The sequence below is a fragment of the Chenopodium quinoa genome, unplaced genomic scaffold (genome assembly GCF_001683475.1).
Source record: "Chenopodium quinoa cultivar QQ74 unplaced genomic scaffold, ASM168347v1, whole genome shotgun sequence".
Classification (NCBI taxonomy): Eukaryota; Viridiplantae; Streptophyta; class Magnoliopsida; order Caryophyllales; family Amaranthaceae; genus Chenopodium; species Chenopodium quinoa.
In genome coordinates, this window is record NW_018745105.1 from 2,715,879 (window position 1) to 2,787,967 (window position 72,089).

Genomic DNA, 72,089 nt, shown 5'->3' on the forward strand with positions numbered 1-72,089 from the left:
GTGTCGCAGCATTTTAGCCGCGGCGCGGTAATTTCAGTTTTTTACCTGTTTTTAAAATAATCATAACTTTTGATTCGTAACTCGGAATAAGGCATATAATATATCATTGGAAATCTTATCAATTCTACTATCCAATCCAATTGTAATCAGGTCAAAATGATTTTTAGATTTTAAGATATGGCCGTTTTAGTGGAAGGGTGTCGGTTTTAGGCCGAGTTTAGTGTTTTACTCATATCTTTTTCGTTATAGCTCATATCTTGAAATATATTGGATAGAACATGGATTTAAGCACTCCAAAGATTAAATACTCAACCCAACCAATAATGGCGGTGAAAGGTGTTCATCAACGGCTTTGGTTTGGGGAGACATTTTTAGGTGTCTACAGTAACTATAGTTAGGTTTTTTTATTTTTTTAATAATAACATTTAACTATAGTTAGGATTTTAATTATTTTTTAATAATTTAATAATTATACTAAAATTAAAAAAAAAAACTTAAAAAATCAACCACCCCTTCCCCCCCCCCCACCCCTGCCAGGCTGCCACCACCTTCACCACCTTCACCACCATTTCCTCTCCCCCTGACCTTCACGCAGCTCCCCTCTCCCCCAGCCCAGAAATCGGATAGCGGCTTCTAGCTCACCCACCACCGGCGACCCATGCCCAGTTACCTCGACCACCCCTTACCGTCGCGCCAGCCATCCAAACAAACCCTAACCCGCAAAAATTGACCACCGCTGCCCCGATTCCACCACTTCTTGACTATCGCATCCCCGATTCCACCACTTCACGACCACCGAAGCCCCGAAACCACTCCCTCCCCTGTTTTCTGCTGATTATGGTTGTTATGGTGGTGCATCTGGGAGCAGCGAAGGGAGATGCGCGGGTGGTCGAGGTAACTAGTTAGAGTTTTGCGGTGGGGGTGGCGGTGGTTTTGTTGGAGTTCGTTGTTGTTTTGGGGATTTGGGTGGCATTTTTAGGGGTCGAGACTAGGTCAGGTGGTGGTTTCGATGGTCGGGGTTAAGTTGGGTCGGGGTTTCGGTGGTTGGGGGTTGGGCTGGGAGGTTGTTTGGTGGTCGGGGGTAAATCAGGTTAGGGGTTGGGCCGGTGGTCGGGGCTGACGGTGGTGGAGGGGGAGAGGCTGCTGGTTAAGTGGGGGAGGGGTTTGGTTTTTTTTTTTTGAAAAATATTTCTATATAGTTAAGGATTTTTATTAAAATAACACTTGTCAATGGTAATCAATAATTTAGGTTTACCATTGATAATAAAATTTAAGAACGTTTACCACTTAGAAAAGTAAAAACTTGGAGTTCACCAAAGAGAATTTCCCTTTTTTTTATAATTATGAGTTTTTTGGCTTTTTAATTTTTTTATTTTCAGTTCGTGAGTCATCTTTGTCGAATTCGGGGTCGGAGGAGAAAATTGATGGTCGATACTGCTTCTGCAATTCAGCTACTGAGCTCATGTTGTTCTGCTTCTCGTCGAATCCATTTGTTTAGTTTTTTTTTTTTTTTTTGGCAAGTGTAAAATTACTGATTATGAATTTCAATTATATTATGTATTAATGTATTATGTATATATATAACATTTTGGTGATTATGAATTTTAATTATATTTGTTGTAGCATTTGGTGTGTAATTACTAGTTATGCATTTTAATTATATTTGGTGTTGTATGAGTTTTCTGCTAATTTTTAAGTGAAAAAAGACAATATATATATATATATATATATATATATATATATTGGACATTAAGGAGGGAAATATATTTATTTGGGTATTTTTGGCACTGGTTAGCCGGTGCCAATAACAAGTTTTCCCACCGGTTCAAACCGGTGGCTTTTAGTGTGATTATTGGCAACCCCCAAATTGGCACTGGTTCAAAAACATGGGATATGGGGTTAACAGGGCATACTATTGTCAAAATACGTCTAGACCGCTTTTGCTGCAATAATTCATGGCGCAATATGTTTCAAAATGCTAAAGTTAAAAATTTAGTGAGGCTAAAATGAGAACATACTCCGATTTTGTTGAGAATGCAGTGTGCTAAGCAAAAGAAAAGGAAGGGGGAGAAGTCTTTGCGCTTTGAGACAGCTTGGTTGCTAGATTCCTCTTGTGAAGAGGCGGTCAGAAATGCTTGGATTGGGGTAGATGGGTTAACATCGAGGCTAGATTGGGGCTTACTCTTGAAGCTCTCAAACAATGGAGTGTGATGAAATTTTCTGATCTTGACAACAAAATTAACGAGGCCAAGAAAAATTTGAAAGAAGCACAAAATCAGAAAGTTTCGGCAGCAAGTATTCAGCTTTGTGCGACTTGAGAGAAAACTCTAGATGATCTCTTTGAGAAGTAGGAAGCTTATTGGTACCTCAGGTCTAGAGCCTCGAAAATTAAAGACAAAGACCGTAATACCAAATACTTTCACCACAAGGCTTCACAACGACAAAGACGCAATGAAATTAAAGGTCTATTTGATTTGAATGGGGAATGGTATACGGAGGAAGAGGACGTTGAGAAGATTATTGAAAATTTTTATGCTAACCTTTTTCCTTCTTCAGGTCCATCTATAGCAGATTGTGATTAAGTTTTAGAGGCTGTGTCATCCTCTATTACCTCGACTCACAATGATTTACTCCATCAAACCATGTACAAAGGAGGAGGTATATGCGGCTTTATGTGATATGCACCCTTGCAAAGCTCCGGGGCCGGATGGTCCTCATGCCATATTTTATCAAAAATTCTGGCACGTTGTTGGCAATGCGATTTTTGATCGTATTAATCAAATCCTTAGTAGTTATATTCCTCCGAGCTTAGTGAATACCACTAATATTTCTTTGATCCCGAAGGTTAATTCCCCTGCCTCAATGAAAGAATTTCGGCCGATTGCTATATGTAATGTCTTGTACAAAATTGCTTCAAAGGTTATTGTGATGCGTTTGAAAGAAATATTGTCGAATGTAATTTCAAAAAATCAGAGTGCCTTTGTTCAGGGGAGATTGATTACGGATAATGCCTTGATTGCCATAGAGCTCTTCCATACAATGAAGAAGAGAAGTACGAGTCGAAAAGGAAAATTGCCATGAAGCTAAACATGAGCAAGTCATATGATTAGGTCAAATGGTTCTTCTTAGAAAATCTTCTTCTAAAATTGGGATTCGCAGAGGCTTGGGTTTGAACTTTTATGAGCTGTGTTACTACGGTGTCCTACTCTTTCATCATCAATAGAAATGTTTGTGGGAGAGTAGTTCCTTCCTAGGGACTACGTCAAGGAGACCCGTTTTCCCCTTATCTCTTCATCATCATAGCGAACGCCTTCTCAACTTTGATTAAAAAAGCTTTGGACCATAGACTTGTACATGGAGCTGTTCTAGTAGACACGGGACGAGGGTATCACATCTCTTTTTTTGCGGATGAGGTTGATATACTCAACGTATACGAAGCAGCTTCTGGTCAGAAAATTAACTATGAAAAATCGAAGCAACTTTGACAGTCTTCTCTTTTCTAGAGCCAAACGATAGGAATGCTCAAAGATAGTTGATATACTCAACATATACAAAGCAGCTTCTAGTCTATAATTAACTATGAAAAATCGGAAGTCTCTTTTAGCAACGGTGTGTGTTAAAGCAGGAAGAGTTAACTCAGATGTTGGGAATGAGGTTGGTAAATGAACATGAAAATTATTTGGGAAATCCGACCATTTTAGGGAGATCGAAAAGAATGGTGTTTTCTGCGTTAAAGGACAGAATTTGGAAGAAATTGAATGGGTGGAAGGAAAAATTAATGTCGCGAGTTACAAAAGAGGCGTTGATTAAATCTGTGATCCAGGCTATTCCTACTTATGTTATAGGGGTTTATAAACTTCCTACAAGTGTGATTGAGGAAATTCGGTATATGGTTGCAAAGTTTTGGTGGGGCATACGGACCATCGTCCCAAGGTGCACTGGATTAATTGGGAACGTATGTGTTAGCCCAAATGTCTTGGGGGACTCGGGTTCCGAAAAATGGCAGTTTCAATGATGCGTTTCTTGGTAAGCAAGCTTGGAGGCTCATCTCTGCTCTGGACTATCTCTTGGGTTGCATAATGAAAAGTAAATACTACCCTCACTGTGATTTTGTGGATGCCTCTTTGGGTTTGAATGGAAGCTACCCTTGGCGTAGCATTTGGAGTGCGAAAGCTCTTGTGAAGGAGGGTCTTATATGGAGGGTGGGTAACGGGAAATCAAATTGATGTCTTTACTGACCCCTGGGTTGCAGATGGGCAGGGTAAATATATCCTCTCCCCGAGATTTGAAGGTGTGACAAAGGTGTGTGACTTGTTTGATGAGCAAACCAAAGATTGGAACTATGATCTAATTGTTTCAAACTTTGAAGAAGGACATGTGAATTGCATTATACAAATCCCTGCCAGCCTCTGTGCTCCTAAAGGCCAATTTGTTGGGAAAGTCCTGCAACCTAGATGAGTTTCATAAGGCCTGGGTGATAATCTGGAGTCTTGAAACAATCCCGAAAGTTAATCAATTTTTGTGGAGAGCGTGTACTCACTCCCTTCCAACCAGAGAATTGCTACTTTACAGGCATATGGCGGATTCTGATTCGTGTCCATGGTGTTCTACTTCTTGCGAAACCATGGGACACACCTTCTTCTTTTGCAACACGGTTTGTGATTTATGGAGAGAATTGGACTGTGATGAATTGATCCTACAAACCCTAGTGAGGATTTCAAAGATGCTCATGCGATGGCAAGATTTGAACTCAAAAAAATGCTTGAAAGGTGCATATCTATTGTGGTACATTTGGAGTAGGAGAAATGAAAGTTTTCAATGCAAAGGAAGCACCACACATAGTTGTCAAAGAAAGGGTGCAACGACTAGTGGCTGACTATCTCAAGTATATGATCAAGATCTACGATGTTGTGGGTATGAGAAGGAAGAGAAGTCCGAATTTATGAAGTCCCCCTGCTGACTTTGTTAAAGTGAACTGTGATGCCTATTTACGGGATGAAGGGTGGGTTGGACTTAGTGTAGTAGCTAGAAATGAGAAAGGAGAGGTCCTTTTTGCAGGAACTCGAAGAACAAGGGGCTTCTGGCCCCTTGAAATATCATAATGCCAGGCCATTTTATTTGGCCTCAAGCTTGAAAGAAGGTATGGTGTCTCTAAGCTGGTGGTGGAATCCGATAGCCAAATAGTTCTCACCCGACTTTTCGGAGACTGTGATCTTTTTCTCAGATTTATATTCTGTTTTACATGATATTATGTTTATTTGTAAGAACTTTGATTTTGTTTCTTTGTCCATGTCCGTAGGGATGGGAACTCTGTCCCTCATCACCTAGCTAGGATAGTACCCTTTGGTCTCGAGCAAGAATGGGAATGTCATTGTACTCTCGATATTGCTTCGACAATTTGTCCAAACCTTAATGAATTGGTACTTTTAGCGTGTTCTCTTAAAAAAAACGGATATTATGATCTAAGAATAATACATTATTAAGATAATAGATATTAGAGTTATAATCTAATTTTTTATTAGGGTTATAATATAATTTGTACATATAAAATATTGATATTTTATCGAAAATAAAACTCTAAACCAATAAATTTATCCTAAAAATCTATCCGAATTCTATTGAAAATAAAACTCTAAACTAAATTTTTTATCTTATAAAATCTATATCTAAATCTATCCAACATTTTTATCCTACGTGTTATACTAATAATTAATTGTTTTGTGCCTGTGCGATACTTGAGATGTTTATTAAGCTTTAAAATAAAAGTTTTTATCTTAATTTTATACGTTACTTGAATTTTCTACTCATGGGTTATTAATCCCTTGACAATCATACTTTTCCGTTTATGTGTATATTATGGATTAATAATCACTTGAGAATCATACTTGTCCGTTTATGAGTATTTTAGGGATTAATAATCACTTGACAAAATAAATAAATTAGAAGTTATAATGTACAACCAAAAGAACAGTTATCTAATGTGATCTCTTTTCATTTTCTATGAACATCTAAGGAAAGGTTTTTGGCTTTGCAGTTGCATGTTAAAACTTAAGAAAACATTTATATATAAAAACATGTCTTTTTGTTTTTTTTTTTAAATTATTTTTTTCCTTTTATACCTCTCTAGATCCGTCACTTGTATAGAAATATTGTTATTTTATTGAAAATAAAATCCTAAACTAAAAGTTTTATTGAAAATAAAACTTTAAAATAACCTTTTTATCCTACTAAGTTTTGTTCACCTTATTTTCACTTATTTTAGGAAAAATAAGTTCATATCAAGGTTTATACATTCAAATAAGATAGTTCAGGAAAAATAAGTTTAGATAAGTTGTGATAAGGGTTAAGCAGGGCTACCCAAGTTCAATTTATAACTAAACTAAGTTCTAATAAGGAATAATAAGTTCAGATAAACTCAGATAAGTTCAGATAAGTAAAAATCTGGTGAATAGAATGCACTCAATCATCCAAATTTTATTGAAATAAAACACTAAAATAATTTTTTTAATCTTACTGAATTTATTAAACTTTTTATCCTATTCAACAAAATATATATTCAAATAAATTCTACATGTCATATCAGCAATTGATTGTCACCTACGTGGCGGGACACTTAGCAAAAAGTAAAAATGTCAAGAGTCGTTGTCTCGTGGCTTAGCTAAAAGTTTAGCTTTACATATTAGTTACTAGTTTTGTGCCCGGGCAATGTCAAGATGGCTGATAAAATTTTAAGATATCATTTTACTTCTATGTTAAATACGGTCAAATAATTCGTTCGGATAATGTAAGATATTTAAACATACGATATCATATGGCTTATATTTATATAAAAATGTACTTTTTATTTTTTATCAAACTAAAATTATTTTTACTAATTATACTTATTCTCTAGTGTGTGTGTGTGTGTGTGTGTGTGTAGAAATAGGATCATGTGAGAACCTAAGTCGATAATAGGAACTAATCTGGAGCGTTGATCACTCTCAATCCAACGGCCCTTGCTTCACCCGCGTTTTTCATTTTAGTAATGGCATTTTGGTAATTTTTCCACTTTTAATGACCTCCCTTGTTTTTCTCTCTCTTCGCTTCAGCATTTTCTCTCTCTAGATTCGTATTCTCTCGCTGCGATTTTGTTCGAGCTTCATTCTTTGCTTCTTCGATTTTGATCTGCAATCATTTCTCATTCTTCGATTTTTTTTTCATTTATTGAGGTAATTTTCTAATTATATTTGTATTTTCGTTGTTTATTTTGATTTCATTGTTCATCTTATTACGAGTTTTCCGATTTAGGGTTTTTTATTGTAATTTTTATCAATTTTTACTTATTAATTGTTATTTGAATTATTATATACAATTTAGTGTTTGATTTTGGGTTTTATTTTTACGATTTAGGTTTTTTAATTTCTATTTTATGGTTTTACAGTTACGGAGTTCATGGTAGATGTTGTGCATATAGTTGCTATATGGCTTGTTGTTATTAATCAAGTAGTATAACTTGTTGTTTTAAATTTACTTTTTGCATTGAGTCATTAACTTTTCATTATTAGTTTTACTTAATCCTTATAACTTCATTTTTTTATTTGTTTAAGTTTTTCAAATATTTTTTTTTTTTTTTTTACTTTTTGCTCTGAGTCATTTACTTTTTAGTATACCTCTAATAGTTTTTATTAGTATATTTTAAAAAAAAAAATTACTTTTTGTTATAGTTTATTTACCTTTTGTTATTCTTTATTTACTTTTTCCTTTGATTCATTTACTTTTAAGGAACATGACTGAAAGGGTAGAGCATTGTTCTGTTGCTGTTACTACTGAAGATAAGAATGTAAGAATTTTCAAAATACCCACTCAGCATGTGCTTCTCAAGATATATTATAATCCTGGAGGTGATAAAGAGTATATGCCTGGTTGTTCTTTGGAAAACATAACTTTTGTTGGAATGATATTTGATACTCCTGAAGATGGTATTGTCTTTTATTACAAATATGCTAATGAGTGTGGATTTAAAGTTCGTTCTAGTACTACTAAAGTACAAAAGAATAAGGATGATCCTACAGGTAAAGGAGTTACTGTAATTAAATATTTATTATGTAGCAAAGAAGGGTATGTGACAAATAACAAAAAAGTTAGTAAACAAGTTGAAGGTGCATGTTTAAAGAGAAAGACTGTGAAGAGAGTTGGATGTCCTACTAAGATAAAATTTAGGTTTTGTACTGGTGGGAAGTATATGGTTTATTATTTTTATGAGTCTCATTCTCACCCTTTTTCTACACCTATTACTAGGCAGATTACTAAACATGAAGTTGGTTTAAATTTTGCTCATAAGAAGTTTATTTTTGACAACTCAAAGTTAAATATAGGGGTTGTTATGTCTTATAGGATCATGAAAGAACTTTGTGGTGGGTTTCAAAATGTCAGGGGCAGTAAAAATGATTTCAAAAAATTTTCTAGGGACTTGAAAGTTTATATCTCTAATGTTGATGGTGCAATGTTTGTTCAAAATTGAACAAAAAGTGAAAACAGTAAAGGGGGTTATTATTTTGATTATTGTGTTGATGAAAGCGGACACTTGACTCGTGTTCTTTGGGCTGATGCTATTAGTAAAATCAATTGTTTGGGGATTCTCTATCTTTTGATTCTACCTATGATACAAATAAATATTCACTGGTTTTTTGTCCTTTTACTGGAGTTGATAATCATAAGAGATGTGTTACATTTTGTATTGCTTTATTATCTAAAGAAGATATAGAATCTTTTGTGCGGCTATTTCAAACTTTTTTGAAATGTATGGGAAGAGAACCCTCTTGTATAATCACTGATCAAGACCCTGCAATGGGTATTGCAACACAAAAGGTTTTTACCAAGACTAAACATAGGTTATGAATGTGGCACATAATGAGAAAGGTACCTAAAAAGGTTGGAACTCAATTTTGTAATGAAACCGACTTCTTGAAAAAAGCTAAGTGCAGTAGTTTTGGATAGAGAAATTGATCCCCATGTATTTGTTGATGGCTAGAACAGTGTTATGGAGGAATTTGGCCTTGTTAATCATGATTGGTTTGCATACATCTTCAAGATTAAACATATTTGGATCCCTGCATATTTCAGGGACTTATTTATGGGTGGCTTACTGCGTTCTACTTCTAGGTCTGAAGGTGAAACAGTTTCTTTTGTAATTTTACAAACCCCCATGTAACCTATGTTGAATTCTTGGTTCGTTATGAAACTGCTCTTGATGATCAAAGGCATGAACAGGATGAGTTGAACAGGCTTAATAATTATGAGCCTCAATTGGTTACTCATTTACATTTGGAAAAGCACGCTGCTGTTGTTTATACTCGTGCCATATTTTATGATTTTCAATAAGAATGTCAAGGAGCCTATTTCTCATGTGGTGTTGAAAGTTGTAGTTCTGTGTATAAAGATGATGTGGAGTTTTCTGTTATTGTTGATCATGAGAAAAGGAAAAATTTTGATGTAAATTTTGACTTAGCCACATATGAGTCAAGTTGTACTTGTAAAATGTTTGAGAGTCAAGGTATCTTATGTAGACACATTTTGTTCATAATGAAAGGCAAGAGTATACGTAAAATTCATGATCCTTATATCTTAAATCGTTGGAAAATGACGTGCTTAAGAAAACTTCTGCCATAAATGATGTTTTGGATTATGCTTTTAAGTATGATAAGAAGAAGCAATTGGTGAGTGATGTATGGTCTAAGATCTTCAGTTGTGTGAGTTTGTCTGACCAATCTAAGGATGATTTATCTGAGCTTATTAGGACATTACCTTCATTTGAGGAACAACTGATGACAATGCAAAGAATAATCCTGAAAATGCATCTAGTTCAAAAGAGGTGAAATATGCTGATATTCAGGTTTTGGTTAGGTCAAATGAAGTAGATTTAAACATCTTGCCTCTAAATCAGTGTCTTAATAAAGTTTTTGCCATAAGTTCAAAGCGGTTGAAGAGTGCAAAAGAAATAGTTTCTGAAGAAAAATCCAAAAAGGGCAGAACATGTAGAGCTTGTGGGCAATCTGGTGTTTCATATGACAGTAGAAATTGTCCAAACAAGTAGTTCTTCAGGTATTTTACTTTAAAATTTGTTCCATTTACTTTAATCTATTAATTATTTACTTTAACATTTAACTTGATTTACTTTTTATTTTTGTGCAAGTATTATTATACTTGGTACGTATCTCACTACAACAAAATTGGCCAAAGAGACCTCAAATAAGAGATCGTTTAATTAAATATATGTTCTCTCTTTGTTTCAAGAGACCCAATATTTTAAATAAATGGTCTCTTAGGTGCAATCATAGGGAAATAAAAATGAAGGAGTAGGGGTGTAAATGAGCCGAGCCGAGCCGAGTACTACCTTGTTCATGATCAAGCTCATTTAATTTAGGCGAGCCCGAGCACGAGCCTGAGCTTTCAAGCGAGCTCAAAAATTTGTTCAAGCTCGGCTCATTTAGTAAAATATATGTTCGCGAACGGCTCGTTTATTAAACGAGTATTTTTCATAAATGAGCAATTTTCCTAAACGAGCTTAAAAATAAATGAGCTTTGTACTTTTGACATTCGAAAATATCAAAATTAGCATAATAATGAAATTCTAATTATAATCATAAAAATTAAATTAACAGTTGTAACATCAATAATTAATAAAAAAAGTTATTATCGATCAAGTTATATTTCACTTAAAAACACTTTGCGTCTTTGGTAATCATATATTAAGATACTATATATATAATTCAATAATAAAACGAGCTTTCATGAACAAATATAAACAAGTAGTTCGTGAACATAAATTAACTAGTAGTTCGTGAACGTAAATAAACTAGTAGTTCGTGAACGTAAATAAACGAGTAGTTCGTGAACATAAATAAACGAGTTGTTCATAAACTTACCTGAACGAGCATATATATGTTCATGTTCAAGCTCATTTATTAAATGAGCTTCAAATTTTGTTCAAGCTCGGCTCAATTATTAAATGAACGAACATGAACGAGCTTCAACCGAGCTCGAACCCGAGTAGTTTATTGGTCAGCTCGGTTCATTTACACCCCTATGAAGGAGAGATCACTTTTCATAATAAATGGTCTCTCTTTTTTTATTTATTCAATTTTAAGAAAGGAGCTACCATTTCTCTTAAATAAATGGTCTCTCTACTTTTATTTGTTTAATTAATTTAAGAAAGGAGAGACCACTCTTGATAAATAAATTAGGTTTTTTTAAGGGTTTAACTTCAGATCTTGAGTTCTTTTGTGAGTAGTTAAGTGTTTTTTGGGTTTAATTTGGTGGTTTTGGGTGGTTTGTGGTGGCGTTGGGTGATGATTCTTAAGGGGGGTGGTGTTTGAAGACTGTGGGTTGAAGAAGGGTTGCTCGGGCTTGATTAGGTGGTTTATATTTATTATTATTATTATTATTATTATTATTATTATTATTATTATTATTTTGCGAACTGGTCGAAGTGGGAGGTTGTTGTGTTGTTGCTTATCGCAGGCCCGCAAGATGGACATGTTTGGCTTCATTTTTGTTTAAGTTTTTGCTTTCATTTAAGAATTTAATTTATGTGTTTGTCTATGTAATTGCTAATTTAAAAGTTTGTATAATTTATATTTTATTATAATTGTGTGCTAATTTTGAATCTCTTTGAAAAATTTTCAGGATAAAAAGTGAAGATTAATAATTTTGCTTGTTGAATTATACGGTTGGCGTGAAATTGATACACAAGATATGCTTGGAAGGCCTTGGTTGTAGAATTAATTAGTTTTTTTAGTATGACTCTACTTTTGCATAATTTTTTATAGATATTGATTGTTCTCTAGTATTAATGAGTTTTTTTTATTGGTTTTTTAATCTTTGTATGAACTACGTGTATACTTTAAGTATTAATGAATTGTTTTCTTGTTTAATTGAAGCGTATTTTTTTGAGGTAATAATTGAAATTGTATATATTAAAATACAATTTTTTTAAAAAAAAAAGGAAAAAGAGACCATCTATTTGAAATAGATGGTCTCAGTTTATGGTCTTAGTTTATGAAAAACTGAGACCATCTATTTAAAATAGGTACTCTCAAATTTTTAAAAAACATAGACCACCTATTCTAAATAAGTGGTTTCTCTTTTTTAAATCAAGAGACCACTTTTCATGAAATGGTCTCTTAGGCCAAAGAGACCTGTGAGCTAGAGACCACCCCTAAGGTAGTCTATTTGGCCATTTTGATATGGTCTCTTTGGCCAATTTTGTAGTAGTACTTTTTTTTTGGTATATTACCTTTGTATTTTTGTAATTTGTTTACTTTACATTGTACTTTATCTACTTTAATTTGTTTACTTTACATTTTACTTTATCTTTTTGTAATTTGTTTACTTTACATTGTACTTTATCTACTTTAATTTGACATTAATTTCTAATGTTTATTTTTGTGCGGTTATTATAATACTGGGAAATTTAAAGATGTTTTGGAAGATCAAGATTTAATGAACAAATATTTTTTAAATTTTTTTTATTATTGTAATATTTTTACATTTACTCTAAGTAATTGTACTACATAATTAAAGTTCAGTTTATTTACTTTTAGCTATTATACATTAACTTTATGAAATAATTCATTTACTTTTATGATATTTTATATCATATGAATTGTTTGATTCATGTAATGTCCTTATTTACAAAATTGAAGATAATGTCCTGTATTACTCCATTTGTCCTAGAATACTTGGTATGATTTCCATTTTCCGTTCCAAAATACTTGACGTAATTCTAAAAATAGTAAGGGACCACATTTACCATGGGACCCCATGGTTCCATGGTATTAAAAGTAACATTATCACATGTAAAGCTGTCAAAAGTTGACTTGAATTAAAATACTGACCAAAAAAAAATGGTGACCTAAATCCAACTTTACTCAATTTGAAACCAATCCTATACCTATGCTGACTAGAGTATTTGAGACCCGAACTCGAACATGAATTGACGTGTAGATGACCCGACCTAAATGTAACCCATTAATTATTGACTTGTTGACTTGAACTTAATAATGATTTGACTTGGAAATTAAATGATTCAACTTGATTATAACCTACAAATTATTGACTTGAACCAAATCCGACTAAAACTCTAGAATGACCTGATTCTAACCCGCTAATTGTTGACTTGAACCAAAGCCGACTCAAACCCGAGAATGACTCTTACCCATTTTAACCCGTGAAAACCCGAATTAAACCCAACCTACTATTCACCCGACCGAATATAACCAACCCGGATAAACCTGACCCAAACCTGATAAGATGTAAGGTCCGACGTGACCCGACTCAAGCATGACCCAATCCATATTTGACCCACATAGGATACGGTATTAACTCCAATTGATTTGACCCGAGTGGACCCAACACATTCTTAATCAACCCAAACCCGACCCGTTCTTATTGAAATAGTGTTGTGCATGACCTTCCAATAAATAATATTTTGGAAATTTGTACTTTTTTACTTTGAACAAGCATTGACCTACCACCTCCACAACCACTTTCACAACCACCTGCACCTCCACAATCACCTCACAAAGACTTTATTTTTCAATTTTTCATTTACTTTTAACTTCATTATTTTTACTTTAACACTAATTCTCTTTACTTAAAATCGAACATCATGTTTTTTACTTGAATTTTTTTTCTTTTTTGACTTGAATTCTTTTTGTCATCTGCGCCTCTACTTTCATTCTTTTTTTTACTTTAATGATAATTAGTTTAATTTTGGTCCATTTGCTATTACTTTAACAATACTTTTCTTTACTTTAAAAATCGAACACCATATTTCAGAAAGAATTAATTTTCTAAACTTTTTTTCTTGTACCTTTAACATACTGTTATTTACTTTAACACTGTTTTTATTTACTTTTATATCAGCACCATTTTTCAAACAGAATAATTCTACTACATACAAACATACTACTTAAACTGAATATTATGTATTCTTCATACAAACATACTACTTAAACATTCAAACAAATGTTTTGGATTAATAATATACTACTAAAGTACTCTAATGTCTATGATATATTCAAATATATTAAAAGCATTTACAATTCTTCGGATTCTTTCTTCTCTTCCCAATCTCAACATTTGTCAGCAGTTTCTATTGCATTTGGTTTTTATCATTGAGAAGTAGGTCAAGTACTGTTCTTATATGATGGTGTGTCAATCTTTGAAAAAACTATAAAAAAAAATTAAAAGATTAACCTTAATTTAAACAAATTATGCTCGAAGTAATCCAGATAAGTTATAGGATTTAAGGACTTCAAAAATTAGTATGGTAACTTACCTCTTCTATTGTTCCCAATTCTATCCCATTAATACTATCATACACCTTCATATGCAACCGCAGTAGATAGCTTGCTGAGAAATTTTCTTCTTTTTCTTTTTGAAATGGTAGTTCAATTATTCTCAGCTTGAGGACAGTATATCATCTGCATGTGGATGCTTTCTTTTTTTAAACAACTTCTGCACTTGTATCATTGTATGACCTGTAATGCAATGAATATTAATGTAATATGAGACATTGAAAAATGAATTTAAAGACACTCTTTTAATCTATTGATGTTTTACCGTTTCTAAGATAAAACTTTGTATAGGCTCATATTATTCATTGGTCTCTTACAAAGTGTTGTCTAGATGATCAATTGTTTCATATTTGAAGTTTATGACAGCAAGAAAATAATGTTCTTCCTTCTTGAGAGGAATAAATACCTGAACACAGAATTTTATTTTATTTTTACACATTTTTACTTTAAAGTTGTTTTATATTACTTTAAACATATATTGTTTTACTTTAAATATTTATTCTATGTCTTACACATTGAGCTACATACTTTAAAATTGTTTTTTATTACTTTAAACATATATTGTTCTACTTCAAATATTTATTCTATTTCTTACACATTGAGCTGCATTCATGTCCAATGATTGTGAACTGTTCCAATCCATCCATAATTTTTGCAGACTTGTTACTCTTTTTTCCCATGAGCATTCAAACACATAGTTAATGCATCCTGTTACAAAAATCCCAAGATTATTTCAAATATTTATTCAATGCATAATTCATAAAAGTAAATGTAAAAAACTTACCATGAAGTCAAATCCAAAGAAGAATCTGACCAAGTCATTTTCAGCCCTGTCTCTTTGCATTTCATTGTTATTGAGGTGGTTTGCCCAAGTAATGATCAGATTACTTGAAACTTTCCATTCATTGAGCAAAGCGTTACAATAATCTTCCCTTACTATTTCAATTGAATCTATAAACCAGTCTACTACTTCGCTGTAATGTTGAATTATATTTAAAGTTAAACTTATGCCAATAATCAAATTATATATAATGCAACAAGAATAATTTTTTTTTTGTGAGTATAAAACATACCTCTTGTTTGGAAAGTTTTCATCATCATTGATTGTTAAGTAGTCAATCACTTGGTGACATTTCAAGCTCATGTTCTCCATTACTTCCTTGTGTTTCTTTAAGAAATTAGAAAGACGTATCATATCTTCCACCTCTTTCTCTTTCTCAAGTTTTCTAACTACCCTGAACCTTGAAACTTTTTTCACAAGTTGTCTTCTTTTGGTGTTTATATCTGCCAAAGCAATAGCAGCACAAATTTCTGCACGATACACCTTTCTCCTATTTTCTAATTCAAGGTCATAATCGAAAGTGTCTCCAGAAAAACAAAGCATATGGATCATTGCAAAAACACCACAATCAAGAGTATATCTTGGTGTCTTCCACTTGAAGTTAATTTCATCAAATTCATATTCTAATATTTCATCAGCTTTTTCATGATTAATTATCTTTAGAAAGTTTGACATTTCCTCCACCTATAACATTTGTAAAGCAATATATAAGTAAAACAAATTTATAGTATAAATTACTTTAATAAACATCTGATTTACTTCAATCAAAATACATTTTACTTTATATTTTATCTTATTTTTTTTACATGAATTATAATGTATACTTTTAATACATATTCATTTTCTTTAATAAACATATGATTTACTTTAATCAGAACATCTTTTACTTTATATTTTATCTTATTTTTTTACAGGAATTATAATGTATACTTTTAATACATATTCATTTACTTTAATAGTAGTGTTATTTACTTTAATAATTTACTTTTTATATATCAAAAAAAAACTTACCACAATAGATCCAAGAATTCTGTAGAAAGACTTATCTTTCTCATCATACTCCCTGTTATCCAAGTATTGAATGGACTCTTTCAAAAAGTTAACCACTATCAAATTATAGTGGTTACTGAGACAGATTGGTGCAAAGATCTGTCGATAAAATTACACTTATTAGTATACAAAATCAAAATCATAATGCCCTAAAATGTAGTTTAATTGACTTGAATAATAAAACATACCAACTGAGCTTCATAATTTTCTCCTACGCATTATAGAGGCACATCCAATCATACCATGCTTGATTCAATTCTGATGTGTGTACTGAAGGAGACTTCTGGTCTTTTGTATTTGTTGTCTGAGAAGCATCTTGTAACATGAGAGACAGCTCTAGAGGTCTATGTTTCTTAATGAGGACATAAAATATATTACTTAATTACATCATACTCATTTAATTATGAATTTAGCTACACATGTAATTTAACTCTTACACTGTGGTCAATACCAAAGAATGAAAAAGCATAATGGATCTTCTTTCAATCGAAAATCATTCATAAGAAATGACCAACATTGAACTACATTGGATTTTTTTTTCATTTGAGGGGGGACTGTTGGAGCTAGGGATGTTGTGTCATCTCTAGTTACCATGAGAAATCCTTCAAACTTCACAATCTCTTCACTGTGCACATTTAAATATATATAGTAAATAAAATATTATTTAAAGTATATTAAATATTAACTTAAGTACATAGAATTTTTTTTAAAATTAGAATAAAATCATAACTTACTTTTTGAATGGACTGTACTTAACAAAGCAGTAATCAACCACTACTTGGTACAACTCTAGCATTTCATTCATTCTTGATTTGTTGTCTTTCATTGTCTTTGAAACTAAATCAATTTCAACATCTTTTTCTCCACAATCTAAATTGATTTTAACTTTTGGAACTATCTCTTGGTGAATGTCCTTAAATACAATGTTTGTTTCTAGCAGAAGTTGTTTATTAGCATCACCTGAAATAAAATAGCAAATTTAGTTTCAAAAGAATCATACTCTAGCCATTATGGATTTATTAATATTTAATTAAGTTAACAACTTACTTTCAATTGTTTTTTCTATTGCTTTCTCGGTAAGTGTTGGATGGTTTTCTTCAACAGGAGTATCCTTTAGGATACTCTCGGTGACTAAGCTTATTACATTACTAAGATCATCATCGAATGTCTGGTTATCAGGCTCCTTCTCTTGTTTCTCTTTCTGCTTTTCATCTTCCTTTTTCTGTTGTTCCTTCTCTGATTCATTCACCTGTTCCTCCTCCTCTTTCTTGTCTTCTTCCTCGGATCCTTTTCCTCCTCCTCTTTCTTATCTTCATCCTCCACCTCTTCCTCCTCCTCTTCTTCCTCCTCCTCTTCTTTGTTGTCATCCTCCTCCTTTTCCTCCTCCTCTTCTACCTCTTCCTCTTCCTCCTCTTCTTCCTTCTCCTCCTCTTTGTTTTCTTTCTCCTCTTTGTCATCCTTGTCTTTGTTGTCATCCTCCTCTTTGTCATCCTTCTCTTTGTTGTCATCCTCCTCTTTGTCATCCTTCTCTTTGTTTTCATCCTCCTCTTTGTCATCCAGATCCTTTTCCAGATCTTCATTTTCATCATTTAGATTGATAGTTTTAGGATCACCTACATCCTCTTGATTAGTTTTAGGATTAGTTTCAGAATTTTTATATTGCTCCTCCCATGTTGACAGATTCGCATTAGATACATCTCTTAAATCATCATAAATCCTGACTGTTTCTAAACCAGTTGAGAATTTGATGTAGACACATCCATTTGTTGCTTTTTCATCTTGTTTGTTAAGCAAGTTATATGCTAAGCATGTAACATTGCAAAGAGTGTTGAATCTCTAGCCAACAAATACAGTTCTTCTTCAATTTCCTTCAAAATGAATAACAAAAATTTATAATTACATTATATTTGAACATAAATACTATTTACTTTTTTAGTTTTTGTTTACTTGTAAGTGTACATTATTTACTTTATGTTTATGATTTATTAAACATTATTACTACTGGAAGCAAAGAAATTAAATATAATAAAAGTAAACAAACATGATATAAAAGTAAATATATTTCATTTTAAAGTAAACACAAGAAATCAATGTAACTTATTAAAAATTACTCACATTTTTTGCAGCATCATGTATTTCCCTATCTGTCATGACACCTTCTGGTAGGTTGAATGACACTAATCTTCTCTCTCTGTCGGCAAAGTTTCTATAAGCATTCTCAATTACATGTCCCAAAAATACGTGCTGACCCACTCTTCTACAAACTGGATAGACATCCTTTTGGAGTTCTCCTTGACCAAAAGATGCCTTTGCTTCATTTGCAATTCTTTCTTTGACTTTGTCATCTGACCAATGCTTGATCAATGGCAGTGTTGTTGGTTCAGGCTGCCCTCTGAATGTAACATGATGAAAGTAAACAAGTTAAAGAATTAGGACACATCCACTGATTCCTGATCTTGATTCTTTGTGTTTGTTGTTTTTGAAGCTTCCCACTGCTTTGCACAGAATATTCAGAACATAACCACACCAATCCACGTTATGTATCTCTTTAACATTGTCTGCATAGCTGATTATCTTGTAATCTATCACTCTATTTACAACAGGGGCCAAGAATGTGCTACAAACATGTATCACAAAGAATCTTTTAAAATCATCCCCTTCTTCTTTCAGATTCTTTATTTTGTTCTCCAAATTATTCATAAAGATGTCACCACCTTCTGGAATTCCTTGTTTCTTCTTCCATTCCTTTTGAAACAAAATGTTTGCTATAGGTTGCTTCCTTAACTGAAAAGCCACCTTGTTCGCAATTACATGTGGAAACAAGAAAATATCTTCAACATTATAGGAACTAACAGAAAACTCCTTTACCATGTCAATCTTGACCATACAGCTGTTTTCATTGAAATGATGAAAAAGCCATGGAAGAATATTTGTTGAAATTCTTGTCAAATTTAGTTCAAGCAACCCTCCAAAACCAACACTTATTACATCTAATTTTTGTTCCACACTGAAATCTTTGATCAAATCAAAAACTGCATTGGGTCTGGTGTGTTTTCTTGATTTCCAGGTTACCTTCATCATCATCACTCTCTTTTTTAACCTTAATAACTTCATGTAATTTCTTATCAGAAATGTCAAGCTTCATTTTTTTCTTTAAATGAGCTTTTCCCTTTTTTCTGTCTTATTCTGATGATTCTTCAGAATCCTCATTTGGATCTTCTTCTGGTTCATAATTGCTATCTTTAACTTCAGATTTTATCATTCTCTTTATTCCTATAATTTGTTAAAGTATAAGATATTAAAACATATACTCTTATAATATAATATTCAAGATCAAACAATCTACTTCACAACATATATATATATAAAACACGTTAAATAACTTTCACAACATATATATTTACTTTATAAGCATTTTTATTAACTTTATGACACTTATCAGTTACTTTTATGATCAATTATGTATTATTATGCATCATAATATTTATATTGACATCATAGACATATAATGGTAAATAGTTTACTTTATAACAGTTTCTATTTACTTTATAGAATGAATCATTTACTTTATAGGAACAAAGAAAAGGATAAAACCTACTTCACAACATATAAGACATGTTAAATAACTTTCAAAACATATATATTTACTTTATAAGTATGTTTATTAACTTTATTAAAGTTATCAGTTACTTTTATAATCAAACATGTATTATTATACATCATAATAATTATATTGACATCATAGACATATAAAGATAAACAATTTACTTTATAACAGTTTCTATTTACTTTATATAATGAATCATTTACTTTAAGATTTATACCTTAGAGTAATAGATTAATTTACTTTATAAATTTAATACAGAAAATATGAATCTAACTTTAGATTTTAATTTAACAAACTTTTATGAACCTTTTGAAGCTTCTAGTTCATTAATTCTTCTCTTTATCAATATTTGCTTTTTTGAAATGCTTTGAAGCTTAATACCTAATACAATTAGTTTTCACAATCAGTTTATAAGTATACACATGTTAAAGAACTTTTAAAACATATATATTTACTTTGTAAGCTTTTTGTTTACTTTATTAAACTAACCATTTACTTTTATATTCAATCATGTAATATTATGCATCATTAAATTTGTAACATAGACTTATAAAGATAAATGCTTTACTTTATAAGTGTTTCTATTTACTTTATCAAATAATTATTGTATTTTAATATTTATACCTTTAATTGGAGATTGATATTAATTTGCTGCTTTCTTTGTAGTTTTCTTCTGTGCGGCAGGAATTTTCTTGGCTGCAGGAGAAATTTTGGTTGTAGGAGAATTTTTGGTTGTAGTAGCTTTTTTACTTGCAGCAACCTTCTGTGCAGCAGCAACTTTCTTGGCTGCAGGAGATTTCTTTGTTGCAGTAGCTTTTTTACTTGCAGGAACCTTCTTTGCTGCAGGAATTTTCTTATCTGGAACCGGTTGTCTTGGTGGTTTTTTCTTTGTAGTTTTTGTCATTTTAATCTGTTTCCAATTCAAAACAAAAATTTATCATACTTTCAAACTATATGGTAATGTAATAAACAAGGATCAACATCTTTTTTGATATGTTATACACAAACCATAATACAAAAGTCACATCAATTTATTGATTTATACACAAGCTATAATAGCTTAGATCTCACAGTAATTCATTAACATTTAATCAATTTAAAGTTACTATTAGTCAATTTCTATCTACTTGTAAAAATAATCCATTGAAAACTATAGAAACTCAAAACAAACTACTCAAAACATATGATTTTATTTTGTTGACTTTGAATTATTTTTTATTAACTTTTATTTGATTTCTTTTAACTAAGAACTCTGTAATTTATAACTACAAATAGCAGAGCAGGAAGACCATAGTAACAGCAGGTGACACAGCAAATGTAGCAAAGTAGGAGCAAGCTAGAGAAACCAAGGTTCACAATGATAACATATTGGGCAACTTAAAATAAAACAATCTAACTATCAAATTATACCAAATAGTCTAACCATGAAATTATAAACAAACAATCTAACTATCAAATTTTACTATAGAAATTCTAAACAAACTACTCCAAAAATATGATTGTATTTTCTTAACTTTAATTATTTTTTTATCAATTTTTATTTGATTTCTTTTAACTATTATTAACAATTACACATAAATTAACCAAAATTATTCTAAATTAGTAGCAATTGAGTAAAATTACTAAAGTTCATAAACATATACAGATCTAAAGTTTTATGAATATTCTTTCAAAAAAACTTTGTTATAATTTTATACCAAAATTTGTAAAATTAAGCTGATATAAATTTATGTAATAATTCAAAAAAAAAATGTATAAAGAATTATTTGACTCAATTTTGAATTACTTTATCATGCATGCCGATTTTAATCTAAATTACAAAAAATTTAAACAGAAACAATAAGAAAATCAAACATAATTTGAACAAAAACAAACTAAATTGCGAAAACACCTAATTATGAAGAAATCGAACTTAAAAACACCAAAATTGAACTTCGAAGTACTCCGATTCAACTTTTGCTACTTCAAATTTAACATAATCAAGCAAAAAACACAAATATAAGTAAAAAAATTTCAGTAAAAATAGACGAAAAAGTATGAACATCGAAGTTTTGATATAATACCTAATATTCGCCAATTTTTGCCAATTTTCGAAAATTTTTGTTTCGAAAATGAAATATGTATACAACACAAGTTAAAATTGCGATATATAGCAAAATTGAGCAGTTTACTTGGCGGTTATGGCGGTTTTCGAAGCTCTTGAGCAGTTGAAAATAGCGAAAGTATAGCAAGAGTAGAGAGAGTGGAGAGAGAAAATGGTGCCCGAGCGAATTTGCGTGTTGCATTAAATTTGTCTGATTTATTTTGGCTTGTTAGATCATGCGCCTCTTGTCTCATATCTAACGATCTTGATTAGTTCTTATTTCCTATTTTACAATTGGTTCTCATTATAACCTGGTCCTATATTTAAAGAACTTTTTAAAATGAATTTTGAGATGAAAATAGAATCAAGTTATAGGATATTTATTTAAAATTATGATTAATTTTGTATATATGGTGTATTAGAACTTTAGAAGTATATCGATAATAAAACTCTATATAATATTTTTATCTTGAAAAAAGATATCCAAAATTCGCTTACTTCTCATCATATGTGTTACAATATTATTTATTTGTCGCCTATGTGGCTTGGCACTTGACGAAAAACTGAAATGTTAAATGTCACTATCTCGTGGCCTGAAACACGGGCGATGCCAGATGGTTGATAAAATTTTAAGATAACAGTTGAAGCTGAATGTTAAATACGGTCAAATTATTCATACTGGTAATGTAGAATATATAGACATACGATATCACATGGCTTATATTTTTATAATAGTATACTTTTTGTAGCTTTGTTTTTAGATAGATATCTATGCTATTATTGACTTAAAATTATTTTTTATTAAACTGAAGTTATTTTATTGAACTGAAAGTATTTCGCCAAACTAAAATTATTTTTATTAATTAAAACTTATTTTTAATGTTTCTCTAATATATATTTTTAAATAAATTAAGTAACAATGCATTTTGTATGCGGATAGCCACACCATTAAAGTAACTCCTATATGAATGATTGAGTAACCCCTATAATACTAACTAAGTTACCTCAAACACTGACTATGTAGCCCCTATCTATAACACTAATTGAGTAATCACTATAATACTGATTAATTAACCCCTATAGCACTAAGTAACTCGTGTAATAGTTGATGACAACGGTTGGCTAGCTACATATAAAATTTTGTGATTAATTAATATACTACTAGTTTTGTGTTCGGGCGATGCCCAGGTGGTTGATAAAATTTTAAGATAATATTTTTACTTGAATGTTCGTACGGTCAATAATTCGTTCTAGTAATGTACTTCCTCCGTTTTTTTTAGTTGCTACACTTTTAATTTCACTATCTCCTAGACAATTTTTTAAGAGGAGAAAGATGGAGAGAAAAATAAGAGGGTCCCATGTGAGTAAGAGAGACATAGAAATAAAGAAATGTCAAAAATATAAGTGTAGCAACTAATTAACAATTCCCAAAATAGGAAAATGTAGCAACTAAAAAGAAACGGAAGAAGTAGGATATTTAGACATACGATATCATATGACTTATATTTATATAATAATGTACTTTTTGTAGTTTTGTTTGTAAATAGATATCTATGATTTGAAATTATTTTTATTAAACTTAAATTATTTTCACTGAGTAAGTATTTTTACCAAACTAAGATTAATTTTACTGATTCTCAAATATTTTTGCAAAATAAATTAAATAACAATGCATTTTGTATGCGGCTAGCAAAACCATCCGGCCGGATAAAGTAACCCCTATAAAACGGACCGAGTAACTCTTGAAATACCAACTACTAACATTAACTAAGTAACCCCTATTTATAACACTGATTGAATAACCACTGTAACACTGACCAAGTAACCCCTATAGCACTAACAAAATAATTCTTGTAATAGTTGGTGACACGCTTTAGTAGCTACGTATAACTTTGTGATTAAATAGAATATAAAGGGATCTTATTTTAAAGAAATTTTTAAAACGAATATGATTATGGAAATAGACTTGAGTTAGTGGACATTTATTAAAAGTTATGATTAATTTTGTATATATAAATATTATAATTCGATTGATAATAAAATTCTATACAATTATTTTATCTTAAAAATCTATCGAAAAATAGCTTACTTATGCTTCCGTATCATATATATCATAACTTTATTTATTAGTGATAGTGATAAATGATATGATACATAAAATTTCACAAGATAATATTCTTGCTTACGGAGATACAAAAGATGCTCAAAGTTTTAAAAATTGATCATATAAATAGTACCAAGTAGATATTAAGAAAAACAAAAATAAAGGAATCATGTATATTTTCTCCAAATCATATGATAAATAAAGAAAATTCTCCATAAGTAATAACTTTATAATCCGCAAATATAGTAACAATCACTTCTATCACAGTACAAATGCTACAAAGACTTTTTCTTGAAGAGAATTAAATCTAACATAAACATATCATAATATAAATAAGAAGCAAATAATTCTTTCAATTGAAAAGGAAGTATATAAATCAGAGCATGCAAAATGCATATAGTAGTTGATTTTGAGTTTAAACTACTTTTCAACACAAATTTTTAAAAAAAAACCGGTGTTCATTAATTTAATGAATGGCGGAATTTTTGGACAAGCATCAACTGCCAATTTAGTGGGTTTGGCACGTGCTTCCTAATGATTGCCAAAATAAAGAAAGAAATAGAACTTTTCTCTCTTCATTCATTCACTATAGCTTTCTCTCTCTTCGTTTTTATCTCTCTAAAAAGCAAGTAACTGGCGATTTCGAGCGTTTTCTCTCTCCTCCATTGTTGATTTTCGAGCTTTTTCTTTCTTCTTTTTCACTGGTGAAGTTGTTATTTGCTTAATTCAGGTTCGTTTACTTATTTTTTTGAGATTTTTGTTAGTTTAAATTGTTTTGATTCTTCGATTTTTAGGTTTTTTGATTTTGATTTTGTTTTCGATTTTCGTAGTGTTGATTCTGCAATGGTGAAGAAGAAGATTACAAAGAAGGCTGTAGATGCTGAAGAAGGTGTGTTTACTTAAATTTTTCATCATTTTTTCAAATTTTTCAATTGAAATTTTGCTTATATATGTCGAATTAGTAGTGCATGTTATTTTTTATAGTTTTCAGTTGATTTTTTATGCATATTATGATAATTGAATTTGAATTATGAAGTTATTATGTTTAATTTTGCTTTATTTTATTGTTCATTGTATATAATTGATTCAAAATTTTGCTTATTATTCTTCAAATTTTGTATGTTAGGTTTTAGTCAGAGAATGCTAATTAAACTGATTATTTGTTTAGGTTTTATGTTTTAGTTAGATTATGTGTATAATAGGCATATTCGCATTGTGTTTGTGCATCTGTGTTTGATTAACATGCATATATGCATTGCTCATTGTGTTTGAGTAATAGACATGTGTGTCATTTATATGTTTTGACAATGTTCACTTTATGATGTTAAAAGGGTGACTTTATGTTGTTAAAAGAGTCACTATATGTTGTTAAATGATTAACTTTTTCAGTTAAAAGGGTCACTTTTTGCAAATAAAGGGTCACTTTTTGCATATAAAAGGGTCACTTTATGCATACAAAAGGGTCACTTTTTGCAAATAAAGGGTCACTTTTTGCATATAAAAGGGTCACTTTATGCATACAAAAGGGTCACTTTATGCTGTTAAAAAGGTCACTTTATGCTGTTAAAAGGGTCACTTTGTGATGTTAAAAGGGTCACTTTGTGATGTTAAAAGGGTCACTTTATGCTGTGAAAAGAGTCAGTGTATGTTGTTAAATGAATAACTTTTTCAGTTAAAAGGGTCACTTTTTGCATATAAAAGGGTCACTTTTTGCTGTTAAAAGGGTCACTTTATGCTGTTAAAAGGGTCACTTTATACTGTTAAAAGGGTCACTTTGTGATGTTAAAAGAGTCACTTTGTGATGTTAAAAGGGTCACTTTGTGCTGTTAAAAGGGTTACTTTGTGCTGTTAAAAGGGTCACTTTATGCATTTAAAAGTGTCATTTGTGCACATTATTCTATATTTTTCCATGAGTAATTTCTGAATTTGTATTTATATTACTTTAATAATTAAATACAGGTGGTTTAATAGGTGGCTATCGTTATAAAAAGCCTACAAAAGGAAAAGGAAAGCCTAAAGAGCCTGCTAAGCCTAAACCAGTACCAAAAAAGACCCATATAGCTCCTGAGAAGAGCAAAGCAGTATCTAAAAAGGCTGGGAAAATTCTTGAGAGTGACAAACCAGAGTCTGAGAAGGCCAAAATAGTTCCTAAGAAGGCCAAAATTGTACCTAAGAAAGCTAATACAGTGGAAGATTCTGATTATGAAATGCTTTCTGAATCTGATTCTGAATCTTTTATGTAAGTATACATATTTTTTTATTACATTTTTAATTATATTTTGTTTTTATTTTATATTGTTTTAGTTACATTTTCTTTCTTTTTTTTTCTATTTAGGGAGCAAAGAAGAATCATTGCAAGATGTAGACCCTATTCATTGGAAATATTGCTGCAGAACTTTAGTCCTGAGCAAAAACAGGTTGTTGAAGAAATTGGTTTTGGAGGTTTATTACATCTTAAATTGAAAACTCTTAATCTTCAAATGCTACCTTGGCTTGTTGAAAACTTCAATGCTAGTAGCTGCATGTTTACCATCGCTACTGGTAAAGATTTTGTTGTTACTAGAAATGATATATGTGATGTGTTTTGCTTGCCTTTGAGTGATATTTGTGTTCCTGAACTTAATAAAAATTCTGAAGATGAAAGTGTAGATAAACGTATCATTCAGGCATGGAGATCTGATTATGGTCTTTCTGGTAAGCAACCTCTTCATTTGTCAAAATTGGAGTCTAGGATGGTTGATTTGGTTGATGGAGGGGAAGAATTTAAGAGGTGTTTTGTTCTTCAAGCTATGTCTAGCTTTTTAGCTCCTACTACTAATAGGACTGTTTCATTGAAGTTGCTGAAAGCTGTTGAAAAAGTTGATGAAATTAAAACTTTTGATTGGTGTTCATATGTTTTAAAAAAGTTAAAGAAGGCTGTTCAGAAGTATAAGGATGATGAAAATGCTCAAAATGTTAGTGGTTGTTTGCTGGCTTTGCAAATTATGTATTTTCATCGTCTAAATTTTCAAGGTGAAAAGGAAAGTAGTACTCTTCCTTTAATTCAACATTGGACGGATGTAAAGATTAAGAAGCGAATTAAGTAGAGATCAAAGCTGGTGGTTATGGGCAGGGACCATTGGATACTATTACATATCCTGTGTCACAGCTTAATTTTAGGGGAACTGTTTTTAAGCCAGCTCCTACTTTGGGTTATGATAAGGGTCCTTCTACAAGTGGTACCACTGGTCGCATTGTTGCATTTGAGCTTCCAGAAGGTATTATGACCGATGAAGAAATTAAAAAAATTTCAACTGATGTAAGTGTTCAGTTTTCTTATATGTTTAGTTATTATTGCTTTTTGTTTACAAAAGTTATCCTTTTTGTGTACAAAAGTTACCCTTTTTGTGTACAAAAGTTACCCTTTTTTGTGTACAAAAGTTACCGTTTTGTGTACAATAGTTACCCTTTTGTGTACAAAAGTTACCCTTTTTGTGTACCAAAGTTACCCTTTATTTGCACCGAAGTTACCCTTTAGTTGCATTAAAGTTATCTTCAATATTAAGTTAAAAGGGTTACTTTATTCATACAAAAGGGTAACTTTTTTCATTTAAAAGGGTCAGTTTATGCATTTAAAAGGGTCACTTTTAGCATATATTTAGATTTCCTACTTATTTTATTATTTTTATTTGTAACATTTTTTTTTCATTGTTCATATGTTTGTAGGTTGTTCATGAAACATTTCTTTTGTTTAAAAGAAATATGGATGTTTTATTATTTGTTCAGTCAACTAGTTTTCAAACCTTGAATGATCTGATTACTTCTCGCAGAAGTGTTTCATTATCTTCTGATGATTTTGTTTCAGTTTCTCAAACTGAACTGCTACTCTCTGATCCTCATTATTTGAAGATTTTAGATGGTTTAATTGATGAGTGTAATAAAATGAAGTCTGTACATGATATGTTTCGCGGTTTTTATGAACCTACAGAAGGTAACAAAGATTTTGTTCCTGAAAAAGAACATGCACAAGGTTTCAATGAAAATATTCCTAAGGATGATGACAATGGTCATGGAAAAATAGTTAATGAAGGCCTTAATGGTTCTGGACCTTCTGCTATCATTCCTGGTCCTACTCAAAATATTCCTGTCGGGCATATTGATCAAAATGAACCTCCTCGACTCAGAGCAAATAAATCTCTATGCTCTCTGGACTGTGGACATGTAGGTGTGCAGGTGCCTTTTATAACTCTTTTTGTAAAGAGCAATGCTCGGATTTTCAAGAATTTGCCTCAGTTACATTTGGAAATTCTTGATTATTGTTTGCTGAAGGATGTTTCAATGGATAGGAAGTTAAGTGTCCTTTTTTATTATAATTATTTTTTTATCTGTTTTTTTTCTTATATTTTTTTTTAATGTTGATCTTATATTTTATTGTTTCAGTGAGAGCCTTGTTACTTTTGGAATGAACTTTTTAATTCCAAGAGAAGACATGGTGTCCCTTGTTGCTCCACTCAGGATTCAATGGTGCGTTATTGATTGCTTCTGTTTGTGTTTGAATGAGAAAGCATGTTTTCAGGCTACTGGTCCTCGGAAATTCTTCTTCGGTGTTAGGCAGAGTGTAAGTTATTTCATTCCTTTTTTTATATCTTAACACATTTACTTTATATATATATTATTTAGATCTTATACTTTAATAGTTTTCATTCTTGCATGTTTGTGACAATATTGGCAAAGGTAACATATCTAGTGATGTTAAGGATTTGCACGACATATGGAAAGGTTGGGTTAGCTATGAGAATCCAGAATGTAATATAATGGATGCTGATCTGGTATTTTTATTCTAAACTTAATGTAATAAATTTAAAAGAGTTCTCTTTATGATATGCTCTGTTTAAATCTCTTTAATTTTGCTGTTTCAGATCTATTTTCCTGTTCTTATTGAGAATCACTACATTTTGTATGTTATTGATCATACAAAAGAGTTGGTATATTATCTTGACAACATTATCTGGACTGATTCTGCTCTTGTTTATATAAAAGAATTGTGTTCAAAGATGGTATGTTTATGTTTGTTTTTTTTGTTATGTTACTGTTGATTCATTGTTTCCATTTTAACTTTTTTGATTTTAATGTATTCTAAACTTTTATATTTTATGTCAGTGTGTTCAAATGGGTGCTTTTCTTGGCAAAAGAAATCATCCAAAGAGTTCTCACCAATGATCTCAAAACAGTAATTATCTATATAGTTTCTGTAGTTTTTTCCTTTCTAATGCTTTTATTAATTACATATTAATAATTTTTATTTTTTTTGCTATTTTGAGATTAATGGAAGGAAATTTTTACGAGGAGAGATCTGTACCACACTGGTACTGTGTGATTTAAATGAATCTTGGAACGATGTGTTGTCAGAATTACACAAGTTCAATGAGAAGAAGAAAGATCCTGCTTATGTCAATGGAATTGAAGAAAGATTAAAGGCTGCAATTGCTGCAAAGAAGAAGAGAGAAACAGAAGAAAGAAAAATGGCAGCAGAAGCAGAAGCAAAGGCAGAGGGAGAAGAGGAAAAGAACAAAGGAAAAAGGGCAAAAAAGCAGTCAAAAAAGTTTACTCCTTCTAAATAGTGAAATAATTGATAGTTGTTAGCTGATTAGTTCAGGGGGTTTTTTTAACAATGAAAAAACTTAATGTATGTGCATACATTAAGTTTAATGATGTAATTAAACTTAGTTTAAAGTCTTTAGTTGTTTTTGGAATACTGATGTATGTGAATATATAAAGTAATTAAAAGGTTTATTTTTATGTTTTTTATGGGGTAACTTTTATGCAGAAAAGGGTAACTTTTATTTATAGAAAGGGTAACTTTTAAGCAAGAAAAAGGTAGATTTTATTGTTAGAAATGGTAATTTTAGCAATGAAAATGGTCACTTTTGTGTAGAAAAAGGGTCACTTCTATTCATGAAAAGGGACACTTTTTTCTGTAAAATAAAAGGGTCAGGGGTTTATGCATGAAAAGGATAACTTTTAGTGATAAAAAGGGTAACTTTTATTAACAGAAAGGGTAACTATTAGAAAAGAAAAGGTTGATTTAGTGGATAGAAAGGATAACTTTTATGCATGAAAAGGGTCACTTTCATGCATAAAAAGGTTTACTTTGTAGCATAAAAAGGGTTACTTTTGTGGGTAGAATAATAAGTTTATACATGATAAGGTATACTTTTGTGGGTAGATAGTGTAACTTTTATGCATGAAAAAGGTAACTTTTATTGATAAAAGGGTTAACTTTTATTAACAGAAAGGGTAACTTTTATGCATGAAAAGGGTCACTTTTATGCATGAAAAAGGTTACTTTTATACGTTAAAAGGGTAACATAAGTTGATGTGTTCCAATAATTAAACATGTGCTAATAAAAGTGTCAATCACATTTTCATTAAACTAGTCATAGAGTAAAAAAACAAAAGAAAAATAGTTTAACAATACAAGGTATATTAATTTCGAAAAAAAAATGTTCTAAAAAAGATCTTAAAAGAGTCGTAAGTTAGGTGTCTTTGATCCAAATTCTGAATTTGGAGGTGGCAGTGCTGGTTTTCTTTTTCTCTTGCTTTTTTCAAGTTCTCCTTTTGCTCTCTTGCTTCTTCCTTTTGTTACAGCCCTTTTAGGATCAAGAATTGTTGGTACACATGTGCTTGTACTCGATGCTGAAGAAGCGTCAGTATTGATTTGAGTGTTGTCTGCCACATCAGGAATGTTAGAAGCAGCTTCTGCACTTTCTTTCTGAGCAGCACTAGCAAGTAAGTCTTCCACCATTTTAAGACTGTTTCTGAAGCTTTCTTCCATAAATGCTCTTGTCTCTTCATTTTCTTGACTTTTTAAGATTAGATTGTAGTATTTCCTCATCATTGTTTGCCTCCATGGAATATATTGTTGTTTAGGATCCTGATTCTTCAACCTATCCCATGCCTCTGTTTTTGCAAACTTAGTCCATCTTTTTGAAACATACTTGTCTGGTATTCTTGTTACTGAATGCAAATGTAGAATTCTGATGCAATGATAACATAACCATCCAGATGCTTCAAAGTTTTTGCAAGTACACCATAAAGTTTGGCTCTCTTGTATATAGTTTACTTGATGTGCAGACCATGGCTTGTCTTCTAGTGTTACTTGATAAAGTAGGCATTCTTCATTACTGCCTAACATCTGAACAGTTGTTGCCATAGAGTATCCAAACTCCTCTTCAAAATTTCTAAAGAGTGATAAAGTGAAAACCTGTACATCAAAAATCATGTAGCTTCATTTAAATTGCCATATATTAGGTGTAATTTATGTACTTGTCAGTTAACTTTTTACCTGTGCGGCATGCTTTAGCATTCCAGATAGAGGCAATGAAGTGAATGCTATTGACTTGCTACAGGTAAACTCATCATATTTCTCTGTGCTTCTCCAACGATTAGTTATCTTCTTAAATATGGTATAAAATTCTGTCAAAGTAGTTGCTTTACTTGCTCTGAATCCTATGGCATGATTAGTGCTTTCACTCCTTTGTGACGATAAGATCCCTGCTGAAAAGAAATCTCTACAAAGGGCAGGACACCATTTGTCTTTCAACTCATACACTCTTTTGTACCAAGAGTGTTCTGTCAACTCATATTTTTGCAACATTGCTTGCCACTTTGCTTCGAATTCTTGTTCTGTCACACACATCTTTAAGCACTGGTTGAATGCAAATTTGAATTCTTTGTCTTTTTTAAGAGCTCCAAATCTGGTTATGGCATTTTGCTCCAAATGCCATATACAAAGTCTATGTCTTGTATTAGGAATCACCTGCATTGAAAATAAAGGGGTCACTTTATGCTGTTAAAAGGGTTACTTTATGCACTAAAAAGGGTAACTTTATGCAGCTAAAAGGGTAACTTTATGTGAAAAAGGAAAACTTTATTGTCATAGCTCAAATCTGTAAGATGTCAATATAAATCTTTTACCTCCATTATATCATTTGCCATTGCTTGGTCCTGGTGAGTGAATATTGAAGTTGGTTTTCTATCCTCCATAGCTTTGAAGAAGGTTTGTAGTAACCACACAAATGAATCTGTCGTTTCATCCCCAATAAAAGCACAAGCAAACATACAATTATGCCAGTGGTTATTTATGCCAACAAATGGAGCACATATAAGATTATATCTGTTGGTTCTGTATGTTGTATCAAAGACAAGAACATCTCCATATATCCTATAGTCTTCTAGCATCATTGAATCTCTCCAAAAGATATTGCAAATTTTTCCTTCTTTGTCAAACTTCACTCTAAAAAAGAAGTTTGGATCCTCTAATTGTTCCTGACTTAAAATGTTCACTAAAGTTTGAGCATCTCCAGCCTCAATTTGTTCCATTCTTAACCTTGAGCAGAAATTCAGGTGATCTACAACACTATGGCCTATATTCTGTTCTCCTCCAGCCTCTGTAGCCATGTAATTGTAAGTGTCCATTGTAGTTAGACCTGAAGATTTCATTGTTTTGATTGTTACAACTTTTTCCTCTGTCATTTTTCTTTCAGAACGATGCAAATAATGCCACTGTGGCTTTGTTAGCTCGTGGTTATGCTGAATAACATGAGCCACCACCTCAAACTGTCCTTCTTTATTCACTTTTGCTCTTATGCATGCCTTGCAATTTGATCTTGTAATGGATACTTGTCTTGGCTTTCTTGTTTTTACATTTACATCCTCTTCATCAACCATTTCAACTAACTTTGTTTTCTTCTGACCTGAATGTCTCTTTCCCTCAGCAGAACACACATAGTTTTTCTCAGTTACTATTTTTGTGTGTTGTTTGAATCTAGTTGTATGTTTTCTTATTGCAAACCCCAGTATAGCAGCATGTTTTTCATACAATTCCAAAATTTCTTCAAAAGTTTCTCTTACCACACCAACAAATGATCCTCTAAGATCTAAACCATAAGCATCAATTGGATTTGTATCTGTTATTTAATACAAACAAATCAGATAATAACCACAGACAGCATAAAAAAAGGGTAACATTCGTTTGAAAATAGGGTAACTTTTATGCATGAAAAAGGTAACATTTAGGCATTGAAAGGGTTACTTTTTGCATACAATCTGAATTTTCAGCATACAATCTGAGTGTAACATTTGAGCATAAATAGGGTAACTTTTATGCATGAAAAAGGTAACATTTAGGCATTCAAAGGGTTACTTTTTGCATACAATCTGAATTTTCAGCATACAATCTGAGTGTAACATTTGAGCATAAATAGGGTCACTTTTAAGCATGAAAAGGGTAACATTTAGGCATTCAAAGGGTTACTTTTTGCATGCAATCTAAAAAGTTCTGCATTCAATATGAGGGTAACATTTAGGCATAAGTATGGTCACGTTTATGCATGAAAAGGGTAACAATTATGTATTCAAAGGGTTACTTTTTGCATACAATCTCAAAAATTCATAGAAATTACCTTCAGTTGCATCTGATTTGGTTGTTTGTTCTGAATTTGAATCAATTGATTTATCAGGAACCACTTGATTTTCTGCATTGTGAATTGCGTTTTCTGCATTCTCAATTGCTTCATCTGCATTATCGATTGCTTCATCTGCATTGTCTGGATTGTTGAATATTGGTACGAATTCATCTCCAAAACAATTAGTTTCTTCTTCTTCTATAATCGATCGATTTAAATCGATTTCAAATTCAGTCTCAATTTGCCTCTGTTTTTGTAGCAATTCGTGAATGAGATTGCTGCAATTTGTTGTATCGAAAGTCGAATTCTCCATTGATGATCGAATTCTGCAATTTGTAAGTTTTCTCACTTTCTTTGTCCTTAATTGATGATCAAATTCTTCTATTTGTGCGTTTTCTCACCTTTTTTCTCCTCGATTGATGATCGATTTCTGCAATTTTTGCGTTTTCTAACCTTTTTTCTCCTCGATTGATGATCGTTTTCTGCAATTTTTGCGATTTCTCACTTTCTCTCTCCTCCATTGTTGTTCTGCGTTTTTTTTTTTTAGGTATTTGAAATTCTGCGATTTTTTTTTTTTAAAAAAAGCACGTGCGAAAACCCGATTTACAGTAAAAATACTGTACACCGGGTACATGCAAATGGGATTGACTTTTCAATCAGCCGAAAAAACAAAGCTTTGGGATTGGACAATCTTAAAGATCGATCACATCTTATATGATTTCTATTTTTTTTTTACAATGACAAAGTTTCCAACCAAAATTACATGTGGACCCCACTTTTAAATCCAACCTGTCAACCAATTATCCAAAAATTAAATTAATTCAAAAAAACAAAAAACAAAACATAAATAAAAACCCCTAAACACGTGGAAGGGTAATTTCGTCATTTCCTCTCCAACCACTACCCTTCTGTCTCAGATCCGTCCATCCAAATACTACGTAAAACACAAGGATAATTTCGTAATTTCAGGAATTCTAATTATTAATTTAAAATTTCTCGTCAATCAAAAAATATAAAATAATATAATAATATTTAATATATTAGCGAAGATCCAACTTTGCAATCTAGAAAGACGCCATTTTTTTCAGACGACCCAAACAAAGTGAAACACAGTTGCTATTTATTATTTTTAAAAAATATTATAATTATTTAAAATTATTAATATTATTACAGAGGAGAGAGAAATTCAGAAAAATTAAGGAGAGAGAAAAAAAAAAAAGCTTGGAGCTCGAGGTAGAAGGCGTTAATGGCGGCGACGGAGGAGCAAAAATCTGGTGTGCGCAAGCACAGCGAAGAAAGCGTGAAGTTGTTCGTAGGTCAAGTACCAAAGCATATGACTGAACCTCAACTTCTTGCTATGTTCAATGAGTTTGCACTCGTTGACGAGGTCAACATTATCAAAGACAAAGCTACTAAAGCTTCTCGAGGTTTAATTTCTATGGTTAATTTGTTGTAGTTTTAATTTTTGATTTTTTTGGAATTTTTTTGAATTTTTCGGTGATTTGATCGAGGAATTTGAACAATGCGAGTTGGTTTTGGTTGATCTGAGTTTAGATTTGAGTGTGTTTGTGTTTAAATTCAGTGTTTTTGTGTTGATTTTAGTGTTTTTTTTTGGTTTTTTAGGGTGTTGTTTTGTGATTTGTCCGTCTAGAGAAGAAGCTGATAAAGCGGTTAATGGTTGTCATAATAAGAAGACGCTTCCTGGAGTAAGTTTCGAGTTGATCTTTTTGATTTTTGGTTTGTTATTGTATGTGATCTAGTTTGATTTTTGGTATTTTGTTGAGTTTTGTTGAATTTTTTTTTTTTTGTGTTAGTTGACTTTGGGTACATTGTAAATTTTCAAGTAATGTGTTTGGATTTTGATTGATTGATGTGTGCATGTTTGAATCCGGGCCGAATTGAGTCGTGTTGTTGTTTTTTCTGTTCACAATGTAGCGTTTGTTGGTTTGGGAGGTGAGAAAGAGTGTTTATTTGAGCTGGATTCGTGGGCGTTACATTGGTTTCAACTGCATAATTGATGGGCTTGGTTTGATTATGAATGGGTATCGAGAAGTGTGATAGCGACTGAGTGATTTTTGGTCTTTTGTTGGTTATTTAATAGTCAAGCTTTTGAAGAGATCTGATTTGGATGCTCACTGTCAAGTAAACAACTTTTGAACTTGAGGATGGTTTTCTACTTAATACAATGTTGATGGTGAATGAGGTTCTTACTTCATCTTCGCGTGCTTTGGAAGAAAGAGGCAGGATCAGTAAAACTTGATACTGTAATTTGGTATTAGGGGAATGCAGAAATAGATAAGTTCTTGACAGTTTTTGGGATAAAATAGTCACAAGAATCGAGTGATGTTCAACTTCTAGTCAAAAAATGTTGAGAATAGAATAAGTTGGAAAGCTTAATTATATCAGTGAGACGGTAAAACAATATATAATGTTACAAGAAAATTGAATCTTGTATAATCTCTTTGATACACTATAAGATTTACATAAACTAAAAATTATACATTAATGATTGCCAAAGATTGTATCAAAGAGTTTACAAAATTGAATCCGATATGATAATAACCAAGATATGATATCTCTAATAAGATGTGGGGGGTTTTATTTTTTGGTCAAAGTGTCAAACAGTGGGTGGAGGTCCATGAGGTGGTTAATGATGGCTAATATGGCATGGAGTTGGCTGAGGAATTGTCGAGAAACAACTTTAATTATGAAACTAGTTTTGTGCCCGTGCGATGCCCGGGTTGTTTATTGAATTTTAAGATAAATTTTTAATCTATATGCCAAATTTTAAAACATATTATTGATACAAAATTAGTTAGGAATTGATGTGTTTTTGTGATGATTTAAACTATGTAATAGGCATGTAATGACTAATAATAATAACATTGGTGAAAAACATTTTTTGACCCGTAACCTGAAATAATGACCCCGTCCGAAATAACTCGTGACCCGACCCGATTGACAGGTCTACACATAGTAATAAAATTATATTAGATTGTAAAGTATATTGTTTTAATTGATTAGAATATATTATAAATGATAGATATTATTTTCTAGATAATATTTGTCGGATATATTTGTATATATTTTGTATAATTATCTTATTAGATTCCTAACGTGATTAGGAATAGGCTTGTAACATTATATAAAGTGATCAATGGTACACACTCCAATTTGAGGAGTTTTCCCGAAATCTAACATGGTATCATAGCTTTAGGTCACGATCCTAGTTTTTATTTTTTTCTTGCTTCCGCTACACATACTGCCGCCCAACCTTCTTCTTCACTGATCTTTTCACCTAGCTTGCAGCTATGTCACAAGATGGCGACACACCACCTCCTCCGCCGCCAAAACCACCGGTGAATGAATTTCACCCGGCCCTCGCGGTCAATAATATCAAGACAGCAATCCCGATTACCCTTTACTACACAAACGTCCACTATTTCACATGGGTTGAATTGTTTGAGAACCATGCTTGTGCATATAACGTTCTTGATCATATCGATCCCAAGACTCCGAAACCCACTGACATCTCCGATGCGTTTTGGACTCGATTAGATGCTATTGTTAAGCACTGGATTTATGGAACGATTTCTGTTGATCTTCTCAACACTGTGTTGGCTAGGAAAGCCACGGCTCAACAAATTTGGGATCGCATCAAGGATATTTTTCAAGATAACAAGAGTACAAGGGCGGTATACCTCGAGAATCAATTTAATACTCTTCATCTTGATAATTTTGCCAATGTTACCTCGTTCTGTCAACAATTGAAAAGCATTGCTGATCAATTAGCCAACGTCGATCAACCCGTTTCCGATCAGAAATTGGTTCTTCGCTTGGTAGCGGGTTTGAACAAAACTGATTTTGACATGGTGGCCACCATGATTGCATAGTCCGAACCCTTGCCATCGTTCAACACAGCTCGTTCTCAGCTCTTATTGGAAGAAACCCGCCGGAATTATGATTCCTCACCACCACACACCTCGTTTGTTGCCCAGCACCAATCGGGACAGCAGACCGAACCCACACAGCAGCAGCCGCGGCAAACAACCGCCGGCAGGGGCGGTGGTGCCTCCGGGAAGGGACGCGGCGGTGGCAGTATAGGCCGAGGTAAAGCCGGTGGTCGTGGTGCTCCAGCCACCCCGCAACAGCAGCTGAACTATCAACAACAATCACAACCTCAGCCAGTCCTATTGGGCAGCCTAATTGGGCCCAACAGCAGCAATGGCCCAATCAACAACAGCCTGGCCACAACAGCAAACGTGGGCTGTTCCTCCTGCACCGTTCCCCACAGCAGCTCACTATCAACTTAGGCCGATTCTAAGTAGGCCACCTCAGCAGGCCTACTCTAAGGGGCCGTCCACATATGGCCCACCGATGAATCCAACCGAGCTAGGCAGTGCGTATTCATCAATGAGTTTATCAACTCCAAAGAATGGATGGTACATGGATTCGGGTGCAACGTCTCACATGACAAATAATCCCGGTGCTCTTCTTCCCCTTTTTAATTTAAGCACTAATAATCATATTTTAGTCGGCAATGGGCATCGCATTCCAATTACTGGTTACGGTCATACTTCCCTTCCAAATAATAACCTTAGGCTTAATAATGTTCTACTTGCACCACAAATTATCAAAAATTTAATTCTGTGCGTAAATTTACCTCTGATAATTCGGTGTCTATTGAATTTGACCCTAATGGTTTTTCTGTGAAGGATCTTCGTATGGGGAGGGTAATAACGAGATGCAATAGTGCCGGGGAGCTCTATCCAGTCACAACCCATACTCCAAGCACATGTCTAGCCACATCTCTCACTGCAGTCAACCCGTGGCATGATTGTCTAGGACATCCCGGGCCTTCATCTTTACAGCTTCTTAGGAGCAATAATTTTATTTCTTGTAATAAGGAGCACGACCCCTCTTTTTGCAATTCTTGTCAAATAGGAAAACATGTTAGACTTCCGTTTTATGATTCAAATAATAATACTGTTTTTGCTTTTGACATTATTCATGCTGATTTGTGGACCTCTCCAATTCGGAGTATTAATGGTCATAAATATTATTTGGTTCTACTTAATGATTTCACACATTATGTTTGGGCTATCCCTCTTGCCAATAAATCCCAAGCCTTCCAATCATTCTTACATTTTCGACAATATGTGCAAACACAATTTGAACGTCCTGTTAAATGTTTTCAAAGTGACCATGGTCGCGAATTTGACAATGACCCCTTCAAAAAATTTTGCCTTGACAATGGATTGGTTTTTAGATTTTCTTGCCCACACACTTTTTCTCAAAATGGGAAAGCCGAACGAATGATTAGAACCATCAATAATGTCAAACGAACTCTATTATTACATGCTTCCTTGCCCCCTTCATATTGGTCACATGCTCTAGAGACGACCATTTATCTTCTTAACATTTTGCCAACTAAATCTCTAAAACACATGACCTCGGCTCAAGCTTTGTTTCGTAAAAATCCATCATATGACCATTTGCGGGTTTTTCGTTGTCTTTGTTTTCCTAATCTTTCGGCAACTGCTCCACATAAACTTGCTCCTAGGTCCACTCCTTGTGTTTTCTTAGGGTACCCTTCCAACCATCGGGGTTATAAATGTCTAGATCTTACAACTCGGAAAATCATCATATCTCGACATGTCACTTTCGATGAGTCTTCCTTTCCCTTTAAAAACTTGGAGAATTTTCTACTTATGGACTATGATTTCCTGGGGTTTGATGCTCGGTCTCCTCTCCTAACTCATTTCATGCTCCAGCAGCAGCCTAGGCCCAATCCTCAAGCCCACACTACACCTCAAAGTCCACCAACCCAAAACCCCCGGCCATTGGGCGCTGGAAATCCAACGGCCCAGCTAGACGCTGGCTGGATCACCCGCGGCCCAAGGCCGAACCCCCCTTGTGCTGGGCTTCCTTCCCTTTTTTCGGCCCAATCACACCAAAACACTCCTAGCCCACCTCCTTCCACCTCAAATCGCCAATCAGCCATGCTTTTTAGATCCAACCTTCTTTCCTCACCTCAAATGCTAACGAGATCTCATCATGGCATTTCTAAACCAAATCCAAAATATGCCCATTTGACCATTGAGCATAAATCCCCATTACCCAAAAATCACAAACAAGCTCTGCAAGACCATAATTGGAATGCCGCAATGTTTGATGAATATAGTGCTTTAATTAAAACGGGAACTTGGGATTTGGTACCTAGACCTATGGGGGTGAATGTGGTTAATTGCATGTGGCTTTTTAAGCATAAATACAAGTCTAATGGTGACCTTGAAAGGCACAAAGCTCGTCTTGTATGTGATGGCAGGTCGCAGGAAATTGGAGAAGACATTTAGTCCGGTTGATAAACCGGCAACTATTCGCATAGTACTCAGTTTAGCCATGGCTAAAAAGTGGTTCATTCATCAGTTAGATGTTAAAAATGCTTTTCTGCATGGTGACTTACATGAAACAGTTTATATGCATCAACCTCCTGGTTTCTATGATCGGAGCAAACCTGACTATGTATGTCGTCTTCGCAAGGCTCTATATGGTTTGAAACAAGCCCCTCGGGCTTGGTATCAACGTTTTGCGAATTTTTTGATCAAGTTGGGGTTCGTCATTGCTAAGAGTGACACTTCTCTTTTCACTTTTCGGCAAGGGAATGACTTGGCATATTTACTGCTTTATGTTGATGATATTATTCTAGTCACTTCTTCTGACAGGTCGCGCACGGAAATTATTTCTAGTTTACAGATGGAATTTCCTATGTCCGACCTAGGGCCATTGAGTTACTTTTTGGGGATTGCAGTTACTCGCACACCCAACTATATGTTATCGTCTCAGCAGAAGTATGCACAGGAAATATTAGAGCGCGCAGGTATGAGTTCCTGTAAAACTGCCGCCACTCCAGTCGACACTAAGTCTAAACTTAGTGCCAATTCGGGTTCTCCGTTCCGGGATCCTACTTTGTATCGCAGTCTTGCAGGCGCACTTCAGTATCTTACTTTCACTCGTCCGGATATTGCTTATGCGGTACAACAGGTGTGTTTATTTATGCATGATCCCAGGGAGCCGCATTTTGATGCGTTAAAACGCATTCTGCGTTATATTCAGGGTACTATTGATCACGGCTTACATTTATATCCTTCAGCTCCAGCTCCTACTCGCTTGATTACTTATACTGACGCTGACTGGGGAGGTTGTCCCGACACCCGTCGTTCCACATCGGGGTATTGTTGTTTTCTTGGGGACAACCTCGTTTCCTGGTCAGCAAAGCGTCAGCCTACTTTGTCTAAATCAAGTGCAGAGGCGGAGTATCGAGGCGTTGCGAACGTGGTTTCTGAAGCTTGTTGGCTTCGTAATTTATTATTGGAGCTTCATTGTCCCCTTCGACAGGCTACTATTGTTTATTGTGATAATGTCAGCGCAATCTATCTCTCTAGCAACCCGGTTCAACACCAACGCACCAAACATGTGGAATTGGACATCCACTTTGTTCGGGAAAAGGTTGCGTTGGGTGAAGTTCGGGTTCTACATGTGCCTTCACGATTTCAGTTTGCGGACATCTTCACTAAGGGCTTATCAAGGGAGTTAGTTTTAGACTTCAGATCCAGTCTCTGCGTACGTCCTCCTACCGTTTCGACTGTGGTGGTGTGATAGATATTATTTTCTAGATAATATTTGTCGGATATATTTGTATATATTTTGTATAATTATCTTATTAGATTCCTAACGTGATTAGGAATAGGCTTGTAACATTATATTAAGTGATCAATGGTACACACTCCAATTTGAGGAGTTTTCCCGAAATCTAACAATAAATAATGGATGTGGTGCATTTTGAGCTAATTCCTTTGCTCCAAAAAAATACTAATAAATTTATATGATACTTTATAAAATTCCAAATTAACAATTTTATCCTAAAATTTTATCCAAATTTAATTGAAAATAGAATTCTAAATTAATTTTTTTATCCTACGTGGCGTGACACTTGGCGAAAAATTAGAACGCCAAGTGTCGCTATCTCGTTGCCTGGCTAAAAGTTTAGCTTTATATATTAGTTATATGATAAGGTGGTTTAGAGAGGAAGAAAAAGGGAGAGGATGTTGTTGGCAACCATTGCTATTAAGAGGAGGATGTTTGGACCCATTGTGATTGATATTGTCAATAAAAATGTAGGTCTTGAAGGAACTGTTCATTATGATGGGGGTTAGTCTACTTTATGACAAATCAGTAGATTCTTTTAAAAAAATTGTCTTTTGGAAAGATTACTTATCAACTTATAGGCTATACCTTACTTCATCTCGATGGAACTTGTGCGGGAAAGGGATAAGATTCAAGTTAAGATTCAAGTTGCGATATAATTGTTGTATCCTGGTCCCTTCTTTTGTGCTTTGTGGAAGTGTGAGACCTCTTTTTTTTCTTGTCATTTCAAGTAAGATATAGGGTGCTGTTTCATGATTGTGTTTGATTAACTTTGTTTTTAAAAGCTAGCGAGTGTATGTTGTAACTTTTAAGAGTAAGGTTTCTTCTATTTTATGATGGGAGAGAGAGGAGGTAAAGCACTACAAATGAATGTCAGAATTGTCTAGTTACAAGTCCCACACAGAGCGAGTCTGGTAAAAAAGTTGGGTTTGGAACTTTGGATCACGGTTCAAGTGACGGTAAAACAATGTAGACAAAGCAAGACCTGTGAAAGTCAGGAGTGTGAGAGGAAAGTCATAGGCTTTATGGAGAGAAAAGATTCGGTAGTTGCGAACATCATGAAACATTGGGCATAGATGTTATTGTTTGTGATGTGACAATTGTTTCCTTGTTAGATTAGGGCCTAGTTTTATTTTCCTAAAGAATTGTTATTTGGAATAAAATATTGGTTTCCTATCATCTTATGTAAACTTCTTAATCCTTAATATTCTAGATCTATGATGGAGCTTATAAAATTATTTACGTTGGAGGAAAGTCTGGCATCTATATGATTGAGGAGCTTTGTTCATTGATTACTCTAAACAAAACATGGTGGAAGATTATTACACCCTTATGAATCTAGATTAGAGCTCTTGACATGTGATAGGCTCTAATACATTATAAAGGAATAGTGAGATTGGTGGTTTTTTCCTTTTATGGTTAAAAGAAAGATTTTCTTGGTAAAAATGTCGTATTTGGTTGTCTTTGAGTTTTGTACGTTGATTTCTACATATTATTTTGTTTGTTGTTTGCGTTTTCGCTTCTGCTGCTTTTAGTATGGGACTCTGGGTAGAAGCTTCTAGATACACAGAGTATATGTCTCGTCATAAACATATATGCTGTTTCCGTTCCAATAGAGGATGAAAAACTATGGTACCCTGATATCTTATGTTTATAATTTTCCTGGAATAATTGAGCTTTTTAAGGATATGAGAGTGCAACTTTCCATAACTCTTTTATTTGACTAAATAGCAACATATACTTCACTAGCCAGCATTAAAATATGGATCTCATTAGAAATCCAAACGAAAAGCGTTTATCTTAGCACTTAAGACGTTGGTATTTATCTTAATAGTGGAAATTTTTCAGTCATATAATTTTGTTGTATCTTTCTTATTAGCCAGCATTAAAATATATGGATAGGAATCCAAATAAAACGCCTTTATGATTAGAATATAATGTTATTGATGTCATTTGCATGTTTTTCTTTCGAAGGTTGCATCAAATTTGGTTTAAATTGCTGAATATGCATGAAAGAATCTAGAATTGTGTGTAGATTGTAATATTGTAGTATTCATTTTGTTTTTTTTTTTTTTTTTTTTTTTTTTTGTATTCTTTCGAAATTATTTTTGGTCTTAGTTTTGCATGTATTTTGTGTATTTTCAAATCTAAAATTATGGTTCTTGTATTCAGGCATCTAGTCCCTTGCAAGTGAAATATGCAGATGGCGAACTCGAGAGATTAGGTCTGTTATGCTTTGCAAGACTTTAATGTCCGTTTCTCTTTATGGCCAAGACTCAAACTTAAATTGTTTGTTGACATTTTTTTCCAAACCTTTCTTTTATCAGAGCATAAACTTTTTGTTGGCATGCTTCCAAAGAATGTTTCAGAAGCCGAGGTTTCTGCTTTATTTTCTCAATACGGGACGATAAAAGAATTGCAAATTTTAAGGGGATCTCAACAAACAAGCAAAGGTTTCCATATTTTTTACCTGACTACGCCTATCATTATCTTTTGATGCTATTCGTGCAAAATCTAGTGGTTTGGTTGTACATAATTCAACTTTAAGGATTTTAAAGTAGTTATGTTATTTGCGATAGGATGTGCATTTTTGAAGTATGAGACTAAGGAGCAGGCTCTTGCAGCCATGGATGCTATAAATGGAAAGCATAAAATGGAGGTTTGTCTTTTTCTAAAAGTTATATTGTTATCACGTGTTTTATACCCTATACTTGTTGAGAAATTAAATTTTTAGAGAATATGTACTTGCATATACAAAACTAATTCCTCATCAATACTGTTTTTTGTCACTGAACAATAATTATGGTTGTACATTTCAAATCATAATTAGCAACTTAATCTTAACTTTACTTTTGTTTTAGTTATTTTTTTAGTCAAATGTTTTGTGTTTAATTTTACGACTTTGGGGTAAGACACAACATCTAACCTTATTCTCTTTATTGTGATACACTATTAGAGTCTTGAATCTCATTTCATTTGGATGGTTGAATAAAAAATTTAGAACATCTACCTGTTTAATAATTTAGAAATATGATTTTATATCTAGAACGTGTGAGTAAAATTTAAAATTTAGATCATACTCCCTCGATTTTTTAATAATTTTTTTATTTAATTTTTTTTTTTTTAATTTTTAATTTTTAATTTTTTTTATGCGTCATATTTCCAAATTTAAAAACCTCACTCACATCATATATTTATTTCTCTCTTCCTTTTAACCCCACTATCATTTTATAATATTTGTACCTCTCACATTATACCTAGTTGTCACGTGCTAAAGACTTCCTTCGTTAACACTAATCAAATGAATTTGCTAGCACAGTAGTGCTAAGCAAAGCTCCTTGGATGAACCAAGCACTTTCCCTTAGTACCTTAAGACTTAGTGTCGTAGAAAATTGAACACACAAGCTAACTCTCATGCTAGTTTGCTCTAACACTCTCCTGGCACCCTCGTGCCTAGTTTTCCCCACACTTACAAGTGCTTAAGAATGCTTTAACCTATTTATAGGAGCATCTGGAAAATTCAACCTCCTCATATGGGGGAATTTAGACTACAACTATCTAGAGAATTCCTACCTCCAAAGGAACATACATACAAAGAGGTTTCTACATCCTTCCTACCTGGAATGCTAAGGAGAACCCTAGAACATTTTAGAACATTACACTACTTAAGTACAAACAAAGAAGAACCTAGAAGACTTCTACTATGTACAAGACCTTCCTTGATTATTCTAAAGTCATCCACTCTAGAATAGTCTTCAAAAGAACCTCATAGATAAGTCCATAACCTTTTAGAAGCTTCCCTCGTTTTGCTGCCAAAATTTGTACTCCGGCTCATCTTGGAAAACTGACACTTGGCTCATCTTGGAAAACTGACACTTCCATTGTCTTCCTTGGCCCAAAATACGGCCGACCCTCAAATTTGGGCTCATTTGGACTTCATTTGAGCCCCCAAATGGCCCATTATTGTGTTAATATCAATTGGGTGTTCACTAGTATTTTAAGGTTCTAACTAAATAAAGCTTTATAAGGGGAAGTGTGCCCTTGGGTACCAAGGGCAAGCCCCCTACTCAAGATATGCCTTGTTAGCTAGTGACCCAAATGATGCCTATGGTTGGTGGGACATGATCAGTGATATAGTGGTCCCCCATTTATATTTCTCTCTTACTTATCCAAATTTTTTATCCTCAACCATACATTTATGTATTATTGTACTCTTTTGCCTAAAACTACAGGGTACGAGCACACCACAATGAGACACTTATAAAAAAAAAAAAAGTATGAATAATATTTCTAACATCTGATTTAGGATTTAGAACATGTGATTAAAAATTAAGAATACCTGATTTAAAATTTAGAACACATCAGTAAAAGTTTGGATTATACGAGTAATAATTTAGAACATGTGATTTAACATCTAGAACATATGATTATAGAGAGAGAGAGTGAGTTGAGATTATGTGAGAACCAACGTGAATAATAGGAACTAGGAACTAATCTCAGCCATTGATCGCACTCCATCTAATGGCTCACAACTAATCTCAGCCATTGATCGCACTCCATCTAATGGCTCACATTGCACCCGCTCTCATTAATTGCATTCTCGTAAATTCGCTGTTTTTAAAAAAAAAATTCCAGTTTTTATAACTTTTAAGGCAATTTCATTTACTTTTACTAAATTTCCATTCACTTTTGAGAAATGAAACTGGAAACTACTTTATAAAGTTAAAATATTACAAAAATGCCATTAATGACGCGGGAAGCATGTGAGCCATCCGATTAACATGATCTAAGGGCCTATATTAGTTCCTAGTTCTTATTTTAGCCTTGGTTCTCATTATAATTTGGTTCTATACATATATAGTTCTTATAATTTGGTTCTCATTATAAGAGGAGAAAGGACAGTAAATTGAGCAAAATGGATGATTCGGTAAATAAATAGTGAACGGTTAGATAAATAAAGGAAATAAATTTAATTAAAAGTGTATACTAGACACTTCAAACATCAGGTCGCGTGCTGTGCAAGCATTTATAGGAAGAAATACCTGTTTTTTTACTATCATCTTTATGAAACCTAACCTTTTTTTTTTTTTTTTTTTTTTTTTTGGGAGCCTATATTCTTTGAACTCTAATTGTTCATGTCTTGCCTTACCACCATGCCTAAATCTTCTTTGGCCCTCTTCTTATATTAATCCACTATGAGGATAATCTCACATTGTCTTACTTTGACATCTGGACACCTTCTGTTACACATAGCCATCCAAGTTTTTTTTTTTCCTTTCCCTTTTCATCAATATAAGCTATCTCTACCTATTTCTTTTTGCTTCATTTTTGGGTTGTTACTCTCTTCGTATGGTTAGGATTGATTACTCATCCACTGAAGTATCTTCATTGCAGCTGAAATCCACCATTAGCTTTTGGATGTGGGTGTTTTCAATTGGATAATATAGTTTCTTGCTCCATAAAGAGTAGAAATAGGCTTATAGTGGCCAGATTACTATTGATTGAATCTACCCCAAAATTGAGATCTTTATTAGTCTGTATGTATGTGATAAAGATTCCTTTAGCCTCAAAGCACTTCCAGTCCTTCACAGCATGTCTCGATCTTCTTAGTCAAACAAAGCCATATGTATATCCATTGATTTATCACTACAATATTCTATCAGGAGTATCTGGTGTTGCTTACAATGTAGATCGGCCCAGCATGAAAGAGCCTGGCCGCCTGAATTATGAGTAGCACTTTTCATTATCTTTTCAACATTTTTCACATTATTTCATCTACTTAACTGTATAGTGCCTATACGCTATGGTTGCTGCAATTATAATCGTTCCCCTTTATCTTGTATATAGATAGTTAGGTACTATCATGCTGACCTGCTCTGATTGGCATAAATGGCATCTTCCCAGATTATAGTTTATCATTGAGTGTGTGGTTGAGCATAAGATGTCTTATTCACCTAGGCACCTCCAAACTTCTATGGGTATTTAGTCAGATCCTAGCGCCTTCCACTCCACCTGGCATAACTTGTAATGTGCTGTCCTAACTGTAGACTCTTGATGTATTATAGATATAAGATATCCTCATGTTTAGGGTTATTCCAGTAGGAAAGGGATAAGAGCACAAGAGTTTGCGTAATATCATGGGTTGAGTAAAAACAAGGAGAGTGGAGTTTCTAATTGCTGTCATGAGAGGATTGTTGAGAAGTCATTTCTTGTCTCAGGTTGATAGAGATACATCCATCAATCACAAGCGGATCATGCCTTTGTGCATTGTTGTGCACATGTGTGTCTTGTGCCTGAGTGATGGCACTCCGCCACATGGATAGTTAGATGTCCTTATTGACATGGCGAAAATGACCTAACACAAATCCTAACTATATCTAAAATTGCATGACTATTTTAATCCAAGCCAAAATTTACCCAGGTGACCCAAAAGTTAATTACTAGTATTGATTGTTTATAAATGATAAACTAGTTTTTAATAACCCAAACCCAACCAACTTGAATCAAACCAAATAATTCTTCATGAAATTTGGCCAAATTTATCCCAACCCGAACAAACCTGTTTTGACACCTTTATCTGTATTACATTGTCAATCTTTTGTTCTTATCTGTATTGATCTTCATGCTGCAATAGTTGAGCTTTGGCTTTTTTTCGATATTTGTAAATGTGAAGTTGACTTTGATATTAATAGAGAGAAGATAGATGTCATTTGAATTTTGTTTTATTAATTATCGATAAACAACAATGCCATTATGAGTGGGTATTTTGATTTGCTCTTTATATTGGCGTACTCCACAAAAATTCCTTTTATTTTGCACTAGAGTTTACTTTCTTGCATTAATATCTGAAAGGTGTTGGAATCAACCCTAGTATTAGCCACATTGCAGGAGTCCATTATGTGGGTGCTTGCATGGCGAAATCATTTAGATGTAGCTAAAAATTTTAAACAGAAGTGGTCAAGTAAATTCAGCAAGATCGTTGGCAGTGTATGATATGAAGATTGAAAACTCCTAATATAATTAGGAGTGCCTTTTGCATAGTAGTGAATCAGGAAGTTCAGTTTAATTACGTTATGTTATGCTTAAGAGTTTTAGTAGGAAGAATTTACTTAATCTCCAACTTTATACTTTCCTCATGATTTTGGAAGTGTTATGGTAGTTTACATCGTTTAGTTGGATTATAAGATTGTTTAAGTTTTATAAATAGGGTACGGAGTTTTATAGGAGAAAAGCACATCGCTGTATTGATTTGAGAAGAGCTGGGTATTTTTGTATGTTCTCTATATTAACTTGGTGAGAAGTTTTTTTGCATTGCCTCACTTTGAAGACAGTTATGAGATATGAATGCATCATTTGGATCTGTCATTTTTTCATCTGAGGTCAACTTTCTGGTTGTCATTTTTTCATCCGAGGGTAGCTGTTTTTTTTTTTCCAGGGCTCAAATGTTCCCTTAGTTGTAAAATGGGCTGATACTGAGAAAGAAAGGCAAGCTCGAAGGACTCAGAAGGCCCAGTCAAGAGTGTCAAATGTGGCAAATATCGATCCATCACAGCACTCTTCATTATTTGGAGCCATGCCAATGGGTTATGGTCCCCCATATAATGGATATGGTTATCAGGTTTGTTGTCTGGCCAAGTTTAATTGTCATGTTTTAGTCCCCTCCCACTCTAAATTTTGTTTGTGGAGTCAACATATTTTGTTATATATTTCATATTCAGTAAAGCATCATTGTAATTCTTCTGTTGCTCGTTTTATTTTGATGCTTACTCACTTAAATGCTTTTGTCTGTACGTTGTCTGTCCATGATTTTAGGCACGTGGTGGGTACGGACTTATGCCATATCGCTTGCCCCCGATGCAAAATCAATTCCACAACATGGTACCTCTGGTAAATCAAGGAAATGCTTTACGTGGTGTAAGACCTGATCTTTCTCCCGGGGTAGCACCAAGAAGTTACGTTGGGTCTGGTTATCCTGCAGTTCCGAATCTTCAGTATCCTGTGGCATATCCTGGAGGGATGGTGAATCACAGACCTGTCAACAATTCTCCTGGATCCATGCCATCTAGTGTTGCAAACAGTCCCTCGGGAACGTCTCCTGGTGCAGGTTCAAGTTCTGGAAGTCAGGTTGAAGGTTGTTACAGCTTCTCCTTTGCTTTTGTTTTCATTATTCCCTGTTGCAAACCTTTTATGGTTTTATGTATTGCTTTGAAATCAAGTTCGTGATTTACAAGAATTTTGGTATACCAATTCGTCGTACTATAATTTAAGGTGAAACCAGATTCAGCATTGATTTTTGAAACAAAAGAAGAAATGGATTTAATATTACACCAGATTCTGAGACTACCATTGTTATTTCTTATATTTGGATAATCTTACTGTAATTAATAATCTTTTTATGTGTCGTATATTTGGTCACTTTTGATTAACTATTTTTATTTTTCCTTAAAAATAGGACCACCTGGTGCTAATTTGTTTATATACCACATCCCTCAAGAATTTGGTGATCAAGAATTGGCAAATGCTTTTCAGCCATTTGGAAGGGTCTTGAGTGCTAAGGTTTTTGTTGATAAAGCTACTGGCCTCAGCAAATGTTTTGGTACGGCGTCTCTTTTTTAACGTATGCAACTAACATTGTCAGAATGCTTGGATCTTATTATTTGGTTTCAACAGGGTTTGTCAGTTATGACTCACAAGCAGCTGCTCAATCTGCAATTAGTATGATGAATGGCTTTCAGTTAGGTGGTAAGAAATTGAAGGTTCAGCTAAAACGAGATAACAAACAGAACAATCAATATTAAATTGGTGGTATATCACGTATTCGAGAACTGTCGTCCACGAAGTAGTCTCCATTCAGGCAAGAGATGTGGGTGGTATGGGGAGATCTGGCTCCAGCTTGCACTACTCCACCCTAATTGAAAGTCCATTGGGGTGTAAATCTCAGAACCTTGTAGCTGTTGGTGCCAAAACGACCAATTTACTTGTACTTTATGTATCATGAAATTTCATTTGGATGTTTGATTCTTAATTTATTGATTCTTCCTTGAACAACTCCTGCAGCTATGACTCTGTATATGTCTGCAAAAGGGAAAAAAAAAGGGTCATTTCTTCATTATTTTTTCCCCTGGTCTCAAGAATGGTTACTGATTTTTATATGCCCCCACCCCTTCCCATCCCTAAGAAGTAAAATTCTTTTCATTACTGGTTGGTTTTGCTTGGTCAGCGTTTTTTCAAGCTGTTTATGGTTCTCTCATGTTGGATGTTGGGGTGCTTGTCCGTCTAAATTGTCCATATAAGTTGGATCACATATTTTTCATGTGCATGGGCTATCCACAGCTCCAAGCTAGGCGCAGGAAAGCATGTATTAATCCTTCCAGACCGACAAATTCAGGTACTGTCTTTAATAAGTATTCTCTTGTATAGCAACTGTTCTCAGCTACTCAATCCCTGTAATTCTGTTGATTATTTGATGGTGACAATCTAGGCCTTTGTTTGCTATTTGCTTTGTGGATTAAATATGCTGGAGATATACAATGAAGGCTTGAAGAGAGAAAAGTACATTTCAGGTAAGATTATTAGAATTTTGTCTTCGTTTTTTCTTACAGATGAGATGTGATATGAGCATATCAGAAGTCACAGCATAAGTGTTTGATTGAGGTTCAAACTACACGTGATAACACTTTCTGTGAGTATTTCCAACTTTGTGAACATAAATTTTCTGCATCTAGACATGAGTTGGTGGATCTTTGATAATTTTGCTAAAATTCTAGCCAAAGGTAAAATAATTTGCATGATTAGATTTGAGAACAATGTTAATCTGTGGGAGGGGGGTAATGCTATATGTCTAATCTTCAGATTAAGATAAAATGCGTGCATATATTGTATAATTGTAGAGTCATTTTTCCAACTTTTAACCACAACACTCAAAACTCTTAACCCTCAACTTCTGTTAACTTTTCTTTATTTTTTTAATAATAATAATAATAATAATAATAATAATAATAATAAAAAAAAAAAAAAACCTATCAATTTCCATTATAACTTCCTGTAATATTTTTGCATTCTATAACTTCCATTAATCAAAGTCAATAACTCTCATAATCATATATGCAAAACTAAATTAATTATACCGTAGTACGTAGCATAAAAAAAACATTGATGTGTATGATTAATATATCCCGTGCTTTTACTAGAGTATATCTGTGCTAATGCACGGGATTTTTTTTTTTACGGGATTTTTATTTTTTCAAAAAAAAAAAAATAATATATCCCGTGCTTTAACACATGTATACTCTAGTAATATTTTAATTATACAGTTTTTTTAAATAACTATTTGTCTATTTTTATGTTTTTTTCTTAATTGAGATTAGACATGTAGCCTTTTGGTTTGTGAAATTCCTAGTTACTTCATTTTCTTTAAATACCATGGGACAGAGCCAATTTTCTGGTTTAGCGCGTCAGTTTCTTCAACAACTATGAATTGACATGCAATTGATAGGATAGCACTGTGCAATATTTCCTTTTCTTTTGTTGATGACTAAACTTTCTAACAATGTTGACATAATTTTATCAAAAAGAAAAACAATGTTGACATTAAGGAACCACCGCTTGAAAGCTATATCGTTTTGAACAACTTCACACCAGATGATTTCAAGTGGTGAATAATCAAGTACGATTATTGAATCTTTGAACACCCCGATGATGCATGTTATAGGCTAGAACCAGTTTTTCCTGTGGGTTAGAATGTCAATATGTTAATATCAACTTAAGACAGTTTATCCTTTTCTGGACTGTTATCAGTATAACCTAGTATTCCAAATTGACATGCATATTTCTGCTTAAGTGATCTATTAATGACTGTAAACGCTGCATGATGCCTCCACGGCAGCTCAAGTGGTAAGGCACTTGAGCTTCCCTCTTGTAGGACATCGGCTGTATGCTGTTAACAATATATTCAAACATAGTTGCTGTCTACCATTTATGTTAGTCCGAAAGTGTATCAGGATTATCTTTTCGACAGAGTTTATACTCTATCCATGGTATCTATGAATTGAGCATTGTGCAGGCGTGTTACAGTGAAACTTTCCCTTAAATTTCACCTTTGAACATTGAAATTCTCCACTTTGATATCATAATTTTTTTCCACTAGTTGAGCTACTACAGCACTCCATACCTCTGGGATGAAAGTCCAACAGCTGGAGCCCGAACGTTTCGCAGTGGAAAATACAATGATTTGAAAGATAATAATTAAACAGGATTAGCAATAAATGCGGGATAAGCATATATTAAACCACCACCTAATATTTGGATTGATTATGTCTCAAGTAACTAATTGCCCTACAAGACACGAGTTAGTTTACTTATGGTAGTTATATTCCAAAGTGCTCTATAATACCATGATTTTGCCACCTTTTCTTTCTAGATTTCGTTGGTTGTCTTTCCCAAAACTTATACTCGTACTTTGTTTATTTTTTCTGCTTATCCAATGTCGTTTGGTTTACGTCAATATCAACGGTCTTTTCATGTGATAAAAACTTGGGTAATATCATTAATTTAACCTCATTGAAATATAGGTCATGTTTGGTAATTGGCTTTTTGGCTAGCTTTTAACTTTTGGCTTTTTTAGATGGTTAAACAGCTAAAAAATGTGTTTGGTAATTGGCTTTTTAGTCAGCAAAAAGCTGGCTTTTGAGCCAAAATGTTTGTTGACTTTTGACTTGTTGGCCCATAAATTATCTAATAAACAACCAACAACCAACAATTAATTTACCAAACACTTTTATAAACAGCTAGCTTAAACAGCCAATTTCAAAAGTCATTATAGACAGCCAAACATTCCAACTAGTCAAATAAGCCAAGTGAACCAGCCAACAGCCAACTGCCAACAGCCATTTGCCAAACAAGGCCATACAATACAAAACTGCGGCGTATAATAAGTCATTTTGAGTTTTATCAAATTGATGTTGATATATACTTCTGAGGCTGGCCGGCTGACCCATTAATATTCTATATTAACATTGTTTGTTAATATAGTGGCATTTTCGTGAATAATAGTACTTCTCTCTCCCCCACTCCCATGGCTTACCTCTCCCATGGCCACTCAATTTTGTCTCTCCTCCCCTTCTATGACCACTTTTCCTTCTCTCTCTTCCCCTCCCATGGCCTTGTCGACCATCTGACCACCATTGTGAGTCTCAATTAGTCAGCCAGCCAAACAAAAAACACCCTAGTAGGACATATGTAAAGTAGACCCATACGAACCCCTTAGAGAAAGGGTGGTGCTCACGAAGGTGTGACAATCGTCTAGTGGTCGATTGGTGGTGGTATTGGTCGATTGGTGGTGATAGTGGAAGATTAAAGGTCGTATGATGGTCGAATGGTCGTGCTAGTGGTCAGATGACGGTGTTAGTGGTGGTGCGGCAGTAGAGTGGGTGGTTTGGTGGTGATAGAGGAGAGAGGAGGTATTTGCGTAAGAATTTACCAAAAACACCCTTGAAATTAACAAGTTATATTAATATAGGATATTAACTTGTATATTCTCATACACTTCCTCTATTCTTTTCAAGTTAATATATTTTCCCTCTATATTTTATTAATTGCTTCATATTTTCAAACTCAGAGTACTGAAACCCATTGTAACCCACTTGTGAGTTTACCACATTGGAGAAAGAGGAAAAGTGGTTCCACTTTATAAGGTAGAGGAGTAACTCCTACTATTGTCGATTGATTTTAGTATGGAAGCATCCTGTTTGTGAACCAAACTCTCCTCTTTCTTATTCGGGTTGCTCAGATCCATTTCATATTGTTTTAAAATTTAACATGGTATTAGAGCCTAGGATTGTTGGGTTGTTCATAACTGGGTATTTGTCAAGCCACTGTTAAGGGGCCTCTATTGGATTTCATTCCCAAAGAGGATTTATATTTTACCTTCTAGTTTGCTCTAATTCTAAGGACACTCACTTTATAAGGTATACTAGTTTTGTGCCTCGTGTGATGCTTGAGTTATTGAATTTTAATTTAAATTTTAAATTTAGATATCAAATTTTAAAATATATCATTGATACAAAATTAGTAAGGAATTGATGTGCTTTTGTAACGATTTGCTATCTAATAGACATGTAATAACTAATAATAATGTTGGTGGAAATGTTCGATTTAATACATTAAAAAAAATAAAATTAGCAAAAAATAAATTAAATAAAATAAATGTTCAAACCCCGTTAGGTTGATTTGAACCCAAACTTTGGGCAAAAGTTTAACATTTCAAGCCTCGTAACTTGAACTGACCCAACCCGAAATGACTCGTGACTCGACCCTAATTGATGGGTCTACATAGTAATAAAATTCTACTTCAAGTATTAGATTGTGAAATACTCATATTATTTTAATCGACTAGTATATATAAAATAAATATTTTACGCTTTGAACTATATTAAAATTATTATCAGATAATTTTTTTTAATAAAATTATAATTCAATTTGTACCTCTGAAATATTAGTATTTTATCGAAAATAAAATTCTAAACTAACAATTTTATCCTAAAATTCTATCCAAATAGAATTTTAAACTTACTTTTTATCATATTCTATTTAAGTCTATCCTACGTGGCGCGACACATGGTGAAAAGTTGGAACGCTAAGTGTCGATGCCTCGTGGCCTGACTAAAAGTTTAGCTTTATATATATTAACTATCCTTCTAGCCTGTGTTTATAGAAAGTTCAATTGAAAGGTAATGATCGAGGAAATTCCAATAAATCATTATGGGGTGTAGTGTGTAATCTAAAATATAATTAAAGAAATTAGATTTTTAGGGCTTTAATTCAAAATGAGGCTTTAAAAAAAAAGAAGGTGAAGGGACTAAAATTAAAGAGAGAAAAGGATAAGGTTGAATTGATTAGGGGAGATGAATATGAAGCGTGTATGAGAGAGATGAAAATATAAGTTTAATGAAATAATTAAGATAGTGTAATAAAAATAATTAAAAAATATATATAAGAAGACATGTGGCACATCTAGTGTAAAAGAAGCTAGAAAAGTATAATAGAATGGAGACATGTGTATTTTCCGATTAGAGTTTTTAAATACTAAGTATAGATTAATTAATTATTAATTATATGATGAGTAACTCCTACTATTGGGTTGTCGAGGCCCATTTCATATTATTTTGAAACTTAACATAGAGTTTTTTGGATAAATAGTGGAAAGTACTTGTAATAAATATGATGAAAGTGAGGATGGTTGAATGATTAAAAAAAACTTTTACAAAATAAAAGTGAGATCAAGTGAAAAAGATATATATGATATTAAAAAAAATCTTTTTTTTTTTGTGTTCTACCCACTTCACCCTTTGGGCTAATCCAGATTCGGGGATCAGTTCTGGGTGGGTTAGGTTCTAGTCCCCTCCCAATTGTTGTTGCGAGGGATCGAACACAGGTCCTCCCTACCAAGTGTAGTCCCAATTTCCCAATCACCACTACATCAACATCTAATTGGTAAAAAAGAAAAAAAAAATCTATTTAAGAGTCAACAACTTTGACCATGGATTTCTGTTAATATATAAAATAAAAAATATCATTACTTGGGATCTTGTTATATTAGTTTGACCATATTTATCACAATAAAACTTTTTATAATTTGTACTTATATTAAATATATGGATCTTGCTAACGAAAACCCCTGAGGCGTTGGATAAGCATTTAAAATATTACCTAAAGTGGTATTAATTGGGAAAGCATGACAAAATCACTCGTTGATCAGTGTAATTATTAATGTTAATTTTTAATTTAATCCTTCTACTTTTAGCTAGCTTATCTAACGCCCCCGGGGCGTTCGTTAGCTTTTGCCTAAATATATTGAGAGTTAAATATGTATTTCTTGATTGTGGAAAAGCAGATATTGCAATAAATTAGAGACAAAAGGGAGTATTGATCAGGACTTCCTCTAAAAAGGAGTAGAGATATAAGGTTGTAGAAAGTTTATAACTTATTGAGCCTTATTAAATGTTAGACCAAGTAAAAAAGTTAATTTGAGTGTTCAGTAAACAACTTATTGAAAAAGCATTTTGAGCTCAAAAGCTCAAAATATGAGCCTTTTAAAATTAGTTTATTGATTATTTAGCTTTTTAGCTATTACATATACTAGAATTGTTAATAATTAAAAGCTATTTACCAATTACTTTTGTACAATAATAATCAAGTCAATTAATACTATTAAATTTATCAATTAGCTATCGGCTAAGTATCAAACAGGGCCATTATGACTTATGAGGGGTAAGAGAGGTAAGGTAGTAAAAACAGATTGTTAGGAGCGAAGTTAAGTCATGCTAACTAGTTATCTCTTCCAAGGTATGACTGAGGTTTACATTTACAAGTTTTAATTGGGACTTGCCCCTCGGCTAAAAAAAAAATAAGAAATAAAAAATTACATTTACAAGTTTGAATTGGGGCTTGCCCTCGGCTTAAAAAAAAAAAAAAACCGCAAATTAACTACAGAGTATTATTTACTAGGTTAGTTCCCGGGCCATCTACGGTAATTTTTAATAACCATTATTAAACTATTATTATAATCAATTTTTATAAAAATAAAAAAAAATATATACTCCCTCCCTTCGTAAATGTTTTTTATGTTTTCATTTAGGGTGATCCTTTTTATTCTTTACATTTAGTAATTAGTATCTTTCCTATTTTGGTCATAAATTTTGGACAAAATTACCCTTGTTTTACAATTTTTTTACTCAAAAGTCCTTACTTTTCCATGTGCTATTGTACCTTTTGTACTATTTTGATAGTTTTTCAACACTTATTATTACTTTCCCTCTCCTCTCTCCTCTAAGATTGTATTTTTCAATAAAAGTGTACTTTCAATCATTGAAATATTCCAATATACCTTAGCTTTACACAATTTCTTAATAACCGCACATAATTTCAAACGTAAAAAACATTAGGGAACGGAGGGAGTAGTTGACAAATTTTGAGCAAAATAAAAGATTGCGTAAGATATGTTAGATATAAAACGATGTTGAAAATTAGTAAAATAAAGGAATTCACAAATTATGAGTTAAGAAATTTTTAATAGCTATATAAATGTTCGTGTAAAATATATATCAAATCTTTTTTATTTTATGTAGTTATATCGTATAAGATTAGAGAATTATTTTTGTAAATAAATTTTGTCTCTTTAATTGAATTTTATTCAAAAAAAAAACAACTAAAAACGCACCAGAAAATGGCACGTGTCATTGTTGGTGTATCTTTTAGTATATACGGAGTAGTTATTGATTATTCTGTATATTATGATTTCCCATGCTGCCATGCATTGATATAGTCCAGTAATTAAAAATATCAAGTGACGTACACTAGTCCGTATAATGTTAGGCAGCCTCTACATATTAATAGCTTCCACGTTTCAAATATGTGACATTGTGGCGGCCAACTTTCACTTCTTTTGTTCAAGTCAAAAACACCGCGTGTTTATGAAGAATAGTACAAGTACTCCGTAATGCTATTGGATCTTAGGTTCCAACTTACATTACCGTTGGACCGTACTCATTCAACACAAATTTAGTTCAACTTTTTTGGATCCAATATTTTCAGCCAAATTTAAGTCCAAGTAGCCTTGAGAGTCAAGATTGTAAATGAGTTTGATCTTACCCATATTTCTAAGTCCGACACTATATAATAGACCCATCATTAAACTAATATTCTATAATTAGTCGATGTATCTGGATGCACAGTGTTCAACTGTTCATAATAGTATAGTACACTAAGTCAAAATAACACAATAAGTTTGTCACCTTAGACTTCAAATAAAAGTTCTAGCTAGTTTATACTCCTAGGGTTATCTAATTTTAAGCTAATTGCGTAACTTAAATGTGTTCCACTTCATCATTTTGCCAAGCATGCTAATTTATTTAGCCAAACTAATTTTCCGTTTTAACTCTAATGATCAAACTAATACCTTGATACTTTTTAAATTGATTAATCAACTTTTAAAACAATGGGAGAAACTCTTAATGTAGATCCTGGAAGAGTGAACCCTACATACAAAGTAGACAACCCATTTACTCATTTAGCCATTCATAAATTACAAGCATAATAATTGTTTATGCACTTTATCAACTTGTCATAGAGTGGTTGGTTAGTCCATCATTTTAAGTTAAGCTACTTCATCCCGTTATGATGAAGATACTTACATTTCATTATTCCAAATTAGAGGTGCTTAGCTTTTTCTAAAATCACGTACATATCTACCGTCGAATATACTACTATTAGGAAAATGATATTGCCTTTGTTATCAAAAGTTATTTACAATTACTGTTTAACAAGTAAGGCAATTAGATATAGTGGGTTGATTTAACTGGTGCGTTTAATAAGAAAAAATTGGATAAATTAAGAGATTTGCGTTAAAATGTCATTGAGTGTATAATAATTTTGTAAAAAAAAAAAAAAGAAAAAAAAAAAGAAAAAAAAAAGAGGAAGGAAGGATGAGTGAGTGAAGTTATTCTGGGAAAGAACTATTTACACAGCTATATTGGGTCACTGTGGCCTGTGGGACGGTGGATCATAGGTTCCACCTTCATTAACAAAAAAAGCAATTAGAAAATAACATTTGGTAAAAATACTAAGTAATTAGAATTAATAATAAAAAAAAGTCAGATTATTACAAATAAGTTTAAATTAGTAAATATTAGGAGTAGTGGTTATAAATTGATTATAATTTGAATTGTTTACTCTAAAACCCCGTTCACTTCACCTTATTTTTGCTGAACTGAAATTACTTATATTAAACTTAATTGTTTTTACTGAACTTTATTTTTACTGTTTTTCTATTACAATTATTCTTTATAAACTGAAATTATTTTTGCTAAACTGAAATTAATTTTATTGAATTTAAATTATTTTTTAAAAATATTTTTTAAAGGTGAAATAAACAGGGCCTAACGTCTATTACAACTATAGTGCTTATTAATTTGACAAAATTAAATTATAATTGATCCCCGTAAATTGATACACCCTCGTTCTCTTTCATAATTTACGTATTCCATTTTGGCGTGTGTTGGACTTAATGATTTTGATGATTACACAACCTCACTTACTTACAAACTAATAAGTGCTTGATTGTTTAAGTGTGTACTCAGTTACAAAGACTAGGAAAATGAAGTGTCTTGTAAAAATACCATGAGGAACAAGAAGGCCAGAAGCAGAGCTAGCCATATAGAAGAGTTCCCTCACAGGAACTGGCACTTCTGTAATGAAGACTGGAGAAGAGAAGGTTCCCTCAAGGAACAGAAGCTTCAGAGAAGAAGCCTCGTCAGAGAAGAGAAGTTCCTCCCAAGGAACAGAAGCCTCGGAGTAGAAGCTTCATCAGAGAACATGAAGACTAAATATATTTTTATATTTTAGGATTTATGTAAGTATAAGATATTAATTTGCACTCGAAAAATCTGTGTGGAATTGGTCTAAAAAGATAAAATTGTGCATGCTAGTTTTTAGGAAAGTGGTTAAGTCTTTAACGATTATCTTTTTCTTAACCAAAAAGATTTTATTTCTGATTTTCTAAAAATATCTTCTGCAAATAAAATCTCCCACGTTTTCTAAAAACTTGCGGCCTACTCCTCCATATTTTTTTCAAGTCATGGTCTTGCACATTGAGAAGTTCATGTTTCCTTAATTTTAGGAACATGATCTTCTTAATGGGATGGAGGAGTGGCGTTGTGGATTTGTTGCACAAAGAAGTTTTTCCTAAATGAATTTTGGTCTATAAATAGTTGTTGATTACAGATGAAAAAACTTACCCTTGCTCACATAAGTTTTCAAGCTTTAAATCGAGTTAAGAGTCAAATTCCACACAAGTTCATTAGAGTGTTCTTATACTAGAGTTTGTTTACATTTCGAGTTGTAATTTGGGGAATGGGGAAGTTCGAGTGAACGTTTGTATATGAGAAAGAGAAGTGAGAAAGAGAAGAGAAAGAGAAGAGAGAACAGAGAAGTGAGAAGAGAGAAAGAGAAGAGAAGAGTAACAAGTTGAGTGACTTGTTCCTCAGGGTCTTAAGTTTGTAGAGGAACTTGAGTTTAAGTCGTTAGCTTGTAATAGGATCATTTGCCCTATTATAATGAAGATTCTTTTCCCAAAATCCCAAATGGTCGTGGTTTTTCTCCTTGTTAGGGCCAAGGAGTTTTCCACTTAAAATCTCTCTTGCATTCTTTAGTTCCTTTAGTTAATCTTTCAGTTCCTTTAGCTAACTTAATTTTAATTTCGCAAAAAGTTTGGCTAATCTCTCATACTACAATTCAACCCCCCTTCTTGTAGTATTCTTTAAAACAACAATTGGTATCAGAGCCTAACTTCTAGGAAAATCAGGAAACCCTGAAGAAGAAAGGTCTTGGAGAAAATGAATACTCATGAAAAGCTCGAGGAAAGATACTCAACTCAGAGGCCTCCTATGTTCAACGACAAGTTCTATACTTACTGGAAGAACCGCATGGAGATCTTTATCAAGGCAGAGAACTACCAAGTCTGGAGGTTTATCGAGGTTGGTGATTTTGAAGTCACCAAAACAAATGCTCAGAATGAGGTAATCCCTAAGCCTATGTCTGAATATGAAAAAGAGGACTTTGATAAAATGGAAATAAATACTATGGCTGTGAAATTGCTCCACCGTGGACTTGGACCTCACAAACACAATCGTGTTATGGGGTGCAAGAACGCTAAGGAAATCTGGGATTTGCTGCAGATTACTCATGAAGGAACTAATGAGGTTAAACGCTCAAAAATCGATCTACTTATGTCTAAGTATGAAAGATTTGAAATGCAGCCTAAGGAAACCATTCAAGAGATGCTAACTCGCTTTACTAACATCATAAATGAGTTGGTTTCCCTTGGTAGACAGATTCCTACAGATGAGCAGATTAGGAAGGTTCTTAGAAGTCTTCCACAAGATGAGAGATGGAGAGCTAAGGTGACAGCCCTTCAGGAAACAAAGGACTTTACAAAGTTCAATATTGAACAACTAGCAGGTTCTCTCATGACTCATGAGCTACACCTTGGAGTCAACAATGAACCCATGAGGAACAAGGGATTGGCTCTTAAGGATGATGAGGAGGAAGACTCAGAAGTGGACGAGGATGAGGCTGCCCTAATTGTGCGAAGATTCAAAAAGATGTTCAAGAAAGGCCGAACCTCAAGGAACTTCGAGAAAAGACCTCGAATCCAAAGCCTGACTACAGCTGCCACAAATGTGGATCTCCAGATCACTTTATCAGAGATTGTTCCCTTTGGGAAAATGATAAAGGGAAAGGAAAGGCTAAGGAACAGGGAAGAGAAAAATTCAGCAAAGCAAACTATCAAAAGTCAGACATGAGGAAGGCCATGATAGCAGCCTGGGGAGACTCAGAGAGTGAAGAAGAAGATGATAACCAACCAGAAGAGGAGACGGCCAATCTTTGTTTGATGGCCAAATCAGATGATGAAAAGGCTTACCTTGAGGAACTCCAGAAAGAGGTATTTCTTGATCCTAAACAGCTTAAAACTCTCTCTAAAGATGTCTTAATAGATATATGTATAGAAGAAGAAGAATTATTTAGAGATACATGTGTGAAGTTGAATAAATGTGAAAAAGCTCCTAAGGTTTGCAAAGAACATGGTGCTTGGTTGGAAACAGCCTATGCCAAGTCTCAAAGCAAACTAAGAGAACTTGATTTTAAATACAAACACATAACTGAGATAGCTGATAGAATTAAAATAAAAGTATTCTTCTAAATGTTGAACTAACTCAGTATAAGCTCATGAATTCTGATATCAGTTCTAGCAGTTCCTTAAGCGATCAGTTGCTTAAATTCAATGTTGATTTTGAAAATTTGACAAATGAGCTTTCTACTTTAAAAACCCAAAAGGATCAACTTGAATCGGAACTGAATGCTAGAAAGGATAGAAGTATTGACCCAAAAGTCATACCTAAGTGGATAGTTGAAGCTCAAGGAAAAAGAACTGAAGGCCTTGGTTGTATGACCAAGAAGAAAGGTAAGCAAAAGAAATATGTTGAGCTTCCTAGCATGAAGGTATGCACTTTTTGTGGTAAGACAGGACATCTCTATGGACAGTGTAGGATAAGAGAAGAAGCTGATAAAAGAAATGTAAAACAAGTGTGGGTCAAGAAAACTGATATTGCATCCACGTCTAAGGAACCCAAGGAAACCTGGGTTCCTGATCCTAATGCTTAGTTTTCTTTCAGGACCTAGTGAGGGGGAACAACTCGTGGTATCTCGACAACGGTTGTTCAAAGCATATGACAGGTGATAAATCAAAATTCCTCTCACTAGAAGACTACCCTGGAGGAATAGTAACCTTTGGGGATAATAAGAAGGGCGAGATCATTGGAAAAGGCAAAATTGGTAGATCAAAATCTCATTCCATTGATAATGTGTTCCTAGTCGAGGGCTTAATGCACAATTTGCTCAGTATATCACAATTTTGTGATAAAGGAAACTCTGTAAGTTTTACTTCTGACTCTTGCAACATCATCAACAACAAGTCAGGAAAGGTTGTTCTAGAAGGAACAAGAAGAGGGAACACTTATACAGTTGACCCCAACTTAATCCCAAGGAACAACCTTACATGTCTGAGTGTTGTTGAAGATGATCCCCTGCTATGGCATAAACGTTTTGGACATGCTAGCTTTTCATTACTGGACAAGCTGAGGTCAAGGAACCTTGTTGTGGGACTTCCTATTATCAAGTTCCTACAGAACAAAGTTTGTGATGCACGTGTGAAAGGCAAGCATGTTCGCTCATCTTTTAAATTGAAGAAAATGGTAAGCACTACAAAGCCTTTGGAATTAATCCATATGGATTTGTGTGGTCCCATGAGAATTTAAAGCAGGAGTGGCAAGAAATATGTTTTGGTTATTGTTGATGATTATTCTAGATTCACTTGGGTTATTTTTCTTGCTAGTAAAGATGAAACTTTTAACGAGTTTGTTGCTTTTGCCAAGAAAATACAGAAAATCAGTGGTCACTCCATAGTCCATCTCAGATCAGATCACGGAACTGAATTTGAGAACTCAAGATTCGATGAGTTTTGCAGAGAAAATGGCATGAACCATAACTTCTCAGCTCCAAGGACTCCCCAACAGAATGGAGTTGTAGAAAGGAAGAATCGAACCCTTGAGGAAATGGCTAGAACGATGCTGATTGTAAGTGGATTGCCAAGGAACTTCTGGGCTGAAGCCGTGAATATAGCATGTTACATCCTTAACAGGGTAACAATCAGAAGTATCATCAACAAGACTCCCTATGAACTATTCAGGGGAAGAAATCCAAACATATCTCATCTTAGAGTCTTTGGTTGTAAGTGATTTGTACATAACAATGGTAAGAAAAACCTAGGGAAATTTTATGAAAGAAGTGAAGAGGCCATATTTCTAGGATATGCCTCTGATAGCAAAGCTTATAGAGTTTACAATAAAAGCTCAATGTGTGTTGAGGAAAGCATTCATATAATCTTTGATGAAGTTAACCAATTTGTGAGTGTGAAGGAACTAGAAGATGATAATGATTTTGAAATTGGATTGATAAGAGACAGGGATGAAGAAGAGACTCAAAAGCAAACCAAAGAAAAGCAGCCTGCTCCAGAAGAGGAACATCAAGAAAATGGAGAGGTTCCTCAACCAGATGAACAGGTGAATGAGGAACAAGCAGAAGAAGCAGAAGGAACAGAACCAGAAGCTCCTCAAATTGGAGTTCCACCAAAGGAATTTCAACCTAGGCCATTCAAGTATCGAGGTTCCTATCTAACTGATCTAATTATCAGTGATATAGGAAAAGGAACTCAAACAAGATCACAAATGAGGAACTACTGTGCATTCCATGCATTTATGTCCATTCTAGAGCCAAAAAATCATCAAGAAGCCTTGGGAGATGCTGATTGGATAGTGGCCATGCAAGAGGAACTCAATGAGTTCGAAAGGAACAAAGTCTGGCACCTTGAGCCAAAGCCTAAGGTAAAGAAAGTAATTGGGCTCAAATGGGTGTTCAGGAACAAGCTTGATGAACATGGCACCATTCTAAGGAACAAGGCTAGATTGGTTGTGAAAGGCTACAACCAACAGGAAGGTATTGATTTCGATGAAACCTTTGCTCCTGTAGCTAGATTAGAAGCTATTAGAATCCTAGTAGCTTTTGCTTCTTTTATGAGTTTAGGAGAATAGATAGGCAAAGCAGGCAATAGCAGTCTGTTCTCGCCTATCGATAGATAGCAGGTTGCTTCCAAGCTTAAACTGAAACTGAATTGCTACTTTTGTCTTGTTATTGATAGAGTGGTATTCTCCGCTCCTGTCAAATAAAGTAGAGGAAGAGAGAAGGTAATGCCAATTCACTTACTTGGAACAAGTCAGGAAAAAGAAAAAAAATGAACAAGTCTAATGGGAGAAGAAGAACTGAATGAAGGAGAGTTACTGAGCTAAGCTCACTGACCAGCCTGATCAGGAAAGAACCCAGGACCTCAACCCCGTGGAGATCCAGAAGTACTTTCTTGATGATGAAGATCCTATTGAAGTAGAAGAGAGTATCAAACCCGCTGATCCTGAGGAAGAGGGTATCACTGTTGTCATGACTAAAGGTGGCAAGATTTCCATTCCTAGTTTTTCTTTCTCTAAGAAAACCTAGTCATGTTCACTAGAAAGGAGGACAATGAATACACTCTCACTGGAGGTCCGTGGCTCATATATGACCACTTTTCAAACTCTATCAAATGGATGTGAAATGTGTTTTTCTAAATGGTTTCTTAAATGAAGAGATGTTTGTTGAACAACCGCCAGGTTTCGAAAATCCTAAATTTCCAAATCATGTTTTTTAGCTTGATAAAGCTCTCTACGGGCTTAAACAAGCTCCAAGAGCCTGGTATGAAAGGCTTTCAAAGTTCCTACTGAAAAATGATTTCAAAAGAGGAAAAGTAGACAAAACTCTTTTTCTTAAATCTCGAGGAACTGATTTGTTAGTTGTACAGATCTATGTAGATGATATTATATTTGGTGCTACTAACAATGGTTTGTGCAAGTACTTTGCTGAGCTAATGGGTGGTGAATTTGAGATGAGCATGATGGGTGAATTAAATTTCTTCCTTTGACTTCAAATAAAGCAAACAACTGAAGGAATAATGATTCACCAACAAAAGTATGTCAAGGAACTTCTGAAGAAGTACAACATGGAGAATGCCAAGACAAATCATACACCTATGGGAACAACAACAAGACTTGATGAGGATCCACAAGGAACAAGTGTGGATCAAACCACTTACAGAAGTATGATTGGTTCATTGCTATATCTAACAGCCAGTAGGCTTGACATTTCTTTTAGTGTTGGATTGTGTGCTAGATTTCAGTCTAATTCTAAAGAATCACATCTAACGGCTGTTAAGAGAATTCTGAGATACCTCAAAGGAACAGATGACTTGTGTCTGTTCTATCCTAGAAGTGATGACTTTATGCTTAGAGGATTCACAGATGCTGACTATGCAGGTGACCTAGTCAATAGGAAAAGCACCTTAGGTATGGTTCAGTTCCTTGGCTCTTGTCTAGTTTCTTGGGGTTCCAAGAAACAAAGTACTGTTGCATTGTCTACTGCAGAGGCTGAGTATGTAGCAGCAGCTGCTTGTTACTCTCAAGTCCTCTGGATTAAACAACAGTTGCGTGACTTTGGTATTAAATTTAATTGCATTACTATCTACTGTGATAACACTAGTGCAATTTGCATATCTAAAGATCAGTCCATCATTCAAGAGTTAAGCATATTCATATAAGGCATCATTTCCTTAAGGATAATGTTGAAAAGGGTTTAATTAAATTAGATTTCTGCCAAACTGACAATCAAATTGCAGATATATTGACTAAACCCTTGAATAGAGAAAGGCATAAGAAGATGAGAATGGAACTTGGGATTATTAAGTTATACTGAGAAAAATGCATCAAGTTCCCTCAGGTATGAAGCTCAAACTGACGTGCTTAAACTATTGTATACTGTGAACAAGTGTTATATGTTTAAATACATAGTTAAGACAGGTTGTGAGAAGGAGTAATATTTACTAAGGGCATGTAAATTTGAAAGTCATAGAATATGGAAAGTCCAAAATTGGTTGCATGAGCCTTGTTGATTTGTTCCGTGTATCAAGTTGTATTTGCAAGTGATCTTTACTGATGATATTCAAAAGATAAAATTGTTGTGTTTATCTATCTTTCAAAATTCCAAATTCTTTTTATCTAAACACAAATAATAGGATGAATGCATCTAATTTCATCATTATCTTTTGTTCAAAAAGTATCCCACTTACACTACTCTCTTGAAACACGGTTTACGTTTCCCTAAGCAATAAATATGAGTGTCAAATCAACTAAATTCACTTCACCTCCCAAGCGACACCTCACTTCACCAATTTACCTCCACCATAAAAGCAATGACAGCCTCCTCAAAACTCACTCCACACAAAAATTACCTTCTCTCTCATCACTCCGATCAAAATTACTCTCCAATGTCTGTCTCACCAAAAACCCAAATTGAAGCCGAAACAAACACAAACCCTACCCAAGACATCACCATGGAAATCATTCTGAAAACACAAAATCTTGAAGCCTCCAAGCATGAATCTCCCACTGATTCTAGCACTTCTCGCAAAAGGAAAGCTGAAGACATGCAAGAAGAAATCGAGATCATTCCGGAGATGATTGTCAACTATCGAGACAATCCTGCTTCCATGAAGAGGCTGGAGAAGATTAGTGACCACTTTGTGACAAGTTTGGCACTTAATTTGCCTTGGTGTAGATCTGTTAAGCTTTATGAATTGCTAGATTCGTTTGAGGCTCAAAATTGGGTGAATTTGTTGGGTGAATGTTTCAATCGGAGTCTGTATATTGATGCTATGAAGGATTTCTGTAAAAGCTTTAAGTACTCTAAAGGTGTAATTCGTTGTTGTGTGCTTAAGAAGGATATTGAGTTTGATGCTATGTATTTGGCTGAGTTGTTTGATGTGCCCAATACTGGTTATGATATTTATTTCAAAAATAATGTGATAAGGAACCCTCTTCCTGATGCTAATATTAATGAAATAGTGGAGTATCTAGGTGGTGACCCTGAGGAAACCTACATAAACCACAATGACCTAACCCCTCTTGATAAAATCCTGTTAAAATTTGTGTTCAATGACATAATCCCTCGTTCTCAAAAGAGAGACAGCGCCAACAAGCTTGATTCTATCCTAATCTATTGCATAGCCAAAAAGATCCCAATCAACTTTCCCTCCATCATGATCCAACACCTTTCCCACTGTGTTCCTAAAGGATGGAAGGTGGGATATGGTAACCTACTCACCTATGTATTTGAAAGCTTTGGTATCTCCTTGACTGCTGTTGAACCTCTGCCACTCAAAAACACTGAGTACATACAGCCTATATTCCTTGAAAACCATAAGTTGAGGGTTGTAGATGGGTGTTTTGAAGCTATGCATGAGGAAAAGGAGAAAAGACCTAGGGAAGTGAGTGCACCATCTGAGGGGGAAGATGAAAGGGTTGCTGCTGTGGTTGAGGGAGTTGTTCAGGAAATTCAGGAACAAGAGGAGGAAGAGGAAAAGCAGGTGGAAGAGGTCATTGAGACAGGGGGAAGGAAGAAAAGGAAGAGCTTGGGGTTGATGAAGAAAAAGGAGACCTCTTCCCCCATTTGCATTGATATCTCAGGGGTGCAAGAGGATTTGCAGAAAGTCACAAGCTCTCCTATTTCGGGCAAATATGCATCTACAGGTACAAATTTTGCAGCTTTCAGTTCCCCACCTAAGGTTCCCAGCGAAGATGTGAAGGAGATGAAGGAGATGCTCCAGAAATTGCTGAAGGAACAAGAGCAGTCAAAGGTGAAGATGGAGGAACTGAAGAAGAGTGTGCTCACTCTAGATGCTGATGTGAAGGAACTGGTCACGAGCTCAGAACAGGGGAGACAGTCCACTGTGAAGGACATAGTGTCTCAAATTAGCAAGAAGCTGGAGGATCTTGTTGTTGATGATGACCAGAGCATTGCTTCTTAACCTACCTTTCTCTGCAGCCTTTTCATGTTGATGAAACTTATATTTTATCTGCTTTTGCGAACAATTTTTTTTGGTTTGTAATATTTTAGGCACTTCTTAAATTTCTTTTGGTAAACTTGCGAATTTGGTACATTTGGCCGATGTTTTAACTCGGTTTTGGATGATTATAATCTATATTTCTTTTGCCTATATGCTTTGTGAATGTTTTCTCTCTATGCATGCTTCTTGTCTTAACACTAAACCACTAGATGGTGTTGTGTCATGGTATACTATATATGTGTGTGTTAGTTTTTGATAATGCCAAAAGGGGGAAAAGGATGCAAACTATCAAGGAAACTTAATCATTCTATGGTCTCTGTTCAAAATCTTTACAAGCTGCCTAAGCCTAATCTCTACAGGCAGGTATAATGTATATACAAGTTTTTTTTTCAAGTTTTTCAATTTTTCCTTAAGTTATTTATAAGTTATTTATTTATGCATTGTTTTTATTTCCTTAACTTAGTTTCCATTTTGCATTATATTTTGTTTTTGCATTTTCTTTTCTTTAGGAATAAAATGGATTATCTCTGTTTCCTTGTAAGTAAGTTTGGTTTGTTTGTCATCATCAAAAAGGGGGAATATTGTTATATTTAATGATTTTGATGATGACACAACCTCACTTACTTACAAACTAATAAGTGCTTGATTGTTTAAGTGTGTACTCAGTTACAAAGACTAGGAGAATGAAGTGTCTTGTAAAAATACCATGAGGAACAAGAAGGCCAGAAGCAGAGCTATCCATATAGAAGAGTTCCCTCACAGGAACTGGCGCTTCTGTAATGAAGACTGGAGAAGAGAAGGTTCCCTCAGGGAACAGAAGCTTCAGAGAAGAAGCCTCATCAGAGAAGAGAAGTTCCTCCCAAGGAACAGAAGCCTTGGAGTAGAAGCTTCATCAAAGAACATGAAGACTAAATATATTTTTATATTTTAGGATTTATGTAAGTATAAGATATTAATTTGCACTCGAAAAATCTGTGTGGAATTGGTCTAAAAAGATAAAATTGTGCATGCTAGTTTTTAGGAAAGTGGTTAAGTCTTTAACGGTTATCTTTTTCTTAACCAAAAAGATTTTATTTCTGATTTTCTAAAAATATCTTCTGCAAATAAAATCTCCCACGTTTTCTAAAAACTTGCGGCCTACTCCTCCATGATTTTCTTCAAGTCATGGTCTTGCACATTGAGAAGTTCATGTTTCCTTAATTTTAGGAACATGATCTTCTTAATGGGATGGAGGAGTGGCGTTGTGGATTTGCTGCACAAAGAAGTTTTTCCTAAACGAAATTTGGTCTATAAATAGTTGTTGATTTCAGATGGAAAAACTTACCCTTGCTCACATAAGTTTTCAAGCTTTAAATCGAGTTAAGAGTCAAATTCCACACAAGTTCATTAGAGTGTTCTTAATGTTCTTATACTAGAGTTTGTTTACATTTCTAGTTGTAATTTGGGGAATGGGGAAGTTCGAGTGAACGTTTGTATATGAGAAAGAGAAGTGAGAAAGAAAAGAGAAAGAGAAGACAGAACAGAGAAGTGAGAAGAGAGAAAGAGAAGAGAAGAGTAACAAATTGAGTGACTTGTTCCTCAGGGTCTTAAGTTTGTAGAGGAACTTGATTTTGAGTCGTTAGCTTGTAATAGGATCATTTGCCCTATTATAGTGAAGATTCTTTTCCCAAAATCCCAAGTGGTCGTGGTTTTTCTCCTTGTTAGGGCCAAGGAGTTTTCCACTTAAAATCTCTCTTGCATTCTTTAGTTCCTTTAGTTAATCTTTCAGTTACTTTAGCTAACTTAATTTTAATTCCGCAAAAAGTTTGGCTAATCTCTCATACTACAATTCAACCCCCCCTTCTTGTAGTATTCTTTAAAACAACAGCGTGGAAGACCACTACTTTTTTTTGGGGGGGGGGGGAGGAAGACCCCTACTTATCTCTTCACAAAATTTAAATTTTATTTTGAATTCACCAATTTTCTTTTTCACCAACTCATGTGCTGACATGCTTCGATTTTGCCTCCCATTTTGATGAATTTAATGTGTAGAGAAATTTTTATAGGGACGAGGAGAGTAGTAATTAAATTTTGTATATACAACTTAAAAAAAAAAACAGAAAGGCATATTAACATCAGAATACGACATATATATAGATGAAAGTAGACCCGACAAATGGGTCATTCAGGTCGGGTCACTTTCGGGGTCGGGTCATTTCGGGCCAGCTAATATTCGGGTTGGGTTTGGTCAGGTCGGGTCGATTCGGGTTTCATGTCAACTTTGGGTCAGGAATCGGGTCCAGTGTGGTCGGGTCAATTTCGGGTCATATTTAGGTCAGGTCAAAATTTGGTCGGGTCATGTTCGGGTTGTTTCATTTGTGAATCAAGCTCAAATCAATAATTTTATACGCAGTATATATTTTGTTATTTTTATAACAAACACTACCAATTCAGTTTATGAGCTTATCTACGATTAAAGATGAACAATTTGAGTTATTTTTTGTATAAGACATTTTAAGTTCAATTATAAGGTAATTTTAGTATAGCACATTTCGAGTATCGAGTTTGTTCGGATCAATTTCGAGTATCGGGTCTGTTCGGGTCAAATAATTCAGGTTAGGTCAATTTCGGGTCAGGTCAGTTCGGGTGTCGGATCAGGATCGGGTCAATTCCATTTTCGGGTCGGATATGAGTCAGGTCGGGTCAATTTGGGGTTTCGGGTTATTTTCGGGTCAATGTTTTTGGGTTAATTTTGGGTCATGGGTCGGATCATTCGAGTCTGGTTATCGGGTTTGGTTCAGGATTGCCAGGTCCAGACGAAAGTGGCTAAACTATTATAAACAAATTAAATAAGAAAATATTATGGAGTATAATTATTATTAATAATAAATGTACACTTTTTTAAAACTTTATTGAGGTAGTATTTATGAGGTTAAACCAAAAAATACTTTGATGACATTAAGAAATCCATACATACCAATATACCATACTTGTACACGACAAAGCTTATCAAAAGCAATTTCATTTATTTTGATTAGTTATCAAGGATATATGATCAAAGGTATGCATTATATATTGCATATAAGGCAAATGGATACACCCAAAAAAAATGACAAATACATTTAAAAAAAAAAATCAATAATTTAAATAGCATCTAGATGAACAAATAAACCTTAAAAAAAAAGAAAAAAAAAGAGAGAGAGAGAAAGTTAGTTCAATATTGTATTTGGCAAATTGCATAAATAATGGCATGTGTGTAACGGGAAAACGCCAAAAACAGGGATGCATTCTTCTAGATAGTTAGGCAATTGTTTATCTTTTTTCTTTATTCAACTCCCTACAAATAAATGTGCCTTCTAGAAAGCCACCACACTTGTTGGCCCAAAACAGTATCAAGTATCAACTATACGAAATGATTGGTCTCCCACACAAGTTATAAAGTTCGCCCATTTCTATATTTATTAAAGCACAATATATACCCACCATTTTTTGTCATTCTTTTTTTATTTTTTATTTTTAATTATAATTGTGTTATTTTTTACGAAAATATTATGAAAGTTACTTCTAAAGTTCCATAATTAAAATATTATAATGAAAAGTGACCCATGAGCACGTCACCCTTGTTTTGCTTTTGTTTTCTAAGGTTATCTTGTTTGTACTACATATAAGTATCAATGTTCATCAAATCTTAGTCTATTATTTAGAAATTCCTTCTTTAAGACAACCTTACAAAAAAAAGTTACTTATGGAAAAATATGGCGATAGGAAGAGGAAATTGGTTGTAGATCTCTCCCCTTTCTTTCTATTCGAGGCGGCCGGTGATTCTGAAGGTGATCTTG

General features: G+C 33.7%; 2 protein-coding genes across 2 annotated transcripts; one reads left to right on the plus strand and one right to left on the minus strand.

Moving 5' to 3' along the window:
- Window positions 1-30,523: 30,523 nt before the first annotated feature.
- On the minus strand, window positions 30,524-33,783 carry LOC110710047 (protein FAR1-RELATED SEQUENCE 5-like). The gene is made up of 5 exons (XM_021888307.1): window positions 33,529-33,783; window positions 33,109-33,163; window positions 31,981-32,972; window positions 31,349-31,822; window positions 30,524-31,267 (listed from the first exon to the last, which is right to left on the minus strand). Exons 1-5 carry the CDS (start codon window positions 33,781-33,783, stop codon window positions 30,524-30,526), a joined length of 2,520 nt encoding a protein of 839 aa, XP_021743999.1.
- Window positions 33,784-34,541: 758 nt separating this feature from the next.
- LOC110709949 (RNA-binding protein BRN1-like) lies at window positions 34,542-50,289 on the plus strand. Its single transcript, XM_021888200.1, has 9 exons — window positions 34,542-34,897; window positions 35,094-35,176; window positions 43,350-43,401; window positions 43,505-43,630; window positions 43,757-43,836; window positions 48,613-48,795; window positions 48,990-49,308; window positions 49,630-49,773; window positions 49,848-50,289. The coding sequence occupies exons 1-9, from the start codon at window positions 34,717-34,719 to the stop codon at window positions 49,973-49,975; spliced, it is 1,296 nt and encodes a 431-aa protein (XP_021743892.1). The 5' UTR covers window positions 34,542-34,716; the 3' UTR covers window positions 49,976-50,289.
- The last annotated feature ends 21,800 nt before the right edge of the window (window positions 50,290-72,089 follow it).

Coding starts and splice junctions, on each gene's coding strand:
- LOC110710047 (XM_021888307.1), bottom strand. CDS start 33,783: ATGGAGAATTCGACTTTCGATACAACAAATTGCAGCAATCTCATTCAC. Junction 33,164..33,528: donor ACAATGCAGAAAATCAAGTG/GTTCCTGATAAA, acceptor CATGCATAAAAG/TTACCCTATTTATGCTCAAA. Junction 32,973..33,108: donor GTATGCTGAAAATTCAGATT/GTATGCAAAAAG, acceptor ATTAAATAACAG/ATACAAATCCAATTGATGCT.
- LOC110709949 (XM_021888200.1), top strand. CDS start 34,717: ATGGCGGCGACGGAGGAGCAAAAATCTGGTGTGCGCAAGCACAGCGAA. Junction 34,898..35,093: donor AGCTACTAAAGCTTCTCGAG/GTTTAATTTCTA, acceptor TTGGTTTTTTAG/GGTGTTGTTTTGTGATTTGT. Junction 49,309..49,629: donor TTCTGGAAGTCAGGTTGAAG/GTTGTTACAGCT, acceptor CCTTAAAAATAG/GACCACCTGGTGCTAATTTG.